The sequence below is a fragment of the Saccostrea cucullata genome, unplaced genomic scaffold (genome assembly GCF_032062105.1).
Source record: "Saccostrea cucullata isolate Sc308-1 unplaced genomic scaffold, CSIRO_AGI_Scuc_v1 ctg1403, whole genome shotgun sequence".
Classification (NCBI taxonomy): domain Eukaryota; kingdom Metazoa; phylum Mollusca; class Bivalvia; order Ostreida; family Ostreidae; genus Saccostrea; species Saccostrea cuccullata.
Window position 1 is genome coordinate 15,134 of NW_026923837.1, and position 72,089 is coordinate 87,222.

Genomic DNA, 72,089 nt, shown 5'->3' on the forward strand with positions numbered 1-72,089 from the left:
TATAGCTATATTTAAGTATCTTAGGTATTTATTGGCTTAGAATAATCAAACTGTCAGTTGATGCATTTTGGGTTTTCCAAGAATGTAGACCAAGAAGTAGTCCTAATTGGCTTAGAATCTTCAAACTTTGTCAGGTGATGCAACTTTGGTCTTAGGATACTTAGGGTTAGAGGCTTCGAATACAAGTGATAGGATGTACAATTTATCAGAAGAGCGATTCAAGGCCCTTGGGCCTCTTGTTTCACTTTCTATGAACTGAAAGCGTATTTCATTCAGAGGGTTTTTAAAAAAATTGATATAGTATGCTAGGAAAGATTTGGGAAGTATACCACTATTGAAAAAGAACAAAAATCGGCTTCACCATATATAATTTTCATGCTTTTAGTATATTTGAATTATTTTTAGGTGCCATGTATGCAAAAAAGAGATGAAGACAATCCCAGCGCTGAAAACACACATTAAAGAACACAGTTATAAGAAAAGCTGACATACAAATCTTAAATCACATTAAGAAAAAGACACCTTCATAAATTGCGTCCATTTGATCGTACATAAATGTAACATTGTAGAGTACTTTTCACATGTGAGAGTGAATGTTGAACAAATGACAGTATGAAATTTGAGCATGTGTTTGTGTTTTTATATCCAAAGTTTGTAATCAAGGGTGTGCTGACTTGAAATCTGTAAAAGTTTATTTTGAATTCTGTATATCTTTTTACCTTGGTTATTGATGATTGTTTTCTTCAGAATTATCACTGCAAGCAAAACCCAGGCCTCTTGTCCATATGTCTAAAACCAAGTAAATACTATTGACTTTGAGATGCAATACCTATTTGCGCAAAATTTGACAACAAAGATACTTAGAATTTGTCAATAAAAATATAGTTGTTTTTCTTTTCATGTGTTTGTGTAAGATGTGTACATTTTTTGTGTTACATTTCTATGTGGTTATATTTTTCTTTCTTTCTTTTTTTCTATTTGTATTTTTGTTCAAAAGAGTCAGAACAACTAATTTTATAACTATATGTATTTTCTTTATGTTTATAAGGAATTACAGATTCTGGAGTAGAAAAGTATATCATGTAATTCATTGTTTGAGTATGTTATTAAGATTTTTTTACAAATAAAAAAAGTTTTCAAATTGAGGATTCTGAATTTACAACAGAATATACTTAAAGACAATAAGGGACGCAAAATGAAGAAAAAACCTTGAAAATAAATAAAATCAGAATTCTTCACTGTCAGTGCATATTTACTATGTTATTCAATTTTTGAAAGTGCAAGATTAAATAGAATATTAAAATATAATGTTTCCAAAAATTTCATTTCGATGACTGATTTTTTTCATACAAATTGCTTAGCCATTTTCAACACAATGAATTGTGCCAATAATGGCAACGCACATGGCGGGTGTGACTGGGGATGGTTCTCCTCAATGGTTCATCATCCCAACTCTGATTTGTTTAGAAATCCATTGTAGCTGTGCTCCTAATTTCATTTTGTCAATGGACTTTTGAGCTTAAATATTGTACATTATCTCCATATCTCATTCTTATCATAAATCTGGGAAAAATAAAAACAAACAAGTGACAATGGAATCAGATCCCAGAGTGTAGAATATTGGCTGAAATGTTATAAAGTCCTTAAAAAATATGTATCTCGTAAATTTTTCACACTCCTGTTCTTTTTTTTTTACTTGAAAGATAGATTAGAAAGACATCGGTTACTTCAAAGTGAATGAAAGAATGTATGAATTGAATATCTTATTCATTCATTTTAATGCTTTTTTTTTCAGTTTGAATCTTCGATTAAACTATATTCAAATTGTTCCGTTACCTTAATTTCATATTACTGCAAAGGATCTTTTTACAAAGGAAAAATAAGCCAAAAAATATAGAGGTTTGATAGAAATGGGAACCTTAATAGCTTATCTTGAAAGTTAAATGTATTATATTAAACGTGATTGAAGGAAATAAAAAACCTATAAATTTGACACATAGAACCGGTTTATTCCTGTTAAAAGGGCCTTAAACAGGTTTAAGGTCTATATCAATTCTACTTAGAAATATATTTGATGCCACCTTTGACACATTAATTAACATTTGACTGTCTTTTTTAATGTATGATGTGTATAAGCGAAAAGCCGCAATATGGATCATGTATAAATAGAAAAAAATAATCATGATAATAATTGCTTAAACGGCAGTTTAGACGAGCTGATTTGACAGTCTAAGCATTTTTAAAATCATATTCCCTATCTCTGCATGTATTTTAAAATAATGTATATATAAAATTTCGGGAAACTGTTCTTGATTTAAATATATAATAATTAAAAATATGAATAAGTTTTTGACATTTTAATGCAATGCGTTTATACGTAATCCGTATCCATTTGGTATTTTTTATCAGTTTAAACAGGCACAGAGTCGTCCTGAAAAAGAATTTTAAGTGTATAGGAAAGTATTTATTTCGATTAAAAATTAGAGATGCTTGACAAAAGTAGTAAAATATATTAAATTTGTAGGTGGTTGTTAATTAAGTGTTATGTCTAAATACTCAGTAACACGTACGTAACCTTTTTTAAACAACAGAATTATAGTCAAAGGACTTGATCTATAAAGATTCAAATATTATTGAAAATTTTATTAATGTAATTCTAAATGTAAACCTTTATGTATCTTACCTTTCAGTGCCAAAGTCTTGAGATTTCTGTGAGATAAATGTTTTGGCATGTATTTTCATTGTAATCAAAAGTATTAAAGAATCAAATAAAAATGCAGAACAATGCTGTTTTGTGACTTTTAGAATTCTTTATGAGATGAGGACAACATGGACAATAAGTATAGAAAAAAGGAACTTCTAGTAATGTTGATTAGAAATGTCAAGTTTGATTTTCAGTAGAAAACTTTATTTGTCATCTCTGTTTTTGTATTAAAAGATTCTAGAAAAAATAAAGATTATCATGTTTAATGAAATGCTATTGCACAAGTCTAAATATTCTAAGTAATTATATAAGAACACCGGTTTACAATTAGCAAACATGAATTGTCATTTCATAGGAATAAAATGTGTTTTTTAGTGCTGTTTTAGATGTTCTTTGTCTTTTTGAGCATTCATTGTTGTAATTTTTTTCCTCATTTTTTTCTCTCTGTATATGCAGTTTTTAAGCAGAATAAATGACTCGTCTTTGTTGATATGCCTCTTTTCACGGAATGAAGTTATTTTTTTATTATAATTATCTGATTTAAATTAAGAAGTACTAACTACCAGTGTCTGGCATTTCAAGATTCTTGGTCCTCAGGGAAATAAGATTTTCGTGCAGTGCAGATCATAATACTTGAAATTTACTTAATTACCAGTCAAAAACCTAATTATAATTCAAAGAATGATAATGGACAAAAACAATCTGAATAGGGAAATCACGCTTTTGTGATGTGTACATTAACGAATAAGGTGCTCGCTAAAATGTAAAAAAGGCATTTTCACAATAATATTGTTTTTTAGTCAATTATACATTTGATATTTTCTTTGCATTGCTACTTGTAGTCTATTTAAAAATGCCAATATTTGGTCTTGTGTAAGGTATATACATGTAGTTTTCAAGGAAAGTTGTATGAAATTCCCAAGAAGAAATAAAAGTTTTCTTATAATTGTTGATGCACCGAATTCTCTATCTAGATGACTCTCAGTGTAGTATGTACTAACTGAGATAAGGGAAAGTTTTAACATTTGTGATAATAATGAAATTAATATTTTAAAAACTCGGAAAAAATATTGCGTTTTTTTTTTCAATCAAACTTTAATGCTAGTTCATGTTTTTCTGATAGTTTGTAAAACAAGACTGATGTTTTATACCTATGAGCTGAAGTATCCTTATCATCTCTCAAAGGGGGATACTTTTTGTTTTGTGCAAATGCAGCAAACATTTAGTATATTTTACCTAATGTGATTAAGATTTTTCATAAGACTTGCATTAGGACCAAAGGTATCGTTAATTACATGTATATTAAGAGGTTGTCATTTCATTGATGGTCTGATGAAAAATCATGGCTATTAGTTAATACAGTACGAACATTTTCAAATTATTCATTTCGATATTACATGACCTTTATTTACATATAAAGCGTAAAGATATCGAGTCGCGCCTTTCATAAAAACTTTATTAATTATTCAAGAATTTGCAGATTAAGCTTAGCAAAAGAGTACAATCACGAAAATATACATGCATGCAATGTAGTGTTTTTAGCATCATTCCTTAGCTAAAACATGTGCACATGTTATTAGATAATCTACAATTTGTACTTAAAAATAACATGAATAATACCTCTAAATACAAAAAGTATGGCAGTCACTCTCTGTTCAATAACATTGAAAGACAATATAATATATACAGACTTCAGAAAATACCTTTCCTTTATGCAACCTTTGCTTGTGAGATAAGAAAGTTGTGAAGCTGACATGTGACGACTGCTACTCGATGAAAAGACTAAAATTAAGACATGACATTGACCCAAAGCTTATTTAAGAATCTGAATTTGCGTCCCGTACGCGTCCCTTCGTGCAGAATTTCACTTCACACAGATAAAACATGCTTTGGTTGAAGATTTATCATGCCATTGACCCAGGTTTGATCCATTAAGTTCAAGGTTATTGATAAGAAATCGTACTATTTTTGTGCAGGACATAATCTTTTATTGATACCTATTGGAATTCGGTATAAATACTATAAATAACTTTTTATTCGCGAGAACTTTATTTTCACGTAATTACGCGAGATGGTATGCTCGCGAAAATTTTATTCTGGCGTTTAAAAGAATTCATTAAGATTATAAGCAATGACCACAATTCGTGAAAATTTTGTCTCTCTAATAAAGAGTCAATCACTGTCTCGCGAAAATAATGTGTCGTGAAAATTTAGGGAAAATTTAGGGATTTACAGTATTTCAAATATAGATTAATGATAATGAGATGAGGGAACGTCACAGTGAGGTTTTAATTTCATGATTATATAGTTTTTTTGAATGCAATTACTTTTAATTAGACGATTTAAAATGAGCTTGTTTTGTAATTGAGACGTCTATGTTTGACTCCCTTGTCAAACCTACGACGTTTAATATTCTAGTTTAGTTAGTTCATTAATGCTTAAGTTAACTATGCAAGCGCCCAGCACATGAAGTAAAGTCACGAGATTTTTTTCGGATGAGACCTTGAACAGCAAGGACACAGTATGCGTGGATACCATAAAGAAAAGTCACCGCTGTGCTAACGCAATGAATAAAAAAATATGGTACTTTTCCTACAACAGAAAACATCTCTACCTGCATGAAAGATTTTTGAATAGAAAATTATAGGGTCTGGTGACATGTTTATTTAATATCTCATTTTATTTCTTGGATATACTGAAATTTTTTAGCATTATCATTATCTTGTGTTTTGGAAGGAAAAGATGCACCAAAATAACGATTTCAGCACATATATAGTTGATTTTCAAAAATGTGAGCTAATTTTGATTAATAATTTCCAACAATGAAAAAAATATACAGAATCCTTAAAAAGGGCATTTTTAGTGTATTGTTTTTATAGCTTGTCATCTGATTGATAGCCACAGTGTTTGAGCTGGGATGTGTCATTGTCACCAATAGCGAATTTTTCAGAAGTGGCGAAAAGAAATTCAAAATTGGCGAAAATGAATCTTTTTTAGATGTACCATACGAAAGTGTGTGAAGTCCTGGCTAGCTCCTTTGTTTATTTAATGTATACACTTAAGTCCCATTGTTTATTTAATGCAGCAGAGGTGTGAAAACTGAAACCAGATCAAGGGATACTTACAATAATATTCAGATGCACTTTTTTTCATTTGATAAACTTTTGAATTCTGAAAAAATCTCAGTCTTTGAGATCTTGAAATCATATAAACACTTTGATAACGTTTAATTTCATATTTTTCATATGAAAAATTCTTCATTTTTTTGTTACGTTTAACTTTTTATTCAAAACAAACATCCTCTTATCCCAAATACCAGTATATATGATATATATAAAATTCTGAAGACCTGGCCCCGGGAACATCAAACATCTTAGGCTTAAGTCAAAATCTTTGATTAAACTTCATGTTGTTTTAGTCAAGCAAATATAATTAATCAATATGTGTTTCAATATTGATTTTTTTTAGATTAATTAGAAAAGATATAAAGCAGGTGATAAAAATTTGGCTGAAGTCAATATTAAATTCATGATCCTGTTTTTTGGTATTTTTGTCCATTTAATCGTGTTTATAAATATTAAATTGACAATTTATATCCTTAGTTATAATGAACAAAAGGAATTTATGTGTAAAATGTTTTTTTTTTATGTCAGTTTATTTCATTTTCCACTGCACCTGGCTAATTCTATTGCACCTGTTCTGTTTTTAGATTGAATGAACCTTCTGGGGAAAACAAAACATTTCTTTTTGAACTTAAAATATAATTTGGAGATTAAAATACCGACGCATGACTTATGTTGATGGCAGAGGCACTCCGAATCAGATAAATGCATTAATTATAATTGCCAGTCGTAGTTGTAAATTTAAGGCGTGTATAGGTTTTATGAGATTAACACGTGACATATGTTAATTTGAGGTTATTCTGTCATATCTTTCCATTCCCTCATAATGGTTTCGTGATAAAATGACAAGCAGACTAGTCTTAATTATAAATTAATTTATTCAACACAAACAGTACATTAATTCATAACAGGAAAATACAGCACGGAGAAAAAATACATAGTGCAAAATATTACATGTACAGCTTAAAAATGCTATTTATAATTTATCTATAAGACATGATGATTTTGAGAGAAAATATTTCTGAAGAAATATTTCTGGTTACTAGTTTAACAAAAATATACCATATTTTGGTGTAACATTTGCATAGCAATAAAAAGTTGTACATAAACTTAATATTTCTCTGAAAGAAAATTTGAATATAACCAAATCTGGTCAATAGATATAATAAATTATTAAATATAAAAGTTATATTTGAGCATGATATTTAATGAAGATGATATTGTTCGGGCATTGAATAATATCAATATGTAGAATAATAAGGGGTTTTTTGAAGAAAACTTGGAGAAAACATCTCATGTACAGTAACTGAACTTTTCAAAATTTTGAAGAAATAAACAATATTTTCAAACAGCTACGAAAGCAAATCATCATTAAGGGGTTAGTTAGAATAAAGGATTATTTCCATCATGTCAGGATTTCCATTTCCTTCCTTGTATCGCTTGCCTTTATTTTAAAATTGGCGCAAATCTTCAACTGTTGCGACCATTGTCTTGAACTGAGAAAAATGCCCATAAATTAAAAATCCGTAACTTATAAGCATTGTATATTTTTTTAGAGTTACACTTGGGTTGGTTGGGTATTTCTTGATCTTGATCTCCTATTATTTCTCATACGGCTACGTTTTTGACCTTTTTGCCTCGCTAATCGTCTCTGTTGTTCCTTGAGTTTCTTTGCCCTTTGTTTGGCCAGTCGTCTTTGTTGTTCCTTGAGCTTTTTGGCCTTTCTGGCCGCTAATTTTTTCTGTTTCCTGGCTTCACGTTCTCGTTTACGTTGCAGTTTCTTAAGTCGCCTCTTTTCAGCTTTTGTTAAAGGCTTAGGTCGAATTGTTGATACTGGTAATGGTTCTGGTCCAGGAGTTGGGACTGGATCAATGATTCCAGCACCACCGACTGCAGGAGAAACAGCACCACCGACTGCAGGAGAAACAGCTCCACCACTAGAAAGACTGCCTACGGCATTTGGTATTCTCATTCCTGGTTCTGCATTTGTACCTGGATATGCAGGCGCCGGACCACGTATTTCTGGGCCAGCAGGATTTACTTCTGAAATTAAAGTTGGGTCTGTTGGCTGTTGTCCTGTTGGATCGAAAGGATTAACTGGTGGCTCTTGTGGAAACGATGATACTTTAAGCTTTACTTGGAACGGTGAAGCTGGTGGTTCTGAATGAACTACTGAACGAACGACTGACGGAGGATTGTTTGGTGGTTCTTGCATTGTAACTGGAACCTCAGGCATGACATTAGCACCTTGAGCATTCTGGATGATATCAACCTGTTGACCTAAAGGATCAGGTTGATATCCAGGAGTAACAATATCTGGTGGGTTGGTAGGATCCACTGGAATTCCACCATTCCCTTGCATAGGAGGCTCTTGTGGATATTGCTGATTCATTTGGCTGTTACCTGCCTGCATAGGAGGCTCTTGTGGATATTGCTGATTCATTTGGCTGTTACCTGCCTGCATATGAGGTTCTTGAGGATATTGCTGATTCATTTGGCTGTTACCTGCCTGCATAGGAGGTTCTTGTGGATATTGTTGATTCATTTGGCTGTTACCTGCCTGCATAGGAGGCTCTTGTGGATATTGCTGATTCATTTGGCTGTTACCTGCCTGCATAGGAGGTTCTTGTGGATATTGCTGATTCATCCCTTGTGGGTATTGTGGTTCCACGGCATTTGGAGCTGGGTAGGGTGGAGTTCCTTGTTGTTCCATTACATTTCCTCCTGGATTAACTTCTGGTGGGTATTGAGGATCGATAACATTGTTTCCACCCCGAAGCTGGCCGGCAACATTTTGTTCGAATTGTCCCATATTCATTTCAGGCTGATATTGTGGATCAACCATATTTCCCATAGCCATCTCTTTCTGGTAAACGGCATTTGAGGCAGCTGGATCAGGCTCATACAAAGAGTTGGGGTGCTGGTTTTGATGCACTTGATTATATGCAGGATCAGCAGGATCCACGTTTTTGCCCGCTACCTTCAACATTGGCTCGAAATGAGCTTGAGTTAGCTGTGAAATAGATGGCCCGGACATGTCAAATGGAACCTCTGTCTTCGGGACCTGATTCATGAAATTTGTTAGAACATTACGTCTTTGTTGTTGAACAGGAGGAGGCGGAGGAGGTGGTGTTGTAGTATATCCAAATATTGTCACTGAAATAATATAAGTATGTTTATAGTATGTTACTAGAAGAATTATGGAATGAACTGTAAATCACTTTTTATTCGCGAGAACTTTATTATCGTGTAATTACGCGAAATCGTGTTCTTGCGAAAATGTAATTCTCGCATATGAAAGTATTCCTTAGGATTATTTCAAGAAATAACCACAATTTGTTTAAATTGTGTATTGCTTATCTAAAACCAATGAGTATCTCGCGAAAATAAGATGTCTCGAAAATTTAGTGACCTACAGTACTTTGCCATTGCCCCAGTCTTCAAATTTTGTTAATTATCATCCACGCAAATTTCATTTCGTGTCTAGTTTACAAATTGTTTAACATGCCGTGCACGGAATGAATGATAAGGTGTTTTATGATAAGAACAAAAATAGGACTTTTGAATGATGATAATGGGCTGCTTCCTTAAATCTATTGCATGTCATGCAGATTCAGTCAAGGTATAAGGAAACAAAATGTAAATGAGGGTTTTTTTTCGATACGATTGGCATAGAATATGTTAAAATACTATATTAAGCATATTTTCTTGCGTGTTTTTTCTTTGAAAAATATTTTTCGATTTCATAGTATTACATTGAAAGATAAAAAAATCCTTATTTTTTATTTTAAAGTCATAAACATGACATCAATGTTAGAACATTCACGTTTAAAACAAACTTAATTGAATTCCTTTTATTAATTATTTTTAGCATTCAATGAGTAGTTCCTAACAAGGAATTACTTCTTCGATCTTTAATACGATGGAATGCACATGTTTAATTATGAAAATTGACCAGAAAAAGAATAAGCCTACTAATTGTAAGTTGTGTATTATTTAGCACATTGTTAACGTGAACATTTTTTTGCGTACTTACGCGAGATCGTCAAATCTTCCCTCTACTAGTAAATTAAATATAGAGCTAAAACCCAAAATTGAGAAAATGTTTTGCACATTGCACATATGGTATACTATTATATAATTGTTAAGTATTCGAAAATAAGTTGTTGGTAATTGCTACATTATACGGAAATCGTCGTATCAATATTTATGCATCAATAATCATTATTTTTATACCACTTGATGAAAATTAATTAAAAGAAATGCATTATACTTACCAACACAATTGGCAAGAATGCCAACTAGCACGGCATTCCTCGTGCTACTCATGACGTCCAACTTTTCTGTAATATAATAATTAATATTCCAATGTTAATTGATTTCTAATACATAACAGCTATCTTCTTGTTTATCAAGACACAATGATATATAAAAACAAATAATAAAGTAATCCAATGGTAAATATGAAGCTGACAGTATTTTTCAATACAGCACCTTCAATAAAGTTACGACTGTGTCTTACCAAAAAGCAAAGTCAAGTTTGCCCGACAGTTGAGATTCTGTCCTTTATATTCTAGAAAATCAACATAGCGTGCAATATGAATTTAAATTCCAAAGATGTCCTGACGTAAGCTTATCACAGTTAATTATTGCAACTGAAATTAATTAATTCAAATGTTTAATGCTTAAAATTATTTACTTGTATTAGTGAGAGAAAGGCAAGGACCTCTGATTTGCATACATGACGATATATCGGTCGTCAACCACAGTTAAAAAGACGACAATTTGTGTGTTTACATTTGCGCCATTAGTAAACATTGTCATCTAGAGCTAAATAAAAAATTAACATGTATTTATGTAACGTCTGTTGGCTGCATAGGAAAAAATATATTATTTTTTGTTCCTACATAAGACATTTATACTACATTACTTTTTAATTCCTGCATTTCAAACAAAAACAAATGACTATTTAATGAAGATAAGGAAAACATTTTCAAGTAACAACTGAGTAAATAAAAAATAAACAAAAAAGCAAACACAAACAAAATCTTTACTTAAGTAATCAAAAGGAAATTCTAATTAGCCCCCTCACGGCATCTGCGGTAATACACTTTTGCAGGGCAAAATGATAACGTTTGGCGAAGTTTTTGTTGACAGATAATTAAATGAAACATCTTTAACATTTACTTTTACGTCATATTTCACCAAACTATATCATTTTGCCTTGCAAAAGAGCAGTGCCGCAGTTACCATGAAACGGTCTATAGAAAAGAAAAGGAAAAGAAACTTTACTTTTATTCAATGTACATGAAATTTGATTTTTCTGGATGAACATTGATGTTTTATTTGCAGGTTTAGCTACTGCATTTTTATGATTTGTATTCTTTTATTTTAGTTTTTTTCCAATGTATGTTGTTGATTTTCATTTCAGTCGTTTTATATCTAATTAAAATACTGATGACTTTCTTTACCCTGTAAATATATACGGTATCAAGAGGATGTCATCTCCTCCTCAGTCAATAAATCTGTTGATTCCACTTAGGTTCCATGTTTTGGACTTGTTGTTTGTATTGTAGATATGATTTGGAAAAAAATCAATTTTATTATTTTTACTATTTCATTTTTTTTAAATTAACTTAATGCATGACGCATATGACTGAATAGTGAATAGCCCATGTTAGCTAGATGTCTGAAAAATCATTAACAATGGACATTTACAACAAAGTCCTTTTAGCAATGATGCTCTCTTCTTTATTTTGCGTTTTTTTTTTTCATTCATAATCTATTTTTATTTTTATTAATAAAAATAAGACTTATGAGCCATGTGTGTAACACCAATGTTTTTGTAAACATAGATGTATGTAATGTCTTCCTCCGTCATTTGGGCAATTTCCTTCAGCTTTTTAAAAATAGCAAATGTTATCAGCAAATTATGTAGCTGTATTTATAAGTTGTAATAATGGCAACTAATTAAAAAGAAGTTAAACACCTTGTAATGTGCATTTAACCAATCACGATTCTATATTATTAGGGTTAAAGAATATTCAATGTAAAAAATTCGTTTGTAGCAGTTATTATATCTCTACCAATTTTTGTCCTATATAAATATTACATTATCTAATGTTGATGATTCCTAGAAATCGTTGTGAATGGACCAATTCGGAAATTAATTCCCGTTTATCTGTTAGCCTCTAAATTTACTTTTGAACAGGTATATGTTAATGTATTTATCCACATGCGTTGGTCAATAGGGATATTCCCAGTTCTCTGTAATCCTTTCTTTACGTTGGTATCAATATGATAAAACAGCAAGAAAGTATGAGGGAGTTAGCGAGATTTTTCCACTCCACTAGGACTATTTCCATCGTCTGCACCTCGAGAAATAGTTCTGACTTTTGGGAAAATAAATCTTGCAAATTGCAAGTCCTCCGCCTATCTGCTCTTAATAGCTTTGTTTCAATAAGAATGATTCTTTGAATGATTAATAAGCAATGGTTTTATATTTGTCTTCCTGATTTATAAGAGGTTTTACAAAGAAAGTATATTAGACACCAATATTACCATAAAATGATTTTAAAACAACTTTACACAAATACAATGATACATGACATAATATTGTATTTTTCAGTACCTGAGATGTGATTCAATAATTAAATTCTGTTGGTAACATGTCATTTGCCTGAATAAAAATACATGTATAATTAAATTTTATACACAGTGAAAACTAAGTTGAAATAAAACATATTAAAATTTATCAGGTTTCTAACGTCATATTTAAATTTTGCATAATATGTAGGTGTTGTGAAGGAAACATGTCTTATTTTGTTTTTTACATTGGATTGATTGATAGAAAATAGAATAATAAAGAATAAATTTCATAGCTGCCATATATTTTTGTATAACTTGGTTTAGAGGAGATAATGAACACCTTTAAGCATGAACTTCCATAAATCAGATTATGCGATATACCTTAAGGACCCTCTATACACCAGTGAGAACCCCATTTGGAACATAAATAGAATTATACTGTATATCGGTATACATTTTGAACTTATATTTATAATTGTCAATAAATGTGCCATTTACACCCAAGAAAAATGTTCAAAGACTTTAAAGTATAAAAAAAAAACCAGAAACCACTCTTATTTACTTCAATGGATAATTAAAATACATATAATTAAGTACTATTTAGTTACTTTATTATCATTGCCTTTCGAACTGTTAAAATTACTTAAATTGATTATTAAAGGAAAAATACTTAGTAGACTTCAATTTATTTGAAATTAAAATAACTTATTTTACTCTTTTAGTTGAGCATTGTAAAGAGGATTCTTAGGTACTATTAATTTTTTTTCCGTAAAGATATGAAATATAAAACCATTGGTACTTGTATCTAAAAGAAAATTGTATGAACAATTTAACCCCAATTTCAATCAAATGTCAGATGGAATAATATCTATTTTAATAAATTTTATTTAAATTTTGATTAAATAAATCGTGTGTTTTTATGGTAAACAGGTTATTATACAAAAAGGCATATAACTACTTTTGTTATGATAAATGTAGTAACTTGTCGAGCGTGATGTTTACAATGACCTAGTAATTACCCATTATACCGAATGAAGAACTAAAATCCCCCTCATTAGATATGATTAATTGTGGAAAATTTTTACAGTAACAGAAGATTAACCACATTTGATTAACAGTTAGGATATTTATATATTAACTATTTTTAATTAAGTTCTCTTCAGGTAGTGGAATGTAAATTGTATGTTTTACACCTGTACACTGTAACATTTTTTGATTATTAATGTAATTATTTTCTTTAAATTGTACTTATTTTTTTCAAATCGTTAATATTACACGGTCATCAAGCCTGTAATTAATGGTATAATTGATAGTAAAAATAATAGATAATATTACACTAAAACAATAATATTCTGGCATTGATTGTATTTTCAATCTCATTTTTTGTTATTTTATAATAACCACTTATTGTAGATAACAAACGTTATAAATTAAATTGAAAAAAAACAAACAAACCGCAGAACACTTTATAATGAAGTATCGATACTTACACTGAAAATAGATCTTTAAAAATTAGAATGTTTTTAGTGCATATATACCTTTTTACTTGAAATAATGATGTATTACCAATTAAGAAATTTATAAAGTGAAATTATAACGTATTAGTCATTAAATATATATAGAACGTTTTAAAAGAAAAAAATATTATAGCCGTAAGTTATTTAATGCCATACCAAAGCAGTTAAAAGTAAAATTTCTGCAAAATCATCAGTTGATAAACTGATTATGTTAAATTGCAAAAAAAGAAAAATGTTTCATTCCTGTTTCATAAATTGAAACCTTCTTTCATTTCCTTTATTGAAAGGATACCATACAGGTTCGCCTGAAACAAAACCTGATTGATTGTGTACAGTTTTACGTCCCTTTCATGAATGTTTTTACTAATATAGAGACTCCCTGTAAACAAAGAAGCGCTATTATGTGACATTGCGGGTAATAAGCCATTCACAAGTTTATTAAAAGAGAAATAGTTTTACGAATGTTTTATTTTAACTATAACTTTAATTACTGTAATACAACCTTTTAATTTGATACTCTATAAGTTTTAAGGCTATGCAAGAAATAAATTAAAAAAATACAGAAATGAACATCGACATTATCTTCAAAGTGTACCATTTAAATGAGTTGAAAATAGCCTAACAGTCATGAATCGTTTTCTTATTTCAGAATATGCTTATTTATTATACAGTGTCTCTCTGGTTTCGCCGTAAACCCAGTAACTGTGTAACTCCCATTTTTCTCGTGTACCTAAACTAAAGCAGAACAAGGTACATATTTTAATACATTTCACAATTGGAGGATGAGGTATGAATCTCTTATGAATATATTTTAAGGAAGTGAATTATTTCATCAAAAGATAAAAGTTTGATTCGTGTTATAATTGACACGGTTTGCTGGCATGAAAATCAAAGGATGATAAAAATAGACAGAATAGAAAGATTGACAGTTGGATGAGTGAAAGGATAGATAGATAGATTGATTGATGGAAGGATTGGTGGAAGGATGGCGAAAGACTGAAAATCGAGCAGAGATAATCATTAATATTTGAATTCACCATACTTACACTCGTCAATGCATTGTTATAACTTAATTGTGCCGCCGCTTTTTCAAACGTTGTTTACCAGAAGTGGGTTGTAATTTTCAACTCTTATACCTAGAGTCTGTTCAAACTAAAAAAAAATTGAAAGCTTTATTCATTTAATTTCATTTATCGCATTAAAGCAATTCAATTTTGTTTTCTTTGTGTTGGGTATTAATTGACATAAGGTTTACATACCTTTAGCATGTTTAGGAAACTCTTTTCAAATGACTATCACCATCAACGCTTGTACAGGTGTTTGGGTTATTTTTTTTTTTACTCATTATGTGTTATAAATGGAACGCAGCTGGCTTAATCAAAATCATATAAATAGCTGCTCTGCAAACCGGTACAATGCAATAATACATAAACATATACATACCATTTACGAAGATATCTCTAAATGGCTCTAACAGAATAGAACTGTACATGTATAGGCTGAACTAGTTTTCTTGGTTTTTGATCATATTCGTTACGTGTACATTTTCGTGTAAAAAAGGTTCGTGCCTTGGTTTTGTTTACAAATAGAAAATGTATGTATAACAACATGAAATTCAGCAATTTACTAGAAACTGTCTAATCGTATTAAGAATAAACTTCGTTTTTAGCTCACCTGAACCGAAGGCTCATGTGAGCTTTTCTGATCACATTTTGTCTGTCGTCCGACCGTCTGTCTGTCCGTCTGTCCGTCTGTAAACTTTTCACATTTTTGACTTCTTCTCAAGAACCACTGGGTCAATTTTGATCAAACTTAATACAAAGTATCCTTGGGTAAAGGGGAATTTAAATTTTTAAAATGAAAAGCCAAGTCCCCTCACAAGGGGAGATAATCAAGAACAGACAAAAATAGGGTGGGGTCATTAAAAAATCTTCTTCTCAAGAACCACTGGGCCAGAAAAGCTGAAACTTATGTGAAAGCATCCCGGGGTAGCGTAGATTCTAAATTCTTCAAACCATGACCCCCAGCGGTAGGGCGGGGCCACAATGGGGAATCAAAGTTTTACATAGAAATATATGGGAAAAATCTTTAAAAATCTTCTTCTCAAGAACCACTGGACCAAAAAAGCTAAAAGTTATGTGGAAGCATCCTGGGGTAGAGTAGATTCTAAATTGTTCAAATCCTGACCCCCGGGGGTTGGGCGGGGCCACAATGGGGAATCAAAGTATCACATAGAAATATATAGGAACATTTTTAAAAATCTTCTTTTCAAGAACCATTGGGCCAGAAAAATTGAAACTCATGTGGAAACATCCTGGGGTAGTGTAGATTCTAAATTGTTCAAATCATGATCCCCGGGGGTTGGGCGGGGCCATAATGGGGAATCAAAGTATTACATAGAAATTAATGTAGGAAAAATCTTTGAAAATCTTCTACTCAAGAACCACTGTGCCAGAAATGCTGAAACTTATGTGGAAGCATCCTGGGGTAGTGTAGATTCTAAATTGTTCTAATCATGACCCCAGGGGGTAGGGCGGGGCCACAATGGGGAATCAAAGTTTTACAATGGGGAATCAAATGTCTAAATTATGAGCAGTGGGGTAGGGTGGCGTCATAATGTGTATTACAAGGGGGGAATCTGGTAAAGAACGGAATGGTCAAAGCTTCTAAGGTGATCAATGTGTCCCATGGGCCTCTTGTTGAAATTATCAGCTTTAAACAAACATTTATTAGGTCACTAACCTATGTAAACAAAAACATGACACATGACCTGTTGGCATAAAAAAGGTTTTGAGCTATAAATCTGTTATGTATCTCGACAAATGGAGTTCAAAATTTTTTTTATGGCCATTAAAGAGACCTCAGTTAAATATTTTTAAAAATGGAAAAGTAAATTACATGTAAAATTTTTTTAGGTGAAATTGTTTCCATGCCCCTTTAAAGAAACGAAGAATAAAACAAACGTATTTTTAATTTCTCATGCCTTTTGTGAAAAGACTAAATCGCTGTCAACGACCTGTGTATTGTGATCCTACCACAAAACCTGTCAAGAGAGAAATCTTTTATCTTAACTGGGTTAATCGGTTGTTTCTTTTACATTATTTCTGCACCTGATCAAAAATTTAAAATTGCTAATATACCCTTTTTTAATATTTTATCATTAAATGTTAGTTTAAATACAATCATTCTTTTAATACTCCACCTGAAAAAATTGCAAAAGGAAAATATTATGTTTACAATTTGCATTCTATATTTAACCATCAGTAATATTGAAATAACTGGAAGTGTATGCTTTGATAGAGAAAATCCTGCTAAGTTTGACTTATTGGGAATAATATTTTACTATTTTATGATTTAAAAAAAAAACCCACATTGTTTACCTGTAGGTATAAATACACAAATACACTAAGGTCAGATCCAGTAGAACTCCATATACTGTAAATCACGTTGAATTCGCTATTTAAGGGTAATTACACGAAAGTATTTGTTCTTCAAATATTTATTCTCGCGGTTTTTTTTTATCAAGTATATGTGTAGATGCATTATCTAGGCTTAAATGTTCAAAAAATTATCAAAGCATTGTTTAGGCTTTGATTTTTTAGAAGTTAATATTTTTAACCTAACGTCACAGATATTGTGAACTTCCAGTAGCTTTACTATGTTTATTACTTGTTTGCGTATCAATTTCTTTATGTCTTTATTCAAAAGAGGTTTTTATTAGTCCCCAACCGCCGAAGGCGGAGGGTCCTATAGGTTTCGTTCGTTTAGCTGTCTGTGTATCCGTCTGTCCCTCTCTCTGTCAGCTTGTTCCACTTGGTATTCCGTATTTCTTTTCTAAACACTTGCAGACATTGAGTTGATTTCAAGTATATGAATGTTATAGATCATGTCTGCATTCAATTCTGATACTATGATTTTTGGCGGAATCATGGCATTTTTAATTTGTTATATAATTGGGTTCACGATCGAATTTGTGATGCTATAAATTAATATTCCAAATGAGATTGTCATGTTAAACATTTTTGATCTGAAACTTGCAGGATAGTTTTATGTTGACAAATCATATGCAGCTATGTTATGGCTTCCCAAAACATTTAATGCGTTCAAAACGTAACACTGCCTTGCAAGGTCGACTTGCAATACTCTTAAAATGCTTGTTTATAATAATTTCTGGTGTTGACCACAACTCAATGATGCATTCAATATTCCTAAAATTATCGTAATTTTTATGCCCTGTAAAAGAAGATTCGGGGATATATAGTTTTTACCTTGTCCGTCTGTCAGTCTGTTTGTATGCAAAAACTTTAACCATGCTCATACCTTTTGAGTTGTAGGGGTTATGGTGTAAAATTTTATAGATGTTTTCCTTGTTGCAAAACTTTTCTTTAGGTACCATCAAGGTCGAACCTCTAGACCTTGAACTTGGCGTTTAACCCATTTTTAAGAAAAGAATAGCACATTTTAACCTTGTCATATAGTCAAATAGTCAGTACTATTAAACATTTGGTGCTGGGGCTGTCATAGTTTACATGTGCATTTCGTGTGACAAGACCTTTCAATACGATCAACTATTTTTGACTTCTTGACCTTCACCTTAGAGTTTGACCCACTTTTTAAAAACTTAAGACTTGTCTGTATTTTTTTTCAAGTCGATCGTTTGCAATGAATACAATTACACTTTACTGTATAGAAATGGGAAAAAGAGATTGGAACTGTTATTTTAAGAAAATGGATATCTGCATGTTTATTTTCCCGAAAAAAAAAATTATAAACTGTTTATTTCAACAATTGAGTGTAGTAAAATATGAAAATTACATATTCATAATTGATAGAACACAGAATATAAACCAAAAGATTTTGGGAAGGAAGTCGAAAGAAATGATTTTGTTTATATGTTTCTTTTTATAAAAATTCTATCTACATGTACTTTGTATGATTTTTACTATTGTTTCTCGGATGTTTTAATCAGAGATTTTCCCATCAGTAGTAGTAATCAAGCGGAACCATGGATCTGACTGAATATAAAATGTATGAACATGGTCTAACAATCTTCATTTCATCTAAATTTAAAATCAAAAGCCTAATAAAACCACACACGAGATTTTCAGTAGGAACATTCACTGCTATAATTTGTACAGTTGATAGAGCCTTGAATATGAAATGTGAATGGTGGTCTTTAGTCTTTATATAAGCTGGAATTCATTAAGGAATTTGAGTTTTTAAATAAACCTTACTTCTATTAAACCAGTACAAAATTAAACATTTCAATGACACCCGGCTTTAAAATCAAACAGACAGGTTTACAATAATTACATAATATTTCTAGGTTAACGATAAACTTTTCAACATATTTTACATAAAAATGTTAGGTAAATATGTTTGAATATAATACCATTTTTCAAAATTTGGGGTTAATTGATAAGAGTCATTAATTTTTTAAGCGTTTTTAATCAAAATGATGAAAATTGAAATAATATTTAACAATGTAAACTAGTGCTAATTGTAACGGGGACCGTTACAGATGTTCCCCAAACGCTCCCCAACTCCCTTTTATAGTCATATTCCCTGTAAGCGTAATTAAATAAGACAAACTTTATGCATTTGAGACTTTAACAACGTTTACCCAGAAGTGTACCATGTTCATTTAAATTTTATCATTGCACACTTGCGCATGTGAATGCGTGTGCGTAATGACCATATCATATTGTCTACACAATCTATATATTTTAATATGCTAAATATTAAAGTATTTAATCCAAAAGTATAAATAAAAACCGCTCATTCAAGTGTATTTTTGATTTTACCCATTTCATGTGCACGCACGGGCATACATGAGCATGGTGACCATACCTTCTTGTAAAAGTCCATTACATCTATCTATGTTCTAAATCCCACCCCGTTTGGTTGAAAACCAAGGGAGTGATAGCTGTTTAAAGTTTCAGCCAATCAGATTGCAGTGCACGTACTTGCACGTGTATGCATGTGCATGGTGACCAAACCTTCTTGTAGAAGTCCATTATATATATCTATGTTCCAAATCCCAACCTGTTTGGTTGAAAACCAAGGGAGTAATAGCTGTTTAAAGTTTCAGCCAATCAGATTGCAGCGCACGTGCATGCACGTGTTTTCATGATAATTGCTATATATCATGTTGTAGGATATCCTACTGCATGGCTATGTTCAAAATTTCAAAGGATTTTGTCAAAAAACAAGAAAGATATTGAGACTTTAGTTTCAGCCAATCAGAGCGAAGCGCACGTGCATGCGCGTGAGATCTTGCTATTTTGACCATGTCATATTGTCTATGCTACTAATATATCCTTACATTATGAGTTTCAAAGCATTTCATCAAAAAGGTAAAAAGTTACGCCTATATCGTTTAAATCGGTCATTTCACGTGTTGCACGTGCACGCTCTTGCAAGCACGTGCGCGCAAAGTGACCTTCGTTCCGCAAATCTACGTAACATGCCTACTGACCCTAAAAAGGTTTTACCTAAGTCGGATGTGTAGTTTACAAGATCACTACTGGACAAAAAAGTACCCAGGAAGAAGAAGAAGAAGAAAAACTAGGGGACTTATTGTTCACCGAACAATAAGAGGTCTTTCCACCTTTTAAAATTTCTTATAGTTTTATATTTTACTCTCTAATTTAATTTTAAGGGAAATGGCTTAAAAAAAGAAAATGAAAATTCAAAAAAAAAAAAGTTGAAATGACCTTGACCTTTGACCTTGATCAGATCTTCAAGGTCAAAGGTCAAGGGTCACATTGCAATTGACCCCATGCCTCTACGACTTTTAGTTCTATAGTTATAAGTTTAAATATTAAGTGCAAAGAAGTTAAAGGGCAAAAACTCATATAAAGGGTCATTAAATCCTTTAGTACTTATACAATGAAGGTGTGCCTAAAGACCCTTAAGACATTAGTGAAGAGTTCATGCCTCCACGGTCTACAGTTTTGAAGTTGTAGCGAAAACAATGTTTTTTGCATAAGGGGCAATAACTTTTAATAGGGTCAATCTTGGGGAACAAAAATGAAATCTTTGAAAGAGTTTTAAGAGTACATATTAATGATGCAGATACTGTTTGCATATGTTAAAAGACAAAAGAGATATAAAAAGAGCTTAATTTCTAATTTTTGGAATGACCTTGACTTTTGATTTTGACAAAATATTCAAGGTCAAAGGTCAAGGGTCACAATGCAATTGACCCCATGCTTCTACCATTTATAGTTTTCAAGATACAAGGTTTAACAGTAAGTATAAAGAAGTTAAAGGGCAATAACTTATATAAGGGGTCATCAGATTCTTTGCACTTATACAGTGAAGTTCGGCCTAAAGACCCTTAAGATATTAGTGAAGGTTTGGTGTAGCTAGGGTCTACAGTTTCGGAGGAGTAGCGATAACAAGGTTTTTTGCACAAGGGGCAATAACTTTGAAAAGGTTTTATCTTAGGGGACAAGAATGAAATCTTTGAAACAGTTTTAAGAGTACATATTAATGATGCATTGACATTAAGTATATGTTGAAAGACAAAAGAGATACAAAAAAAAGCTAATTTTCTCATTTTTGGAATGACCTTGACCTTTGACCTTTACATGAATTTTAAGGTCAAAGGTCAATGAATCTTATGCAGTTGGTCCCATGTCTCTATGACTTCTTTTTTTGAAATTTTTTAATCATTTCTAAAATTCAAAAAGTTTCAGGGGCAATAACTCATTGAAGGGGTCACCGAATACTTTCGCAATGAATAGATTGAAGATTCCCCATAATTAGTCGAAGACATTCGTAAAGGTTCATACCTCTGCAGTTTAAGGTTTCTGAGGAGTAGCGATAACAAGTATTTCTTGTGAAAGGGGCAATAACTTCGAAAGCGGTCAAGGTTCATTTACGCAGGGTCAACTGCAAACATCTTTTACGGAGTACATTCTTATAGACTATAAATCTTTTCGATAAATCTTGAAACAAAAATTCACACGGCGGAAAAATAATAAAAAAGGAAAAGAAGAAACAGAAGGAAATCAATAGGTCTTTCCACAGAAAGGTGGAAAGACATAATAATAATAATAAGAAACAGAGTAAAAACAATATGTTCCCCAACTTCGTTTGGGGAACATAATAAACGCTTTAAATTTCATTCTGCATGAAAACATAGATATTAACCGCAAGAGATAATAGATAGAACCAGTCATACTTGATTTTTCACAGGACAAAACTGTTGGAGAAATGTCTTTTAACCTCATCCCTTTTCGTTTAATTGGCGTGGCACATTTTGGTGTGTCCATGGAATTATTTAGTTGAAATTTTTGAATAAATTGTACAAAGCCTTCCAGTAAACAATCACAGTGAAATGGATTTTGACGCACTTCCCTACAAAATTAAATAAATGTGTATTTTTAAGAAAAAATGTATTCTATAAATCATACGGAAAACTGGTACATATTTATTGTTATAATTCATAATAATTCTAAAAATGAATGTCAACCCACAAATTTTCGTTATTCATTTGTTCAACAGCCAAAATAAATCTCAGCAAGCATTACATGTACGGAAGCCCTTTGAGGCCAGTTCAGAGAAAGAAATATTTTTTATTGCGTTTAATCGCAATAATTATTGCGTTTAAACGCAAAACATTGCGTTTAATCGCAATAATCATTGCGTTTAAACGCAAAGCACTTTGCGTTTAATCGCAAAAAACGCAATAATCTTTGTATTTAAAAGCAATCCAATCTAATTAAATTAGATCCTTTACGCTCCTTGTATTTTGTTATGTCGCCTTACAGCGACATAACAAAATACAAGGAGCGTAAAGGATCTAATATTAATTAGACTGAAAGCAATCATTTCTATTGATCTTTGAAGAGTGCAATGGACCCACGCTGATATATAGTAACCTATGAGGAGAATTGTGTATTGTTAAGCTTTATAGAAGCAGATTCTTCTGAACAAGCATTTTTTGAATGGTTAAATCATTGGTATGGGTTTAAAGAGGTCTGAAGAAAGAATTGTCTTTCTGTTAAAACAAAGAAAACCTAAGAAAGAAACAAAGCTTCAGCATGTATAGATATCTATATTCCTGTTAAAGTTTGGTCAATTGCTTACAAACACAAATGACATTTCCTATATTGTTTTCTCTAATTTTAAACTTTAAAACTATGCAAACAATTTTAAAGGATTTTCGAAATAAAAGACCGGAAAAGAAATAATGATTGAAAAACTATCACTCCACGTTGGTCACAAGGTTTAAACCCTGTACCTGTATAAAGGCCTAAGGAAAAATCTGATAAAATGTTTTGACTTATGTAAATGTACATGTACATATTATGTATAATAATGTATATTCACAACCTTTCCTTTGATCACATACATAAACACGAGAACACGAGAATTTTTCAGATGGAATCAAATGAAATCAAAAATAAATCAAATGAAAACAGATTGGCCGATGTGTTCTACCAAACTGAGATGTCTATTAATACCACTGAAACATTCCTAATTAGTTGTGATTAAACGCAATAAAAAATATTTCTCTCTTTCTGAACTGGCCTTAACGGGCTTCCGTATGCATGTGATGAAAATAGATATATCGCTATAAAACAGTACATGAGTTACGTCGATGTAATTTTGTTTCATTTAAAAAGAATTGAAAAGAAAGTGTATAAAAGTATATATTGAAATCCTTTTGCTAACAGCCTATGATTAAACCATTAAGTAAATAATTAAGTTAATGCTGCGTCCTTAAATCCGTAAAATGCTTTTAACTTTTGAAGACAAACGAGTTGGTGAAACAAGAATATCTAATATTTCATTTAAAGTCGTCATTTTTTAAAATTCTATGGTCGATACAATAACCTAATGAGCAAATACAATATATCATTTAATCAAATGATGAATAACGTTTTTCATACTAATAATTGTTATGACATTATTTCATGTATTTAAACACCGCTGATATTCTTGTTACAGCATCTTGTTTGTCAATCATTTACCTCGCTTTGGAAATTCTTTATACGTAAAGAATGTTCTCGCAAATCGATTCAACTAGGGGAAATAATACCTCGTATGAGGTAATGAATGTATATTTCTGCGTAGGTAAGATGTTGACTATTGAAATGTTCAAAGTCATCACATTTATCATAAATCTTGACTGTTATTTCAGGATTAACTTTAAATATCAAAATATGAGACAAATGTCAGGGTTCTCCATCGTTTGAAGTTTTACTGTTTTGCAGATTTTACGCGAAGCAATAAAATTTCGCGGTATTTTTGCTATCAAATTTGCATTAGAATTACTATGTAATTACAAAAGAATACATGCACACACTTTCTTAAAAATCACTTATTCGTTACATAAAGTGTATGGTCGTACATATTGATAAAAGAAAAAAAAACACATGTTCTGAAAAGCAGAGGAAATTCTGGTCGATACAGTCGCACTACTTATTTTTTAAACAAAGTTTGCCGTCATGGTGATTTTTTGTCATTTTTTTTTATCAAATTACCGAATTACAAAAACAATTTATAACAATTTATTGACATCAATTAAATGATTTCGTTACTATGTTTGATGTATGTTTGACTTACGGTGCCAACAGAATTCTAGAGTCGTGGCTCTATAGAAAAGACTTATTTAAATACTTTTTAAAAAATAAATATAAAATTTTTAATGCAACTACCATTTACCCGTCACATGGAAGTGTGAAAAAATTATTTATCTCTGTTCCTTCATGCGTAAAGTCTGACGAGGGTGAAGGAGATAATTGATTATGCAAATTGAAGCCCTAATTAAGGGCACTACCTTTTGGTAGAGTTGTTTGTTTAAACTTTCAGTTACAGAGAATTGTATGTTTGGTTTTTATAATTATAACAAAAATTATAACGTGTCGGCCAATTCTTTATTATGTCGCATGCGTAAAATTTGAATCATTACTGTGTTGGAGAAAATTTTATTGCGTCGGGAGCAGCACAGTAAATCAGCTCATGGAGAACCCTGATATGTGTCAGACTCTGTGGTATTTTTTTATTTTAAGATCACGGGGATACATCGTATTGACATAAGAACGCAATTCGTTTGTTAATTGAAAAAACGTGATTAAAATACATCCTAATGTAGAGTTGAATGCTGCGCAGCAAGTATTTTTTTCTTATTCACAAATAAGGTTTTGGACACCAAAAACCGCACATATACTGCCAATCAGAAACTCGAGCTTTTTTTAAAAAAAAAAAACTTCTTAAATGCTTTTTAACAACATAATTTTTGAAATGACCAATGCCAAGATAAGTAAATTTACATGCAAGTTCAATTTATTTTTTGAAAAGCAGCTGTCAATTTTATCAAAAAGGCTGGGCTTTAATGTACATGTATCCTTAGAATGATTGTACATAAAGTTGAAATTGTAAGTTTATATGTTGTTAATTTTGCTTGAATTTTGATATTTCAACTTTTCGTAAAGGTCCTTTTGGATTTATAAAAAATATTTAAAACTATCATTTGATTTTGAAGAATTTCCCCCTTAAAAGTGGAGCTATTAGTTTAAGGTGGATAACAACTAGTAGAATAAAATCATAGTTCGTCTAAAATACAATTTAAAGCTGAACACGATTCGTAAAAGGAATGTGTACACCATTATTGTTCCGGAGTCTTGCTACTATGCAGACCCTATATAAAGGCCAGGACTTAGTCAATGTTCAGTGTAATCAGTCAACACCGGTGTGGACGGACGTATGCTATACAGCACTCGGTAGCGAGAATAATAACGTAATATCTCGTCTGATGTAAGTAAGATACCAAATAAATTTACAATTATAGTTTTACAGGTCAGTGCAGTATATAAAAAGCAAAGATAAATGTAACTGCAATAAAATGTCAACAAAGGTTATGCAAAATAACCATCGCGAACACGGATCGCCATTCCACGCCGATACCCGTGACAATAAAGCAGTCGGGCGTAACAAATGCGACGGGTATACCCTATTCACCCCCTACTAATGTGTTCGGAACCTTTTCTTTTTCGTTGTTCTGCAAATTATAAAACCCGATGAGTTCAGAGTAGCTCTGACAGTGGCTCTGGTGAGAGTTAGCGAGACTTCAGCGAGATAGGGTAAATTGTTCACGGAAATGTGGCTAGGAAGTGACTAGCACGTGGAGACATGGTAAACAGAAATTTAGTTATGTTGCGTTTTAGTTTTCACCATCCTATAATATCATTCTGTAGAAATGTACTTAAATAGATCTCTCTTGAATTCATTCAAGTTTAAATCATAAGTATTCTCTATGATACAGATTTTCTGCGGTAATGAATTAAAATTTCTGTTTGGACAAATATTTTGCATGGGAACCCGGACTTTATTTTTTGGCATCAGATTAGCAAATGAGGCACCAATGTGACTTTGACTGACAAAATCAGCTGAATGAGAATTGCATTATGGGTTACTACGAATACTACAGGAATTTTACGCTTGATAAATTCCTTTATTGTACTATGGGTGAATACAAGTTTTAGGTAGAGTCCATGGCCAACACACGTGATCACGAGTATAGTAATGTAAAAAATGTTTTGTCCATTTAAATGCATACGAGAAGTTGCACGTTTTCCTTACCATTGAAGTGGTCGTGTTTGAACTTGACACTAACTACGTATACATTTTATAAAATATATTTTTCTCTAGTTAACAACAAATTAAAATCGCCTATGGCCCCGTGATATCTTTGATAGTTTCTAATGTTTGCATTTTGTTCATAAGAACATTTTTGTTTTATTTTGCACTCCATTGACATGATCATAGATTGACCTGAACCACGTGTTCGAAGTTACATGTAAACATGTATTTGGCGTAAACGTATTCAATCAACAATTAGTCAGTTGCTCGCGGTAGGATCCTCTGTGCGCATTAATAACAATAACCATATAAGGCAAACAAAGGTTTGTCAGTGTAGATGATTTTACACATTTTTTTTACCAGCGTATCAGTCGCTATTGAGCTGTAATTTTTGCAGTAAATTATGATAAGATAAGCCCTTTGGCCACCCATTTCAAGATGATTTATTTATGAAGATTTGTTTATGAAGACTGGACCGTTGAGTGTTTGATTGTTATTATAGCTTTTTAAAATGTAAATATTAAGCAAAAATTGCAAAAAAAAAAAAAGACTTACAGAAACCTCAGGTTTCGTAATCCAGAGAAAGTTTTTTGGTCAATAAAGGCAAGATCGTTGTTCACCAAAGAACTGAAATGTTGGAATGTATAATTATACGTATATAATTGAGCAGTTTTTCTTTTTATTCATCTGCATTAAAAAATTTCTGTATCGGTATTTTCTTAAAAGGACGTCTTTACTTGTGTCAATAAAACATAAGCTCTACCTACATGTACTCTAACATCGTTGATTTAATAAATGCTCGATTGTTATTTGAGGATACTTTATTTCCCGCCAATCCACTACGTGAAGAAAAGGACAAAATCAACAGTTTACATCGAAACTTATGAGAACTTTTAAAACTTATTTAACCATTTTTTTACCTAAATTTTAAACATTTTTTTTACATTTAGTATAAAGGTTTCCAAGCGCTGATTTAAAAAAGTGCATTGATCTCGCCAGTTAACAATATTTTTTTCTTTATTCACAAGGAAATATTCATATAGGTACATGTTAAAATATAATACTGAATGAAGTACAGATTTGTAGTTCGCTTGTTTGAGAATAACTGCACGGATTGAACGTCCAGAGAGCGATATTACTATATTGAGATTGCCACCGACCGAAAAATAGATGTACTGCGCTAAAAATGGATCGAATTAATTTTCCAATTGTTTAAATCAATTGCATAAAGTAGATCTGAATTTTAAAAGTCTTAGAGTTTTTTTAAAAATCTCTTTCGGCTATTCTGAGCTGATATCTGAATAGACAAAGTTTTTTTAATGATCTCAATTTCAGGCCTTGGATTGATTGATTGTATGTTCTTTTACAACCCAGTCAAGAATATGCATGTAATTTACATAGAAACATCATCAGGATTTAAGGAGCTTGGTTCATCAAAAGTATTGAGGAATTTTTGTCTAGTATATTTATAGAATCTACTTACAAAGCTTAAGAAAAACATCAGTACATGAAATGGGTCTTTAAGCACCACGGAGCAATTAATATGACTTTTTTTGTATTGTAATTACGTAATTCAATTTGTTTCCTTTCCCTAAATATTCTTTATCTAAATGAATTATTGGATCAACCAGTCTTTTTTCATCTTAATTAGTCACATTAAAAATTTCAACAACAAAAATAGTTGCAGAATACTTCTTATTGCCAATTATTTGACCTTTCTGCACCCATAATTTTTTTTTGAGGGGTGTTTATTTTTTTTAAAGCAATAGAATTCCTTGAAAGTAATGACATTTTTCTGAATTTTAGCAGAGTAATTAAAATTTACTTATATATTCAGACAAGAGACCCATAGGCCTTATAGGTCACCTGAGTATCCCGTAGCAACTTTCCAACAATTGAATTTGATTCGTGTTTTAAACCAGAGGTCATGAAAATTTTGAAAGAGGCATCACTGCTTATCATAATTATATAATTAACATGCTTACTTTGGTTACTTAATACCCAGAGGTAGATCAAGGATACAAACAGAAAATGTATTTCTATTTTGTAAACACTTGTGCACCCAACCCACAGGAACCACTGACCCTGGGGCACATATTTCAAAATTTTGGAAAATTTATCATTAAATTCATTTCATCATTAATTGTTGATTAATATCAAAGTATAGATTTCAAAGCATTAATTGATATACAGATTATGTACCCCCCCCCCCTTCCAAATACCTCTGACCTAGCTTGGGGCCTGGAAATTAACCATTTTGGAAGAGGCTGCTTTCTTCATTATAAATATGTACTTAGTTCTGGCATAATACTCAGGAGCAAAGAAAATTCTCAAATTATTCATGCATTTTCATTATATAAACATTAGAGGCCAGCCCTATCACAAGAAGCCCTGACCCTGGGGCCATGAAATTCACAAATCTCAAAGCAGCATCCTTCCTCCTCATAACTATGTACATAGTTCATTGGTTTAATACCCAGGCACAGAAAAGAATTCATATTTTCAAAGAAATAATTCATTTTCACTATATAATCTATATAGCTCCGCCCTAGCACCAGATCCCCTGACCCTGGGGCCATGAAATTCGCAATTTTGAAAGATGCAGCCTTTTTCTACATAACTATACACTTGGTTAGTTTATTTAATGCCCATGTCTCATCCGAAGGGCCCGCAAAATTCACTACAAGGTACGGAGCGCATGGCGAAGGAACAGTTGCTACCCAATTTGTCGACTTTGGTCAGTAGCAGCCAAGGTGCGAACTCACAACCTTCCGAGCGAGCGCTCTACCGACTGAGCAACTGTGACAGTCCAGGCCTGGAAAGGATATTTACAACGGTTATGAGAAATGTTTTGTTTTGGAAAAAGCAAAAATTATGCTATACTTTGTGTTGGTAGTTCGGAAACATGGGAAATAAATCTAGAAACAACGAACTTTTTTCATGCAAATTAAATGCATCGTACTAGACTTTTATTTCAATGACTGACACTGCCGCTCTTGGGTAGTCTATAATCAGCAGCTGCTACAAGTATTAGATTGAAGTGTTTAAAAGAATTTAAAGACGACATTTTGCAAAAGTTGCTGCAACATAATTTATTGTCAAATAATGGAGCATTCAACCTCTAGAAATCAATCAAGTTTTATTTGATCAACCTGCTGTCCCTTGACAAAATGTCAAATCTGCACGAGGGTTGTCCAAAAAGTTCGTGGACAATTTGAAAATAAATGGTTCTATATAAATATGTTGTATATTAAAATATTTCTTACGAAAAAACAAATGATTTAATTTTTATTGATGGAACGTATTATTTTTGTGAAAATCGGGTTCTTTAAAGGTCGCGGATAGTGCGCACGGACCAAGGTTAAAACGGCATAAACTCTGATTTAAAGTGTTAAAATGATTATTTTCTATATAAGACAAGTCAAAAATTTATACAAATTTTATGTAACACAAATAAAAAGGTTATAACCATATTATGATTTCTTAAGTATCGCTTACTATATAGACAGTACAAATACTAAAAAAAACCTAACAAATATGTGTCAAATCTCGACAAAAAAAGCGACGTAGGCCGTTCGCACGGGTCAGCGTCCGGTAAAAAAAAAAAGTTTTTATACGGTTGAAACGACGTAAAAGACAAAATATTTGTTAAAACAACTCAAAATTATTGAATTATACTTAGTGTATCAATTGCAGATTGGTATATACGATTTTTCAACGATGTGTACAAATTCGAAGACACTACAAGAATTTAAAAAACACATGTAATTTACTGAAAATGGAGATTTCTATTCATGACGTTCCTATAAATCTAGCGCAGCGTCCGACTGGGCTGTGCAGTTTGTGCACATGTATACAAACTATTTATTTAGATGTCGATCGTAAATTTTTGTGCATTGTTTTGAATTTTAAAAATTAAATAAATTATAATATATACTTAAAGATTATTGCCAGCAGTTCGACGTGCGTTGCGCCTTAAAAATGAATTGTAGTGTGTGTCCATAAACATGTGTTAAGTCTAAATCCAAATGGTTGACGTTTTTAAAATGAAATTAGCTTAACGTCAGACTGGTCCGTGCGCACAATCTGCGATCTTTAAAGACCCCGATTTTTACAAAAATATTAAGTTTCATAAATAAAAATTAAACCATTCTGACTTGATTTTCATAATAAATATTTTGATATACAATAGATGTATATAGAACCATTTATTTTGACAAAAACGTCATCGTCCACAAACTTTTTGGACAACCCTCGTACATAAGTTATTCCATGTTTCTATGCAGTTATGAACTTAACTACCATTTTAACGCACATTTAATAAGTTATTCTTATTTTTTCCAACCTTATGTATATAGAGTAGAATGAAAACCCTTCATGTATTCATTCGATGGATTTATGATGTTAAGAAATTTGATTATTTATCTGCTCAAAATGGAAACTTTACACGTAGAAGAATTAGCTTTTGCACTACCAATCATTATCTTAATGAGAGAACTACACATCATTACTCGAAGTTATGTGCATACACTACTACGCCTCCTTGAGGGAAATCTATATCTATGATAAAATGGAAAATAACGTCATAATCCTAATCTAGGTTTTTGTTAATACTGGACAAGTCGGAAAAGTAAGAAATTTCATACAACTCGGACACAGGTGACTGGAAATAAGGATAACTTTTGCTTTTTGGAAGGCATTTAAATATCACTTGTTAGCTTTCGCAAAAATTTAATCTGTAAGGGTCGTCCATTGCACAGTAAATATAGAATTGTTCAACAATAGGCAACTGCAATGAAAATTGAGAGTTGAGAGGAGTATTTGACAGCTGACAATCGCAAAGAGAGAAGAGGAGAGTGTTAGCTGCACAGAAGTATTCAATAGTAGTCAACTGCAAAGAAAATAGGAACTCGAGTGTATTCAGCAGTGTCCACTGCAGAGAAAAGTCACCTCAGGAGTATTCAACAGTAGTCAACTGCAAAGAGCTCACTGAATGATACCCCCGCCTCCCATACGAATGTAATGGCAGTGTCCATATTTTGCTATGGAAAACTCAAAACATGAGTCGGGTTAAAAAGTAAAATAGTAGATGCACAATGGCAAAATGTAATAAAGATTCTGTGAAAGTTTCATCAAATTTCACTCAGTGGTATGAGAGGGTGTGCGGATAAGAGATGGGTACCCCAAAGAGTAACAGACGGACGGACGGACGGACATACCGATTACCTTATACCCTCCCGCTTTTCAAGCGGGTGATATAAAGAGCGGTATTCAGTAGTGGTCAACAGAAAGCAGCTAAAAGAGTATTCAGTAGTAGTCAACTGCAAAGAAAATAGAGAAGTATTCAATAGTGGTCAACTGCAAAAAAAAAAAGGGGAGCATTCTACAGTGGTTAACTTAGGCCTTTCAACTAATTTTTCAAGTTGCACATATCATTATGGTAAAAAAAAACATTTCATAGATAGGTTTATATGTACATGAAATTATCAGATAAGATAATACCTTATGCATACTTTTAATTAAATCATTAAAAAGTTTAATTATTTGTAGTTGACTACTTCGATGTTGTGTTTCAAGGACAGGTAACTCAGGTGTGAAAAATGACCAACTGTGCCGATTTATGATTTATCATTTATAGAAATGACATATAGGCTACTAAAGCATTAGTATTCTTATGTACACAGAAGGGTTCCTTTCATTGTTTTGTACACAAAAGTGTAGACCAAAAGAAGGAGAATGTCTTCACTCTATCTGAAATAACAGGATCAGATAAATGGGGAACAGATTATGTGTAATATTTTTAACTCTCTTTGACGATTGTTATGAGGAAGAAAATATAATGTCATCTTTTTGTGTATGCAGTTCCTATATATATATATATATATATATATATATATATATATATATATATATATATATATATATATATATATATATATATATATATATATATATATATATATATATATATATATATAAAGCACATTTTACAACAACTCTTAAACTAACATAAGTGCCCTAAGTGAAGAAATATTAATATAGAAAGCACAAATTCACTTTTACATGGATACCCACTTCCGCCCCAGCCCGGGGTTGAACTCTCGACCTTCGGAATCTGTCTCCTAGCAGTGCAGGAACAGCGCGCTAGACCGCTCGGCTATCCATAGGGCAGTTATGTTAGTTTAAGAGTTGTTGTAAAATGTGCTTTATAGATGATAATTAATTTCATTACAACATGTATTGGTAACAATCCTCTGTTAAAACTAATGTCAAAATAACTGTATATAACTTCTATTCTCAATGACTGTGTAGTGTAGGGCAGCGCCGCGAGAATTCCATCGGCATCGAAAGCAAGTTTTTTGACTTGCCTAGATAGCCGAGCGGTCTAGCGCGCTGTTCCTGCACTGCTAGGAGACAGATTCCGAAGGTCGAGAGTTCAACCCCGGGCTGGGGCGGAAGTGGGTATCCATGTAAAAGTGAATTTCTTTGTGCTTTCAATATATATATATATATATATATATTTATTTACATACTCAGTTACATTTTGAATTGGAAATTTTTAAGAACACTATCAAAGAAAGAAATCCGGACCGCTATGAAATACGTCCGGTCTATCGGGTATACTCGGGAGAAGTGCGATTTACATAATTGAACGAATTAATTATGCTAATTAATTACGACAATCAGTAAATCGTACATTGTTTCATTCTCTCAAAATGGCGTAACTATACTTGATAAAAATACTCAAAGAAAAATGATTTAGCAGGGATATTTATACATATGAATTCTTATCTATTATAAATTTTGAAATGTTTTAGGACTAATCTCCTGTTTGGAGCAAACTTTGCAACTGATGAGATAAATGCAGTTGTCAGTATGACAGGACAAATTCCCTAGTATTTTGTAGCTGCGGCCTGTAACAGGGCTGTTAAAACTGTCTGTGTCAGTGTTGTGCTTACAAAGAAGACATCTTCTGTCAGAGCAAGTTTTAAAGCCCCCGTTAGGTAATGGGTTGTCCAGTCTGGTTCTTACTACCATGTCCTTTAGGTTCCTTGGGCGTCTGTATGCAGCCAATGGGGGTTCCTTAAAGACTTCTGCCATTCGTTTGTTTGAATGGAGAATTGGTACGTTCTTTTGAAGGATACCGCTAAGCTTCTTAAGGACGGGATGGTATGTGGTTACCAGAGGGACCCGGCCGCTATTGTCTTTCTCCTTGTAGCGTAATAGGTTTTGCCTGTCATGTCCCGCCATCTCATCAATAGCTGTTTTTTTTCGGTGCGGGCATTAGTAGTATATACATATTTTTTTTTTACAAGAAAATGCAACAACCTACTAGTATAATCTTATTTGTGTTAACGTTACTAAGCATGAAGAAGAACGACCGAGTACAAAAATTTAATCAGGTTAGAAATAAGCAGGAGGGTAGCTTTCACTTTCAATTTTAATTAAAAATTCTACTTGTATGTAATTAAACGGTGTCCGCAACTACTTTGTATAGTAAATAATTTTAACATTAGTGCTAAATTATAAAACCACTGGATTCTACTGACAGCAAATAGACACATGCTAAACACTGCCTTGCGTATCAACGGTTATATACCTCGGACCTGCTCTAAACAAGTTTCAGCGATGAGTTATCGTTCATAACAGGGAACCCTAGCGGAAGTTGAAAGCTCTAGTCAACTGTAACAAATAAGTCTTTTTATCGTACTGGAGTACTAAGGAAAAATAATTTAAGTGTGCAGCATTTATGTTGTATAAAGCAGTTTAGGAGACACTTAAAGATCGTGAAAGCCATTAACAGTTCATAAGTCGTTGAATATCAGTTTTTCTTTTTATTTTGCGACAGGGTTAGATCTTTATTAGGGATGGGGAGATTAGCAAATGAAGTGAAATATATCTAGTTTGCAATATACATAAATCATGATACACATTGTATAGCAATTCTTTTTTTCAAAAATGTAAGCATGTTTTATTAAATTAATTTTTTACTGATGATTTTTATATCTTTATTTGTTTATACTTACAGTCTCTGGAGATAAGTCAGATTTGAAAAGCTTTCTTTCTCTATCCTGGATATGCCAGTCCCGCTTAAACTTCTAAGTGATTTGATGGGAAGAAAAAGTAAACATATTACATTAATAAATATAAATCAACATTTGACAGTATCTTTCCTTTTATGAGAATGCTAATTAATTTGAAATTCAATTTTCAATGACATGCAGTCGGTCACTGATTAGAATTTCTTGCGTATGAAAAGCAAACCGCGCGAGACATTTGGAAAATCTTGACTGTGACGTCATATGACGTCGTATACGTTAGGTTGCATTTTAATAACAAAGTGTAAATTGTGCATTTTGTCTTTGTAATGTGAATAAAAACAAAAATTTAAATATAAAAAATAAAATATCATTTTCTAGAGTTTCATTTGGATATGACATGAAGTCTGTATGTGACCAAGTCTACTATAACGCCCTTCGGTCGTTATAGAATTGGATCACATGACCGACTTCATGTCATATCCCAATGAAATTCTAAAAATGATATATATTTTTTCTTAAATAGATGCATCAACGATTGGAATTACAATACGTGTACATCAATAATTTCAAATCCTTATCAAATAAAACAAAAAACAAAAAATAATTTTGCACCATAGTACAATACGTATAAAACAGTACAACAAGCATATAAAATTAAAACCAAAGTACTTAAGGTATTCAATCCCTAATAGGAACAAATTCAATGAAATTGAATACATAACAGATATGTATGCATTGTATACTCAGTTTATTTAGACATACTTCCCATTTATTGCTATTGATATGTATAGTGGGATGTGTCCTGATTTATGACCTTGAATTTTGGTAAGAGTTATCTCCCCTTTCTTTAATTAATGAAAAACAAATCAATTAAAAAAAAATTAGCCGGTAAAAAAATTGTTTCCAGTTGTCATTCTATTTTTAATGTTTCGATGCATCTTTCCACCGCAGGATTTATTGATATTCAAAGTATTTGAATTTTTATTTTGAAAAAAAGCTTTTCCCCCATAGACTTCAATGCAATCTTTGTTAATTAACTACTGCTTAATTAATGAAATTTTTGAAACTTTCTCGCGGTCAATCCTTTTCCACTATAAAATACTTTAATATAATATCAGAGTATTATGTACTTGACGGACATTTAAGGGTAGGGAATTTGGTCCCATTAGGGATGGAAATCCTTAAGACGTAAAGAGAAAAGGTAAATTATGGAAATACCGTAATATCACATATTGTCATGGGCTCAAATTTTCGAGGTTTGAAGAAAAAATATTGGTTTGTAGGGATTTAATGTCGTTGTTGGAGAATGTTTAGTAGTAATGCATAAAAACTTTTACATTTCGTGATGGACATAAATTCGTGGGTTTCTCCATAACTCGAAAACAATGAAAATTAAACTTCCATGAAAATTAGTTATTTCACGGTACATAGTTTTCAGTTTTTAAACAAAAACAATGAAAGGGGACGTATATAGTTTTTTTATGTAACTTATTTTATAACTTATTTTCCTAACTAAGCCTAAATTATTGGAATTGTTCTGTCAGAAGTGGCATAAAAATCCTATCACTTGTTCTTACATTTTATCTAGTTCAATATGGTGAGTTTATTTAATTATTTCTGGATACATCTAATAAATAATTATACATCCAATACTCACAATTCACATGTATTCGCTGGATATTTGTTTGGAATTGTAGTAATTCCCCTTTAAAAACAGGACACCTCTATTCCCTGACATAAATCCGATGACGAACATCTACACGAATCAGGGCAGTTTTCAATTTCAAGGCTGAATATATTTGCTAGAAAACCCATCATCAAACATTAATCTTTCTCATATTCTTTCGAGTACGTAAAATCTCTGCAGGGCTACAACATAATATAAACTTCTTCAACTACTGAGCTGACTCGAAATAATAAACTCTCTTAGCCACACTTCCTGCTTTTAAAGCCAATAAGGAAATTCATCAAAGACTTAGAGTACTCAGACACAATACTGTTTTTATACTTTATTTAAGATTATAAATGGTCTATAATTGGAGAATTAATGCGACATTTAATTGCATAATAAATCAAACACTTAAAGGCAGAAAATTTATTCGTTTTTAAAACAGAAAAAATTAAAAAAAATTACTTTCACCATCTTTAACCACTTGAACAAACACGCACTAGGAATATTTTAAGTTCTTCAGGGATAATCTCTTTTCAGCTCTTTCAGCTAACCTGAAGCTTGTTGTTTTTTTTTACATTGTATATTAAGATTCCGGTTAAAGGTCAGCTATTATACCCCTTATCTTTGAAGTGTCCATCAAGTCTGTACTGGGGCAAGGTAAAAGGGCCCTGGGGCAACATTTCCCTTTATCAGAATATGGCTGTAGTGGTACAACCACTCGGAAGTGGATCCAAGTGCAAGGGTCATATATCCAGCATTAACTTTTCCTCCATTTTTGGCCACTTGAACAAACTATCACTGGGAGGGGGGATGTTAAGGACCCTGGGGTGTATCCCTTTGCAACATTTTGAAGGGTCCCGAGGACTTAAGAGGGCCAGTTAGCTAACCTGAACTGTGTTGTTTCTTTACTTTGTATACTGTGAAATCACTAATTTTCTTGATGGTTTTTTCGCGGTTTTCAAGGTATGCAGAGACCAACGAATTTATGTCCAACAATAAATGCAATTTTTTTTCATATATTACTACTGAACAGTTATTCATCCACGAAATTTAATCCACATGAACCAAAATACATTCCTCAAGCAACCAAAATTTGACCCCTCGAAAATATGTGATTTTACAGTACTAAGAATCAGGTTAAAGGTCAACTATTATATTCCTTATCTTTGAAGTGTCCACCAAACAATAACAAGGTCGAGGTCGAGGGTTTTAGGGCTATCAATTCCCGCCTTCAGTGTGGGACTGTAGTGTCACCACTAAGTTATGCCTAGAGTGGTTGGTGGTTTTTTCGTGCATCATTAGTGGACCATCTTAATAAGCTACTAGAAGAAACTTTCACTGGTGTTAGGTTGAGGATTCTTTAGGAGCATGCACATTTCTAAGGTTTTCCCAGGCTTGGTTGGCTATGTGAAATTTTGTCGTTTATATTTACATCGAATTTTGATACACTGTGAAACATATGTTATTATTAGCCTTTTATGAAAGTGTATATGCTTCATACACTTAGTTTTGCAATGTAGATGGCGAATCAGGCTTTCATTTCCCAATCTAAAATTATGACTGTAGGGGTACCATCGACTCGTGCTTTGGTTGAGATGCTTTTTGAAGTATTTATTTTTTTTTTGGTAAACTTTCAGCACCAGAGCTAACCAACTCAAGGAAAGATAAGGGATCAAAAGAAGTATACCTTTTCAGTTTTCAAAGGATCTTTAGGACTGGACAGAACCAATATTCTGAGAGAAACTTATTTTTTAAGGTTCATTTTCAAGAAAATTACATTTGAAGTGTTTATGAAAGCACTACCGGGCTGAGAGAGAGGGGGTATAGAGTTATCATTTCCCACATTTTAACTTGGAATAGTAGGGGTTACACCAAGAGGGTTTTTCTCTGCAGTCCTACTAGTAATATAGCAAACCAACACCGGACAATGGTAAGGGATCACAGAAAGTATGCCTTTTCATGTTTTAAGAGTCTTTGAGGCTGGACGTGGACAATTATCTCACCCGAATAATGTCACATTTTTACATTGCATAGAAAAGGAAGGGGCTGTTCATATATTCAGGCTACATGTACTATTTGCTGTCTGCAAAATGCTTTAATGCTATCATTTTTTTTTTTCAAGTTTTGACATCAAGTTTATCATGTAATGTCGATAGCCATTGTCGGAACAGTTCTTGTCATTGTGTATATAGTACGTCTTTGTTTTAATACTTAAAAAAAAAGGTACAATTTAGGCTTTATTGTGCCCTTAACATTTAATGTTTTGCCAAAAAATATGAAATTGGCTTCATTTCGAGTTGAATATATGAATCTGATAAACAATGAAACCATTCTGGAAATATAACGTCATAAACTTTAAAGTTTGACATTATTAAGTTTTAAACAGAAGAAGCCTCAAAATGACTCAATTCAGGGAGTATTTCCCTAATGGAAACAGTGTCTGCAACCGCCGCTCACTTAAATTTTAAGATATGTTGTGTAAAATCCTTTCGTCTTCTGCAAGGAAATACGGGAAAATGCTCTAGTAAATGACGTCACAATTAGTATTCAGGTGGTCTTTTAAGGAAAAAAAACAATCTGTATATACTTACTGCGTGGAATTCCTTTGAAACAGAAAGGATGGATTTTAATTTCTAAGATCATCATATTTTTTGAAAAATACAGGGTCAAATTTGTATTGAAGCTGTACCGTGTTCTTTACGAAGATTGTACTTGCATGAATATCGAATTTTTGTTCGACAACGCTCTTCTGGCTGTATTTTTTTTGTACAGTATTCATTAGTATGACCTTTCCTGATTATTACGTTTTTCCTTTTGTCGATACCGTATTGATATCGAATCATGATTGCTAAATAATCATGATTGCCGAGTCCATAATATTCAACGGTAACCTAGTTTGACATTGTATCCAGTGTTTGTAATTTCAAAGTACTGATCAGGATCGATACCTACGATATCGACATTATATTATTGATATCGGCGAAATCGACATTTAAGTTGTGGGTAAACCTACTGCATGTTTGTTAAAGTGGGTAAAGATGTAATTTATTTCTTTTTTTCTGTTTAAAAACAAATAATTTTCCTTATACAGGTGAGTGTAACTGCCTCCGAGTGTCATATATATTTTGTAATTAACTCACATTAATTATCCAATTTTTAACCACTAATTATATAAAATAAAGTATTAAAACAGCATTACAACTGATTACTCTCAGTCCTTAGAAGAATTTCCTTATTGGCTGCTATCTTATACGGGGGTAATGGCTGCTGTTACATGTATTAGCTGCTAGCTTCAGTGTAGTCTGCCATATTGCTTTGTAAAAGATAACATTTTTATAAATTAATATAAAATTAAACATGAAACGAATCTTTAAAGTTTTTAATATAGATGTGAAGAATCATAAATCATTTTAACCTAGTTATATCTTCACCGTTATGGTAGCTCAGTCGGTAGACTTCGAATCTCGGTTACGACTGACCTAGGTCGAGAAAAATTGGTACGCTCTTCACTTTGAAGTAAAAAATGCGGGTCCTTCATAGGAGACTTTACCGATCGAAGCCCCGTGTCGCAGTATTTTCTGGCACGATTAAGTTCCCTCACTGAGTGCTGAGTAAAGGTCAAAATCTGAAGTCCTTCATCGGTGTATGGTGAGGTTTTTATATGGGTGAAAAACCACTGAATGGGACGTAGAACGACATACAATGGATCAATCAGTCCTAACATTTTGTGTAGTAACCAGGCAGAATTTGACTTTACCAGTAGCATAAGAATTAATGAATAACTATACGTTTGAATACATTTTTAAAATGACTGTGATTTAAGGTTATTTTTCAATTATCTAGTTTTTTCATGGAAAACTGAATATAGAATAAAACGAAGTACATTTCGACCATTTTTCTATTGTATCAATTAAAAATATTCTTTTAATTTTGGTTTCCTTGCTCATGTTGTTAATCTTACATTTCTAAAATTAAAACAAATGTCAATGACTACACTTATCCCGATTAAATTATACTTATGTTTCAAAGTTTGTTCGAGACTTGTTATCATAACCATCACCTGCGACGGAAGATAATTCCAGCCCGGGTCGACACGTCGGTTCTTTAAACTTGAATTTGGATGCTGTGCATAGATAAATTTAAACGTTTAATGAAACCGTGCAATCATTTAAATATCTTGACAAGACACTGAAAATCACACCAAGTTATTCGTGGGAACTTTTCGCGCAATTATGCAGAGCTATTTTGTTGCAAAACTTTTTATTCAAAATAATTGTACAAGCATACACAAAGTCCCACTGGGATAGTTTTCGTGGGTTCGAATAAACGCGATACTTTGGCGTTATATCGCCAAACTTTTGTAAAAAAAACACTTATGTTAAATCGCTAATAAACGAATAAAATTTAATGTGTCATTTCTTAAAACTTTTGCGTTTTATGTTTATATGTACATGTATATAGTCATGTAACCTGGGAACCTTTGATCTTCACTGACAGATAAGGAACATGAACGCAGACGAGGACTTTTATGAATTTATTTTCCATTTCCAGGAGTGAGATGAATGATCGATTGCAAACTGTTTAAAGTCCTTCTCGAGAAATTCACGCATATGAAGATGCCACCAAGTGCCGGTGGAGAGCTGCAAATTTTGTCGTTAACTCGGCATACAAGGCCATTGAACAGGGAGGGATCTTTTTCGTCCAGCACCTACTGCGACACGGGGCTTCGGTTTATACGGTCTCATCCGATGGACCGGTCTCCCTGTCCTTCATTGGGATTCGAACCCCCGCGACGTAAGGATCAACTCTTTACTTCGCGACTCTAGCTAGAGCAGATGCTCTAACCATTGTTTTACACTGGCGACTTTTCCCAGAAGACGTAAAGAAGAAATGATGTGAGAAAAGGTTAGATTAGTCTTCAGAAATTTGCTTTTTATTTCAAAACCCTACCAATTGATAAGATGAATATTCCTTAAAAGATTTCTTTTGTTCACTTTTTGAATTAAAGAAATACTCTGGACTGATGATTTTTTAAGGAAAATCTCCATTTGTCACTTTTTTCACGTTTTTTCTTTCATGAAAGTCTGTTACAACTGTACCACGAGTTAAATAAGCAAACCATATTGTTTTGCTAAAAATTATGCACTTTACAAAGAAACTTGGCTTAAATGTGAGGGAACAATGTATCATTTCATAAGCTTAATGTGCCATATGATGTTTTTAAAGAATAATTTTAATTTGATATTGTTAATTACAAATATATAGAGGAATAAGATTCTACCTTTCTTGGTTTAAAACTATTTGGGTACATAGCAAAGAGTTTGTACAATTTTAATAATTGTCATTTATCGTAAGCAATAGTATCACGTGGCGCAACCTCAAAATACGATGTTACATTTCTACAGTCCAAATCAGAAAAATGAAATTTGTCATTGGTTCGCTGCACGCATAACTGACGTCATGGTTCCGGAAGTATCGGATTCACCTCTTGGGATCCGCCTGTGAATTCACACTGTTACGAACACACCTTTTCAATAACGTAATAATATATAACGGAAATAATATATAATAAAAACCTGAAATAAAGTCACATATAACAGAAATGATTAAAGCATTGAAAACTGAAACATTTGATTACTTACATTGGCTTCAGTAAAATGGATTTCCTCTAGTTTCTGAGTCTCTAAGTAAATCGATGTTCTTGACACCCGGGTTTCGAATCCTTTTACGTTTTTGTTTGAAATGTTGATTGGCAAGATAATGATCCTATAGCCATTGACACCAAGTACCGTTCTAAATTTGCAGCCTAAATTAAATTGGCAAGTATTGGCCTCCAGAAATGAATAAAATTTCTCAAAGAAGCTAATAGAAAAACAACCATTCAGAATTATATCTGAATTGTATCTGACTTGAAAATATCATAATGTACCACTTACAGTACTAGTTCGCATGAATTCTGTCGATACTTTTGAGGAACTGTAGTTTTTGTTTTTTTTTTTATAAATATATAGATTCTGTGGCAACCATCTGATGAGAAGCACTAGTGGTTTGGGCAGTCTTCGGACTCAAACCTGTAAATCGCAACTATAAGACCTAATATAAAAGAAGAGAAAAAGCTCATATCCGCTTCACGGAAAAGAATTTAAAGAAGAACATGTGCATGTATATTTATGATGTATGATTTTCCTGTCTTTTGAAACCAAAATAACTAGAAGAGAAATTTAATTTAATATTTAAGTAAAATTAAAGCAATTAAGTAAGGGCTTTAATAAGGGCTTTTGGTCCACTAACAGAAACGTAAAATATTATATGCAGTGTATATTTTCATCAAAAAAGTTAAGGGTATCATAAGGACATAATAAAGTTTAATTAAAAAAAAATAATTCTGAAATTTATTATAAAATGATGTGAATGTTCAACCAAAACTACAAATGTTGTCTACTTCACCTGATAGTATTCGTGTTCGAATCCAAACGTTAACGTTTTAACCCGATCAGCATTGTAGAGTAAAACGGGCAAGCGTGATGCTACGAACTACTGCCAATACTTCATGCTGACAATAAATAATGACAATTAAATATCATTTAAACACAAATGAATTACAAATGATGCCTCATAGAATATGTCATAATGTACAGAAAGCCGGAAGGGTCATAGGGATGCTACAAACTTGAATGTCATAGAAGTCGGTATATTGATAAATAAGTCACAAAGCGTCATTTGTCGGATGTGGCAGAGATTTCAGGATACAGGATCAGTCCAAAAATGCCTCGGAGTGGAAGACCACTATGTACGACGACAGGATAACCAGAATGTACTGCAAGCAACGCAAAATCACTTTAACTAGCGATCGACTATTGCTTTAAAGAAGGACACATGGGCTTCCCTAATCAAACTTACAGGGAAAGGCTTGACGAAGCAAACCTGAAAGCAAGATGACCTGCCACTCACCCAATTTTGACTGCAGACCGCAAAGTAAAGATGCAGAGTTTGCAAGAGATCATGCAAGTTAGCAGGTCCGTTACTTGAGATCCGTACTTTTTACAGGCGAATTCAAATTTTGGGTGGATTTTGATATTGGAAGGTGATGCGTGTTGAGACAGAAGAATAAGCGCTTTAGTGACGCTGTGTGTTTAAGATCGCTTTGGTGGAGGTTCTTTTATGGTGTGGGGAGGCATTTCTTCTAAGAGGACCATGGAGTTGTACATTATCAGAAATGGAGCACTGGTGATGACTGGTATTAAATATAGAGATGTGATTCTTCAGTCAATGGTGAGAACATTTACCGTGGTAATAAGAACAGAATTCGTTTTGATGGATGATAACGCCAGGTCACACAAAGGAAACATCGTGAACCAGTACCTTGAGGCTGAGACTATCCACAGAATAGATGAACTTCGAAGTAACCAGACCTCAATCCTATTGAACAAGTTCTGGGTGTTCTTTCAAGGCAAATTCAACAACGGGATCTTACTCCATGCAATACCATGAGCTTGAAGTTGTTCTGTTAGAGGCATGAGATCGGATTCTCCGAAGGACTTTCAGTTCACTCATTTCCCAAGGCGATACAGGGCTGTTATTCAGGCAAGAGGGGGTCACACAAAGTATTGAGGGTTGTTGGTTATATTTATTGATTGATTATATGTTGTTTAAAAATCTCGAGATTTTTTCACTCATATGGAGACGCCACCACTTTCCGGTGGAGAGCTAGAAATGTTGTCCTATGCTCGGCTCTCAGGGCCATTGACCAATAATTGTTTTTTTCGTGCCAGCACCTACTGGGACACGGGATCTCGGTATGAGTATCAGTTACATTATCCAGCGATGGGGTATCCGATGCAAAACAGATGTGCTTTTTATAAAATGGCGTGGTTGTCGGCCGGACACCTATTGTAATCGGACGGTGAATGAGGCCATTTGGCGAATCGGTGGGGTCATCGGTAGGAAATAAGTTGTAGTTAAAAATCAGCGATGTCTCCACCGATGCTTCACACCGCTCTTCATCGGCAATCCATCATTGACATCTTTCAAGGATCGACCGATGTATGGCCGAGCATCGTCCAGTGTCCGTTGAATCTCAGGTCATCGGGGGTGAGTGGCGAGCAACAGTCATTGACTGATCTCGGTCGATGTTCGACCAAACATTGGCTCATAATCGACTGATGTACGACTAATGTACAAACAATGTACGAACGATGTTCACCAATGTATGAGCGATGTCATAAACTTCGGGCGATTACATCGTTTTTGATTAGCAACCACACCACTTTTATCAAAAAACGCATTGGTTGCCCATTGTTTACCCCATCGATGGATAATGTGACTGATACTTTAAGAACTACTTGGCAGCTAATGTGGAACGAGGAACGGATTACCACCGATTACCACCGGTATATGGCCACTGGCCGGGAAATGTCACTGAGGCATTATGCGGTCTCATCCAAATGACCGGTCTGCACGTGCCACAGTGGGATTCGAACCAATGACATAAGGATCAACTCCTTACTTCGCGACTCTAGAGCAGACGCTCTCACCACTGAGCCACCCTGGCGAATTGTTGGTTATATGATAGTTATTTTTGAAATAAACAAATTATGCAATTACTGAATATGGAAATTCTCTGATTAGGAGTGAATATATACTAACAAAAGGTCTATGGGCCGCATTGCTCACCTGAGAAACGTTGTTCTTTACCATATTTCCCTCAGTACCTATTGAGGCACAACCTTACACCCGGAGGTCATAATTTGAACAATTAAGCATCTACTTTACCCCAGAATGCTTCCACATAAGTCTGTTTTTCTGGCCCAGTGGTTCATGAGAAGAAGATTTCAAATAGAATTTTCATACGTATCTTAAGGTTAAACTTGGATTTTATATTGTGGCTCCGCCCTGCTCCCAGGGGTCATGCTTTGAATAATTTAGAATCGACACTATCCAAGGATGCTTCCACATAAGTTTCAGCTTTTGGGTCCAGAGGTTCGTGAGAAGATTTTTAAAGAATTTTCCTTCATATTTCAATGTTAAACTTGGATTCTCTATTGTAGCCCCGCCCTACCCTCGGGGGTAATGATTTGAAAAATTTAGAATTTACACTTTCTAAGGACAAGTGGTTCTTGAGAAGAAGTTGAAAATGTGAAATATTTACAGACTGACGGACATATATAAGTACAGACGGGCGGACGGGCAACGGGTGATCAGAAAAAACTCCTTTGAGCCTTCAGCTCAGGTGTGCTAAAAACAAAGGTTTTCGTTTTCTTGAAGTGGAGACTCTCAATGGTTTTTCAAACTCTTCAGAGAGTGCAAGATGTTTACAGAAATTGAAACTGGCAATCAACTTAAATTAATAATTAAACATATTTAATATGGGAAGATAGTTTACTTTTGACATATACCAAATGGCACTATGTTACATGTATACACGCAGGGCGATAAATTATACTTCAATTGCTTATCTGAAATGAACACTTATAATGATTTAAGTAGATAACAATCCACTTTAAAGATCAGAATTGGTACAAGTTCTGTTTAAAAGTTCATTTTTTTTATACATTAAAACCAATTGGTACCGACAAAACCAATATAACTTGATTAATTCAGACAAATAACTATGAACATTTGTTATTTAATGAGGAATAAAAGTGCCCTCTCTTACAATGAGTGTTTTATGGACATTCAAAATACAACCTGAAATTAAAAAGATATCTGATTTTGAAAGTAATTTTTGGATGCTAAAACATTTTTCAAACTGTTTAAAATGCCCAACAGTTAAAAAAATAAATTCTACTTTGAAAAAAGATAACAATATTACTTCAACAATGTGGTGTGTTTTCTCGCTGACTCTGTCCCCTCAAACTTTTCAATGAAAAGCAAATTTTCATCCTAAATACTTGAATTTTATATATAATTACCATGAAAATGTTCTGGTCATTCAAATTACTTTTCCTCCATACATATCCTCATTTCTCTTGTGAAGAGATACAATCACTGTCCAAGTTCTGTGCATTATGATCCTACCAAAAAAATCTGTCAAGAGAAAAATTCTTTATGATCATTGGTTCATTTGTTTCTTTGTTTTTTTTTTCATTTTTTCTGCATTTTTCTACATTTATCCTTCTTATGCAAAAAATTGCAATTGAAATAACGAAGCAATTAGTTTTAAGATTTGAATTCTATATTTAGTCCTTTGTAATATTGTGATATTTGCCTTGCAACAGATAATCCTGCTTAATTTGACTTATAATGGAACATGCATTAATGAATTATTCTAACACATTGTTAGAATAAGAGTAATTACCTGTAGGCATAAATACACTGTGGTGAAGATATAAAACTCCCAGTAGAACTCCATATGCTGTAAATCACTTTGAATTCGCTTTTTTTGCGTAATTACACGAAATTATTTGTTATTCAAATATTCATTCTCGCATGTATTTGTATTATAAGATATACAAGACATTATCAAACTATCTGGCACACACAGTATGATAAGTTCTCAATTGTGTGGATGCATTTTCTAGGCTTTTATGTTAAAAAAATTATCAAAACATTTTTCAGGCATTGATAGTAGTTAAACTATCAACTGGACACCACAAATATTGTGAACTTACTGTAGTCAGTTGGTTTAGTGGTTGCCCGAATACATGTATGTATCATGATTATTTTTTTTGTATGCCAAATTCAAGCATGCTTAGTCTCAATAGAGCCAACGTACCTTAACTCTCCTGTCAATAGAAGGTCCATTCCTGATGAAAGTCACAAAAATCCAGAAAAATACATATAAACCTCATTTACAATCTAATTTATACTATTTATATTTAAAAAAAAAACTTAATTTTTAACTTTCAGACAACTTTTGTATCTTAATGATATCCGATCCTCAGCCAGGAAGGATAACTCCAAAAATTAATATTTAATTTGAAATACATCAAAATGAAGCTTGAAAATGAAATTTTTACATGCAACAATTTTCATTTTATTCATCTTTGTAAGATTAATGTTTTTGGAAGTCTTAGAAAAGGTCTTATAAAAGTTGACATTTGAACCCTATAAAAGGAAAAAAAATATATAATACAGTTTTAGAGAAATAAGATTTTCTTGAATCAAGCCTTAGGTACCAATGCTTATTAGCACGATATGTAATAAAAAGTGATATGTGGTGTTCTGCATTGATAGCAAAAGCTTTTTACACTATGTTTCATAGAACACATGACGGAAATAGAAGCATTGATATTCCAATTAGCTTTTTTCTGCAAAACTGTTGGAGATTTTAGAATTTTCCCTTTATAATATGATTAACTTAATCTTTGACTTTTAAGAAATATTGTGGATAAATGTGCATAGCTTTGTGGATTCAGAGATACTTCAGAGATACTTTTATGAGTATTTTTGATTACTTAATTGCTAGTTTTATAAACATGAGGATCGAGCTACCTTTAGGCGGAAGGAATTCCAGTAGATTTGCTTTGTTGATTATTTATCTGCACAATTTATTTTTAATGTACTATACGCCTGTATCCAAAACAGGTCTTTATTAATAATAATCTCCGGTGTTGACAATACATCAGTGAATCTTTCTTTATTCCTGAAATAATTGTACTTTTTTCCGAGTCGTTTTAGAGTAAAGTGAACACAATTAAAAATTTACTTTATGAAATGGGAAAACGTGACCGCGACTATTATTTTAAGAATTATATGAATATTTGCATCTTGTCACGAAAAAGCCTTTTAAGACTGTTCTTTTCAAAAATTGCTTGTACTTAAAAAAAATGAAATATTCATAATAGAACACAGAACATAAAGAAAAGATTTTCAGTAGGAAGTCAAAGAAATAATCTAGTTTGTATGTTTCATTTTATGAAAATTATTTATACATGTACATGTACTAGTACTTTATATTGTTATTTTTCTATATTCTCGCTGAAATGTTTATATATAAATAAACTACATGTATGTGTTACAGCGGTAAACAAAAGCAGGTTTTTTTTTTCACGGATAAAATCAACTGCACAGCAAGAAAGAAAATCAGTGATGATTATGCTGTACATTATGTTGAGGGGTAGACAGTCAACAAGTCGTCGTTTACTATGCTGGGAACGGTAAAGATGTGACATATGCTGAAAGTCTTGAAAGCTAGGTAGACCGGATGTGAACGATTCTAGACCATGTGAAGGAGGCACCAAATAAAAGTAATATAATAACTATTTGTCAATATTTCTTCTATATCTCTTGATCATTATACATGTAAAAAATAATCAGATGTTAAGGGAATTAACTCAAAATTAAAGAAAAGTGCTGGTATCTGTGTCTTGTTTCTATGTTTGTATTTTCAGCCCAAATATCTAGATGTCATCGGAAATGAGGATACAAGAGTGTGTTCAAATAATATAAATTATGAAATAAACGGTTTTTTGAGAACTCTTACGGTTAAAAAGAATGTAGGTTTTTATGAAGAGATGCTTTAACGTAACCTTATTATGCTGTATGATTGATTGTATGTTGTTTTAGGTCCCATTCGAGAATGTTTCACTCATGTGGAGACGTCACCATATACCGGTGAAGGGCTTAAAATTTTCACCTTTATTCGAAACTCAGGGCCATTGAGCAGTGAGGGTTCTTTATCGTGCCAACGCCTGCCGCGACACAGGACCTCGGTTTTTAGGGACTCATAGATTTAAAAAGTTTAGAAAAATCAATCATACTCGATTTTTCGCAGGACAAATCTGTTAGAGAAATATCTTTCAACGTCAGTTCTCGTTGTTTAATAGGCGTTGCACATTTTGGAGTGTCTATGGAATTAATTAGCTGAAATTTTCTAATAAATTTTACAAATCCTTCCAGTAAGCAGTCACAGTGGAATGGGTTTAGATGCACATCCCTGCAATTAAATAAATGCGATTATCAAAAAAAAAAAAAATACATATATAGAACATAATGAAAATAGTGCTTATATATTCTAATACATATTTGTTATCATAAATCATAAAAATTCTGATAATTGAAGTCAAAACAAAAATCTTAGTTTTCATTCGTTCAACGGCCAAAATAAATCGCAGCAATCATTACATGTAATGAAATAAAATATATCTATTTAAAACAGTAGATGAATTATTCCGATGTAGGTTTGTTGCATTTTTAAACAGCTGAAAAAGAAATCGTGTAAAAATATTTATTAAAATCCATTTGCTCACAGCCAAAAATCATTCTTTTAAGGTAAGAATTAATGTTATTTCCTATAATCGACAGTAACTATGCTTTGCCTTTGAAGACTGAAAGTCTACGTATTTTTGTTTAGAGAAATATTAGTATGATGGCATATTTCTATCTACGTCGAAGATAAATTATTTCAATGTCACAGTTGATGTTTAAATAATTATTTTGTCTAATCTATATTTTAGTGCATATTGCAAATCAAACACACATGTGTAGCACTGATTATATGAATGACAGCGATGTGTGAATGTTTTGTTTTGTCACGTGATGTTTCTATTTTTAGTTTACAAACTGACAAGGTATACCTATAACAAGTGTACCAATGACAGACTACTATTTGAAAAATTATCATGGATATAAACTAAATTTGTTCACTAAATCAGCGTTTATCCCGCATGCTCTACATGAGAACAATTTCTACAAGCAAGTGAATGAAACAAGAATATCAGAAGTCTCGTCTAAGTCATCATTCCGTAAGGTTTGTGGTCGATACAATGACTTTGCCAACAAATACAATCTTGCAATAAATCAAATACTGACTGAAGTCTTTCACTCTAATTAAAATTGTTATGTCATTATTTACACACTGAATTGTGGGCACATTACTTCTTTTCCGATCATGGCAAAGATCAAGGGGGTGTGACCGGTCGGCAGGGGATGAACACTTCTCTAAAAACACCTTGTCCGACCTCTGATGTTTTAAATGTCTGTGTATGCTCTGCTTCAAAATTGTATTGATTAATGAACTTTTGAGCTCAAATGCCGTTCGTTATCTCCTTATTTCTGTCTTGAAATATTCATCCTCTATCTCTTTTGAAGGAGTGATTACTTAACAAATTTAGATTCTTCATTTAAAATGAAGCAATTAAAAATAATGCGAAAATTTATTACATAATTATTTAGTACTGCACTTGTCTTTGTATTGACACGTTTTTTTTTCTTATTAGAGAGGTTAAGCATTTGAACGTGTACGTCTACATGTACGTGTAAACCTAGAAGTGATTTTACACGTACGCGTAACTAATGTGGCGTTCTGTTTAACAAATTGAGCGTGTACCAGTACGTGTAAAACGTCATTTCAGCAAGGCACTTTACAATCCAATCGTATCAAATAAATCTATGACTTTAAATAAAAAAGATACATTGGATGTTCGTAATAAATTCTCAACTTCATACCAAATACCGACTGAAAAATATTTATTCCGTAGTTTGAGTTTAAGAAGTACAAGTTTTCACCTACGTGTACTTGCAAATCTACACGTTGTGTACAACTCGTAGAATTACGAAGTTTGCAAAACTGATGACGTAAATCGCATTAAATTAGGGGATTTCCCTAGCTACACGTATACGTAGACGTTCACGGTCATCTGCTTAACCTCTATTGTTTAAAAAAATGTAAATATTGCAAACAGAGACTTACAGAATACGCAGGTTTTGTAACCCAGAGAAAGTTTGCTTGTCAATAAATGCAAGATTGTTGTCCACCAAAGATCTGAAAATTTGGAATACATACATATATAATTGAGCAATAAAAGAACTTTTTTTATTTTATGGTTTTATAAAATTGCTGTATTATCTTACGAAGACGTCTTTAATTGTGTCAATCAAGCTTAAGCTTTACTTACATGTACTCTAACTTGTTTAATCCAATAAATGCTCGATGGTCAATTGAAGATATTTTATTTCCCGTCAATTTACTGTGTATAAAAGGACAACAGATTAAATCAAGAAATAAACATTTTAAAACATCCCCGATGTAGTTCCCCAATTTTTATCAATCTTTGTTTTTACATTTCGCGTTAAGAGCTGGTTTTATTTAAAGTGCACCGAATATGCCAGTTATGGTAAACCCATCCTTACAATTTTATGGTTTCAAAGTAGAAAAACTTTAAAGTATAAAAAACAAAGTATAAAAAGTAGCATTTATTTTCACATATTTACATTTCTTATGTCTTTGTTTTGGATAAAAGTACAAATCATAAAAACACTTCTACATAAATTTAATTGTTCATCAATATTTGTGGGTAAATAAAATCAGGTGCGGGGTGGGACAAATAGAGACAGAAAAGGGGCTTGTAGCAACAAATTTGCGGAATCAAGAGCTATAACTGGAAATAGAGGAATAACTGTCAGATTCTTTTTAATTTGATGACGATGATCAATTGATCGGCTTGTGTGATATTTTTTTTTTTTGCATAAACGCCTAGCCAATCGATTGATCACATCATGAAACCAAAACATTAGACAGTTTATTCCTTAGTTAACATAGTTTTTTTTTTTTTTTTTTTTTTTTTTTATTTCCCAGACCTATGCTATAACATAAGAATTCCCTACTCAAATATTTATGGCAGTTGCCAGGGATGGGGCCCTGACTAAACTCCATCTAAATACATTTACAAAAATTAATTCTATATCACCTCGCAGGATGATTAGTGATATTGTAAGACAAATAGCATACATAAGTAATAATAGTTACATTGTTTTTTATAAACAAATAATGTTTATTTTAGAATGTTTTTTATATATCTAAAATATAAATAATTGAAAACATTATTATATTAATCTTACAATCAATATATAAGAGGAGTATATGAATACACATTCCCATTGCTGTCTAAAGGGGAGATCACATACACTCGCTCAGTCCTTGGGTTCCCCTTCAGCAGCACTACTAGGGGGACTGAAACCGCTAGTAGCGGGAGTTATTAAACTTATAAAACTAAATTCTAAATGTATTATTGATATACATAAATGTATTTGCATACAAATACAATTTACAGTAATTTTGTAAACTTATCAATAATATCAACATTAAGTGAATAATTACAACATTTAATTACTTTGCACCAAAATACTGTGGATTTTTTTATATGATGTAAAATATTATATTCAGTTTCATCAAGATTTTCTATTCTACAGAACATTTTGTATTTATATATCTTTAATGCAATAAAGGAAATAAAATTATTCAAAAAATATGTTTTCTTATTACATTCTAAGTAAAAACCAATAATAATGTCTTTCCATTGAATTTTAATTTTCAACACAGTGGAAGCTATATCCCAGATATATTTAACATTTCTACATTCAAAAATAAGATGTTGCATGTCTTCTACAACAGAACAGATAGAACACTTATCTGAGGTTTCTTTTTTCCATTTTACCATATATTTTTTACAACAAAGTAAATTGTGTAGTAATTTGTAATTGAAGTCTGCAATATTTTTATCTACAGCTACTTTAATCTTTTGCTGATAAATAGATTTCCACATTTCTTGATTAACATTGAATGTTTCTCCAAGTAAACGCTGATGTTTTGGCGGAGAAAATTTCTTACTCAAAAGGACATTATAAAAAAAATGACACTTCTTATTTTCAATCTTACAATAGTTTCCATGAAAATTAAAATACCTTTTGTTCTTTATATTAATAAATTTATGTTGTTGATATCCATTTTTTTCTCTAATATATTTAAAAACAGAGTAAATTATTTTATATTCACACAATATATTTGACTTTTTTTGAATTTCTTCTCCTATATTTCCGATAGTTTTAAAACCAGCATCTGAAAACAGGTCTTTTACATATTTTATATTTTTAACCCAGTGTTTAAAGAATATCGTTTTCCCCTTAAATAAAAAGAGTCTATTATTCCATATTGGTTCTTGTAGAATTTCGTTTATATTCATCCCTTTTAAGTCAGGAAGTTTTTTACATTGATTAAAATAAATAAAAATTTCTTTATAAAACAATGGTAATCTTTTAAATGGGTCAAAGTCGTTTATACCACTGCTGTTGGTTTTTAATATATATTCCAAATTTACATTATATGTCTCTAATAAATTCTCAAGGTGAGAGTGTAAAGAGTTGTGATCAGCATTATTTATAAGGCGTGGTATCCAAGCAGCTTTTAATGCTTGAAACTTAGTAAGTACGTCAACTACTCCAATCCCCCCTTCTTCTATTTTGCCAATTAATGTATTCCGTTTAATCCTGTCTCTGGAGTCCCAAAGGAAGTTGAAAATTAATTTATTTATTTTTTTTAATTCGTTTTCTTGTGGAATAGGTAAGATAGACGCAACATAGATGAATTTACTTATACCTAAGCTGTTTATTATTTCAGTCTTACCAAAAATTGTGAGTTTTCTTTTTTTCCATGATTCAAAGAGTTTTTGCATATTTTCGCATTTATCAACCCAATTTTTTCTATAGCATTCATCTTTATTTACACCTATGTATATGCCCAAACATTTAAGAGATGAAGTATTTACTTTTATACCTTCTATTTTTTCTCCGACACGACTCAATGCTCCTGTCAAGATGCATTCAGTTTTATCTATATTCAACTTGGATCCGGCGTAGTTAGAGAACTCGTGTATTGTTTTAAGACATTCTTTCATTGATTCCACATTTTTTAAAAATAATGTAAGATCGTCTGCATGATGTACATGTTTATATTCTTTACCCCTATCTGAGAGTTTTATTCCAGAAATCTGGTCGTTATTCTTGATTTTTAGAGCTAGAATATCAGCGACAAATAAAAATAATATCGCTGAGATCGGACACCCCTGTCGAATTCCCCTTGACATCTTGCATGTTTTAGATACCCATCCATTGTTTTTTAATCGAAATACTGGATTTTTATAAAGAATTTTCATCCATTTCAAAAAGTTTGTTTTAAGGTTAAACTTTTCTAAAGTTTTGAATAGAAAATTCCATTCTATCGAATCAAAAGCCTTTTCGAAGTCTAAAAATAATAATATCCCATCATTGTTGGTTTCTTCACAATATTCTAATATATCTAAAATAATTCTAGCATTTTCACCAATATATCTCCCTTTGATATATGCAGATTGATTTTCATTGATTATATTTCCAATAACATTTTGCAGTCTTTTTGCAAATATAAAAGCAATTATTTTATAGTCAGTATTAGTTAAACTGATTGGGCGATAGTTTTTTAAATTTTTTTCATCGCCTTTCTTATATAAAAGAGAGATAACTGCAACTCTCTGTGAAAAACTCATTTGTTCATTTTCAAAAATATTTTTCAATGCTTCGTAAAATAGGGGTTGTATATCTTTCCAAAAACATTGATAAAATTCGTTTGTGAGACCATCTAACCCGGGTGATTTGTTAGGTTTTAGATTAAATACTGCTTCAGAACATTCTTCTAGAGAAGGAAATTGTTCACAGAAATTAGCATCGCTTTCGCTTAGTGTATTTTCCAGTTCAATTGAAGATAGATAATTGTCTATGCCATCGTCAGATATATTATTTGAAGCGTATAGATTTTCATAAAATTCACACATAGCGCCTAAAATGTCATCCGTAGTCTCTATATTATTGTTATTTATCTTTAATTCTTTTATGACATTTTGTTTTTGTCTACTTTTTTCTAGATTAAGAAAAAATTTTGAACATTTTTCACCTTCTAATATCCATTTCGATCGTGATCTTACAAAGGCACCTTTACACTTTTTGTCATAAAGCTCATCTAATTCTCTTTCTATTTTGCGTTTTTTGTTCATGTCAATATTTTGAAAATTTGATTCTTCTATTTTATCTAATTCCTTTTCTAATAAGTTAATTTTTTGCTTAATATTTTGACTTGATTTTTTTGCGAATCTAATAGAAAAATCTCTTGCTTTAATTTTGAAAGATTCCCACCTATCTATTGGGTTAACCTGTTGTTCTTGTAGCTCACTTATTATATTTTTAATTCCTTTTTTATATTCTAAATCAGTTAAATGGGAATTGTTTAATTTCCAGTACCCACTACCTCGTTTTTTCTCATCTAATTTAAATGATATTTTTAATACCCTATGATCGGACATTCTTTTTCCGAAATTTGTTCCAGGAATTTTACGTATAATTATGTTCTTTAAGTCCAAGGCAAAATTTTTGCTTAAGAATATATAATCTATTCTACTACTAGGAATATTTTCTGAATTGCACCATGTATATCCATCTGAGGTTGGATATTTCGTTTTCCATGTATCTATTAAATCAAACGATTTTAGTATTTTTTTTAGCTTTTGAATACTTTGATCGTAATCATTATCAATTTTACAATTAAAATCACCACATAAAATAATATTATCATCATCTGGTGTACATTTTTTATGCATGAAACTATGCAATGTTTGAAAAAATAGACCTCTTTCTTTTACAGAGTTTGGTGCATAAATATTTATAAATGAATAGAATATTTCATTTATTTTTACTTTTAAAAATAATCTTCTACCGTCATGAGATATATGTTTCTCAACTATTTCTGTATTCAATTCTTTCTTAAATAAAATACTGACACCTCGGCTGAATGATGAGTCACTATAACAATGAAATGACTTTCCGAACCATCTTGAGTCATATTTGATCTTATTTTTCTCGACATAATGGGTCTCTTGTAAAAAAATAACATCTATTTTCGTATCATGTAACCATGTATATAGTTTAACCCTTTTTTCGTCCGAGTTTAGTCCACGGACATTTACTGACAATATTTCAAGATTATTCATTTAAAATCTGTGAAAAACAAACATGTTTTGTGACAAAAGAAATATTCCAAAAATCTAACAGTGTCTGTAAATTCACATTTACCATTCATGCTTTGTTACTTGATTTGCTGTTATTTCTGCGGTTTCTTACCAACTGGCTTTTCTGAGCCGTGTTTGGATTTGGCCGTTTTGATCTCATGATATCCGTCAGAATTTGGCCCATAGTGTTTTTCCCTGGCCACGCGCTAATCTCAGTGTACTGCGTTCCTTTTTTGTCGAGTCCAGACCCCCAATAGTCATCATAGGCGGCTTCGACGAGAAGAGTAGATGATTCGACAGAGGAAAGTTTTTCCTTGAACTCAATCACTTGATCGAATTTCGCTTCGATGACCTGACGCATAACGTCGTCTCTCTCCTGAAGCCAATGATCTGGAACGGTCACCTGTGACCCGATACGCTTGGCGTCTAACGCAGTATCGGCATTTCTGACAGCGGATGCCTTTATGATGTCGCCTGCTCGCATCGCTTTGCTATACTGAAAAGCATGCTCTGCGGAAGCATGAGCAACACCAAACACTGTAATATCGCACGGGTAGAAATTAGACAAGGCATCATCTTTTCCACTGAAAGTAATAATTTCTTTGGAAGATGAATCGTGCTTAGGACAGGCTGTGTCTCCCGGGGAATGGCCAGGGTTCCGGCAGACTTTACAACAGGCCTCGTATTCGCAATTGTACCTTAAATGGTCTTCTCCCCAGCAGTAATAATAGCAAAAAATGTATAGGTTGCCATATTTTTTAGAAGTAAGACAATATTAAACGGAAGTGTTTGTAAGCATTAAAAATTGTTCATTTTTAGTAAAAAGTTTATAAACAGTCAAAATAGAACTTATCAACAATGGTTTACTGCAATGAAAATTGAAAGTTGAGATGAGTATTCAACAGCTGACTACTGCAAACAAAGAAGAGGAGAGTGTTGACTGCATAGAAAGTAGAGAAGTGTTCAATAGAGTAGTCAACTGCAAAGAAAATAGGACCTCGAGAGTATTCAACAGTAGTCCACTGCAAAGAAAATAAAGAAGTATTCGACAGTAGTCAATTGTGAAGAAAATAGAAAAGTATTCAATAGTGGTCAACTGCAAAGAAAATAGAGGTATATTTAACAGTGGTAAACTGTAATCAATTGAATGTTAAGTCTTTTTTCGTACAGGAGTACTTATAAAAAAATATGGAAGTTTGCAGCATTCATTGTATAAAGCAGTTTAAGAGACAGTTAAAGATCTTGAAAGCCATTAACACTATATAAAGCGTTTAATATTTTTTTCTTTTTACTAGTATTTTGCAACTGGATCAGATCTTTATTAGCAATGGGGGAGAGAAGCCAATGAAGCGATATGTCTAACTTTGCAGTATACATACATTTAAAACACATTGTGAAGCAATACACCGTCTTTTTTTCACATATGTATGCATGTTTTTATTCAATAAATTTTTTTTTTGCTTATTTTGATAATTTTATTTGTTAATACTTACAGTCGTTGGAGATAAGTCAGATTTGAAAAGCTTTCTTTCTCAATCCTGGGTATGTTATTCCCGGTTAAACTTCTAAGTGATTTCATAGTGAAAAAATGTGAATATTTTACATCAATAAAAACAATACATGTATAAACATGCATCAATGATTGGAATTACAAAACATGTACATCATTAATGTGTAATCTGTATCAAAAATCCTAGCTAGCGAAGATGGTACATGTAATAAACTTGATAAAGAGAAAATGTCAAATAACAAATATGGTTTTGTTCAAATGCATGTCTATAAAGTTAAAGTAAGCCATTTTACGTTTTCTCATTTTACTAATAAATCTGTAAAATATTTATGATTTTCCGTGCTTTTTTATATGCATGCAGTCTGTTGTATCAAAATTTAAAAATTAAGGTAACTAAGATATTTTATGATATATACATGTACAAAAGATCAAAATATGCAAGAACCAAAAAAAAAAAAAGACAAATTTTGTTAAACTTGTACACAATGGCTTCTGTTTTCAGCTCGATGGAACTGAAGGCAAATCACATAAGGTATATATAACATAATACAAAATTTGTAAAAAAGAAAAAGAAAACATCAATTTTTCACCATAGTACAATACGTATAACACAGTACAACATACATATAACAAAAAATAAAGTGTTTCACATGTAAAGATAAAACGTAATTTAATGAAATAGATAGTTTTCAAGCTTTAAACAAAAACAAAGAAAGTGATCGTATATTTAACTAAGTATCCTGCACTAAGCCATTTTAAAATGGCCGTGGAAATAATGAATTTAATTGGAATTGTCCCATCAGCAGGGGTATAAAATTTTATCCCTCGCGCGTACATTTTATATTATTCAATATGGTGAGTTTATTTATTAATTCCTGGATACATTCAAGAAATAAGGTATCATTTTAAACATTTATCAGGCTATAAATACGGGTTGGTCACGAGATCAAATTCAATAGAGCCCGAATGACTTAATGGTAAATTTGATCTCGTACCAATCCGTATTTATAGCCCGATAGATTTGTTAAAATGATACCTTATTACTTATATTTATATTGTTTGACTTATTCATATTATATATTTGTCTGAATATGACTTTTGACAGGTTTTTTTTTTCAAATTCAACGACACGTATGTAATTCATTGATTCCGCGTCGACCCTTTATGGCGAACATCGGACGTTTATGACGTGAGGAACCTGACTGTATTTATACAGTTATAGATATGCATTGCTTTCAATAGTGTTAACAAAAACCAGGTCTTCAACACTCTATTGGAATTCCCATGGGTACAAATTATGCTCCGTTATTTGCAGACCTAATAACATACTCATATGAAGCAGATTTTTAACAAAATCTTATACGTGAAAAGAAGAAAACATTTGCCGTGGCCTTCAACTCGACATTTGGATATATAGACGAGGTATTGTCAATTAACAATAGTAATTTCCATTCCTACGTCGATATATATATATATAGATATAACAGAGTCTGACACATCTGTTTCATTCTTGGATATTTTATGTAAAAAAGGCATTAGTGGTAATCTTACAACCAAGCTTTATAATAACGTGATGACTTTAACTTTTCTATCGTCAACACATCACCTGCATACGGAGTATATATATCTCAGTTGATTCGTTACGCAAGAGCATGATCTACGTATGAACAATTTCTAAAAAGAGGTAAATTATTGACAAGCAAGTTGATGAAACAAGAATATCAGCAGTCTCGTTTAAAGTCATCATTTCGTAAGTTCTATGGTCGATACAATGACCTTGTCAGCAAATACAATTTATCATTGATTCAAATGCTGACTGACGTTTTTCATACCAATTGTTAGTCCATTATTTATACACTTAATTGACGACGGATTTTTTCCGTTATTTCCAGATCATGACAAGGAGCGCACGGCGGGTGTGACCGGTCGGCAGGGGATGCTCACTCCTCCATGGCACCTGATCGCACCTCTGATGTTTCGGAGGTCCGTGTTTGCTTCTGCTCCTATTTTGTATCGTGTTATGGACTTTGAGATTGAATATTGTTCGTTATCTCCACATTCTTTCATGAAGAAAAACATTAGCAAGTGTAAATTTCTGGTAATAATATATCTAATACTTACAATTCACATGTATTTGCTGGATATTTGTTTGGAAATGTAGTTAGTCCCCTATAATAACACGATACCCATATTCCCTGACATAAATCCGATGATGAACATCTACACGGATCAGGGCAGTTTTCAATTTCAAGGCTGTAAATAGTTGCTAGAAAAGCCATCATCAAACAACAAATCTTTCTCATGGTTCCTTCGAGCAAAAAACGAGTACTAAGTAATATATGTGCAAGTTTACAATTAACATCAATGTCGTGTACCTCTGAGATCACTCGAAATAATCTGATTTGAAATAAACTCTCTTGGCCAAAGTTCCTGCTTTTAAGTTGAATAGCTTAGCATCCAAACTCTCAACTTACATTTTAAATAAAACATAGCTGTCATATTGCTTTAAAAAATATAACATTTTATTAAATGAACCGAATATTTAAATTTTGAATGTAGAACGAGAAAAATCAAACCATTTTAACCTAACATCTTCACCGTCAGGGTATCTCAGCTGCGACTGACCTAAGTCGATAAAAATGAGTAGCAACTGTTCCTTCGCCTTCGTATGAGACTTAAAGAGCAAAGCCCTGTGACGAAGTATTTTCTGGCACGATTAAGAATCCTCACTGGCCATGCATGATCAATGGCCCTGAGTAACGGTCAAAGTTTGAAGACCTTCATCGGTATATGGTGAGGTTTTTTTTGGGGGTGAAAAATTCTTGAATGGGACATAATATCAAATACACAATCATGTACAATCAATCAATCAATCAATCAGTCCTAACATTTCGTGTAAAGGAGACAAAATTTGACTTTACCAGTTCTAGCATAAGAATTAATGTATCACTATAGATGTACGCTTGAACACATTTTTAAAATGGACTTAAAGTTTAGTTTTTTCCCCATTTATCTAGTTTTTTGATGGACAACTGAATATAGAATAAATTCGATCATTCTTCTATGGTTACCATTAAAAATGTTCTTCTAAATTTGGTTTCCTTATTCATGTTGTTGATCATTCAGTTGTAGAAAAAAAAACCAAATGAAATCTGTCAATGACTGCAATGATCCTCGTTAAAATCTACTTACATGTATGTTCCAAGTTTGTTCGATATTTAACTCATGTTTGTGATATGACCCTAGACTTAATGGACTAATATTTCTCGGAAATATGCAAATGTTTTGCCATAAAAGTGTACTTTTAAGGTATAGTTGGTCTTCGCTCCATGTTTTGTAAACCAAAAAATGTATATTTTATTGCAAACTTTTAGGATTATCTTTCGAAAAAATGGAGCGAAGACCCACTCATATCAAAAAATTGTTTAAGTATGAGAAAATGGTCGTTTTTGTTCTTTTGTGTGTATGCTTTTTCATAGGCAAATATTTTCAGTTTTGGTGGGATTTTTGTAAATTGTAGAGATTTTACATTCAGTATACTTTAGTATTAGATGAAATATCAAATAAAATTTGGATATAATTGAGATTTAATTTTTAACTTCTTATTTGTCGCACTATAGGCACCTTGCCCGCCTTACCCACCCATCTTCTTTGTTCTATACTTGATATTTACGGCCATTGAGCAGGGAGGCTCTTTTTAGTGCCAGCACCTACTGCGACACGGGACCTCAGTTTATACGGTCTCATCCAAAGGACCGGTGTCGCATAATATACGTTCCGGGTAACTTGGCGTTCCGGCCGGAACGCTAAATACCTGTAATATTGGTTCCGGGCCATAATAAACGTTCCGGCCCGCGTAAGATTGGTTCCGGCCGTAAAAAACGTTCCGGGCAACCAAGCACCCTATTAAACTCTCTATATTTATATTTAATATTGGCTGTTAATTTCAATTTTCTTCTTTCTATTATACTTTCCTATATGATACAGCAGGATTTAATCGTAAGACATACATATGTTTACATTTCAAGTCAGAATATGCGGTCTTTTTACCAGAGACATTATATATTCATTGATGTCTCTGATTTAAATATTATATTAATCCATAAAATTCCAGTTGATTATTTTGATTCTTTGTAAACAAAAGAAGGTGTGAAACTTGTTTACATTGTTATACCCCCATCGTGCTGTTTTACGACACACTTGGCTTCTATCGATACGAATAATTGCTCAGTCTTGCGAATCGCCGTAAGCACACATGACCACCCTGATCAGATTATAATGGTGATAGATTAATTATATTTACGATAAAATACTTTAATTATTAGGTAATATTTTAATTTCCCTACAATTTTTTAAACACCCATACATGTAGTTGCGTTTTTTTAACCAAATATATTAATAAATTAAAATACAAGAACATAATAGGAAACGAGTGGATGCTGAATCTAAAAAGGGAATTTATAATTTAAGCATTTAATACGAAGGAAAAGTGTTTCCTGTTTGTTGATTATTTTTCTTCGTCAGGTGAAGTTTTTTGTTTTGTTTTTTTTAATTTAATGTTATATGTCAACAAAACATGATCAACTTGGAAATGTTTCAATGACACGGCTAAAAACTTTTGAATAAAATTCAACTCATTTTTATTTATGCACGTAAGTACAAGTACATTTGTATTCATTTGTAAAAATAACACTGAAGAAGAAATGTATTACAGACACAGATCTGTATTTTACTATTCATATGAATCGCATTGTGAAGTCTGCTCACCCCCCCCCCCCTTCCCCTGCAGTGAACAGTAGACAAAAAACTTGATTTGCTTGGTAAGAAATTTTCTATATTTTAATTAACAATTTGTTGAATGTGTTGAACAAACAAAGGAGTCTTAGTGGGGAAGGCAACCGCGAACTTTTGTTCTATCGCCTACCTGATTTTCCAAAAGACATCTTTGAATGACTTTTTCTATAGATATAATAGATTTTTTTAACGAACTTTCAAAAACTATAATTTTTTGGAAAAGAAGAAAAGGTTTCTCTTTAATTCTGATAATACGTGTGTTTCCGCTCTAGAACTCGATGGGAATGTAAAATCTTAATTTAAAATGAAAACCTTCAGACATGCTTATGAAGCTATCTTAGGACTAACACATCTCTTAAGACGAACTTACGACATATCTTAGTCTTAAGTGAGGCCATCGAAGCTATCCTATCTTAGGAGACCTCCTAATCTCTGTTGAGATTCTGCTGGGCTAGATATTTGGACTGACGCCCGCATAATCTCTGGACAGCCATTAATATTTCATGTCTGGAAATCAAGTCCCAACTTTGGCCGACTGTAGCAAGAATAATTCACCTAAGCCACACAGCTGCTCGCTTCAGTTAAGTCATTTGGTTGTTTATTTGACTCTCTATCACTTTTATTTCTACATTGCTTACCTTTTAGGCATGTAAATCCCAACATAAAAATATTCACTGAAATTTCAGTTTTAAATATGGCTCCTGTAACGAAATTGTTTACCTCCTCAAATAAAAGAGTTCGTATAGTCTGTTTTTACCCTAATTGATGTTCAATAGCCACAGAAGACATTGGTTCAGATTCACCAAGGGTAAAAACAGACTATACAAACTCTTTTATTTGAGGAGGTAAAAAATTTCGTTACAGGAGCCATATTTAAAACTGAAATTTCAGTGAATATTTTTATGTTGGGATTTACATGCCTGAAAGGTAAGCAATGTAGAAATAAAAGTGATAGAGAGTCAAATAAACAACCAAATGACTTAACTGAAGCGAGCAGCTGTGTGGCTTAGGTGAATTATTCTTGTTACAGTCGGCCAAAGTTGGGACTTGATTTCCAGACATGAAATATTAATGGCTGTCCAGAGATTATGCGGGCGTCAGTCCAAATATCTAGCCCAGCAGAATCTCAACAGAGATTAGAGACCTCCTAATCTTAGTCCTAACTTTAAGATGACTGCGGACATGTCTTAAGTCATATCTTAGGTGATTTTAAGAAACGTTGGTGTCAGGAAAACAATTAAGAATGTTTTTTGTGTAAATAAATCAACTATTTACTGTAAATTAACGATTTCTTTAATGAACTAAATCAATTTATGAACATTATACCGTGTGAATATATGTATATACCTGTACAAATAGAAATGGAGAGAACAGTTAATAAGAATGCGCTCAATGACATGTATGCATTTAAAGATTAAAACATTGAAGAAGATTTATTCAAGCCCTTTCCAAGTAGATAAAAATATACAATTGATTGTTTTTTATTGGGACAAAAACGGAGGGATGGGGGGGGGGATACATTCAAAAGATCTAAACCAATATGCTGCATTTATTGGTTTAAGCCGATGTAAATAAAAAAAACAGCAGAGAAACAACACATATTCAAAAAATTAAAGAAAGTTTATAGAGGTGACTTCCTCTTCGTGGAAGAGAGAGAGAGAGTTTGTTGATCGACTTGGACAAAGAATAAGAAAAGATGTTACATGTATGCCTTATATCTTTTCTAAAATACTTATCCAATAATACAAACAACTATGAAAAGAAAAGCTACTTGTATATTGTCATGTAGCTCCGCTTTTCTGTTTCTGCTAAATGTAAACTAGATTGTACACAAATAACTCTATTATATTAGTCTCTTTTTTGACACAAAACTTGGATAAAAATGGACTAATCTGCTAAAGATATATGTATGCAATAGAAATCGATTAAAATGAATGTAAAAAAAATACTTAAACATATCAGTCTTAAATTCAAACATGCTTCTAAAAAAAGGAATAGGGATACACCCAATAAAGAAGTACTAACTCAGAAATGTTCTTAATAAATAAGGAAAATAAAAACTTTAATCGTCTTCAAACCTGATTTTTTTTTTTTTGGAAGGGGGGGGGGGGGGGTCTCACATATATGATCATTATACAAAACATGTATTCGCATATGGTTTTAGATGCTAGATTTGCTCGCATACTCGCTAGTAGCTACATTAAGGGTAGCGAGTATGCGAGTGGATCAAAATTTAATTCGATTGTTTTAACTAAATTCTTTAAATAACTAAGGGGGAGCTAACACCCCCGCCCCTTCTACATTACACATGATGGTAACTTGAAATAGGAAGTTCAGTAATTGCAACCCGGAACGTTTATTATGACCATAATATTGGGTTCCGGGCTAACTTAGCTTTGTAAAAAATGGAAAAGAAACAACTAAGTAGCTAAAATATATGAAATATCTTTCAGTAATTGCAACCCGGAACGTTTATTATGACCATAATTTTTGGTTCCGGACTAACTTGGTTTCGTAACAAAATAGAAAGAAACACTAAGTAGCTAAAATATATGAAATATCTTTCAGTAATTGCAACCCGGAACGTTTATTATGAGCATAATTTTTGGTTCCGGGCTAACTTTGCTTCGTAACAAAATGGAAAAGAAACAACTAAGTAGCAAAAATATATGAAATATCTTTCAGTAATTGCAACCCGGAACGTATATTATGACCATAATTTTTGGTTCCGGGCTAACTTGGCTTCGTAACAAAATAGAAAGAAACAACTTAGTAGCTAAAATATATGAAATATCTTTCAGTAATTGCAACCCGGAACGTTTATTTTGACCATAATTTTTGGTTTCGGTCTAACTTGGCTTCGTAACAAAATAGAAAACAAACAACTAAGTAGCTAAAATATATGAAATATCTTTCAGTAATTGCAACCCGGAACGTTTATTATGACCATAATTTTTGGTTCCGGGCTAACTTGGCTTCGTCAAAAATTGGAAAACAAACAACTTAGTAGCTAAAATATATGAAATATCTTTTAATATTTGCAATCCGGAACGTTTATTATGACCATAATTTTTAGGTTCCAGGCTAACTTAGCTTCGTAACAAAATTGAAAGAAACAACTAAGTAGCTAAAATATATTAAATATCTTTCAGTAATTGCAACCCGGAACGTTTATTATGACCATAATTTTTGGTTCCGGGCTAACTTAGCTTCGTCAAAAACTGGAAAAGGAACAACTAAGTAGCTAAAATATATGAAATATCTTTCAGTAATTGCAACCCGAAACGTTTACTATGACCATAATTTTTGGTTCCGGGCTTACTTGGCTTCGTCAAAAACTGGAAAAGAAACAACTATGTAGCTAAAATATATGAAATATCTTTCAGTAATTGCAACCGAAACGTTAATTATGACCATGATTTTTAGGTTCCGGGCTAATTTAGGTTCGTTAACAAGTGGAAAGAAACAACTAAGTAGTAAAAAAATATATGAAATATATTTCAACATTGGCAACCCGGAACGTTAATTATGACTATAATTTTTGGTTCCGGGCTAATTTAGGTTCTATTAAAATATCTTACCACATTCATATTAAAAGGTTTAAAATAATTTTCAACACAATGTTAATTGTGTTAATTGAGTTATGTGAAGAATTAACGTTGGTCTTAAGTCGCAAGTCCTTTTGAAAAGCGGGCCCCGGAACGTTAAATATGAACATGGAATTTGTTCCGGGTTACTTTATCTTTCTTCTAAAATGAGAAAATAAACAGATGAATTTTTTGTTACCGAGACCATTAATTATGACCACAATGTATGTATAATTTTAGTCCTGGGCTGAGGTACCATCCCTGTAGAAGGGAAAAGATGTGATGAAAACAGCTATGCTTGAGATTATTTTCAATAATTGACTCTCGGAAAGTAAAATAGGTCTTAACTATAACTTCTGTTCCGAGTACCAAAAGTGAATAGGAACTGATTTAAAATTTCAAAACATGGATTTTTTACTTCAGTAACTCTGAATCGTAACGTTTATGAAGATCCTAATATTGGATCAAGACAACTTTATATTTCTTTCGAGGGCACTGAGCATGGCAGTAATTCTGGTTTTTATTTAATATTGAGTTTGAAATTTAAATATTGCATCTGGAACATCAGTATCAAGACAGATAAAAGGGGATCCCTATTTGGAATTTTTAAGAGTTAATAAATTACTATCTAAAATTTAAAAAAAAAGTGACCTTGTGCCCTCTCCCAAACCAATTAAATAAAAGTAATCAAGAGTCCTCTGTGAGATGGAATGTAAAGACAGGTTTTTATGGAGAAGAAAGTTCAACTTCTCACTCCTCTCAAAATGGGACTTTCAGGTTTGGGCATGTATTAAATTAACTGTTATCTAATCCTTCAATAGTTAAAGGAAAACAACAAAACAACTTCAAGTTTCTTTTTTATTGAGTCTCATTACACTCTTTAAGTTTTAAGGTGACATACTAACATCATCAGATTGAATATTGAACTTTCATTTATTAAAGGACGAATAAGACCTAAATTATGTTTCACATAAGATTGTAGTTGAAAGGTAGCAAAATCCATAAACATTGACATGAATTCTACTTAATAAATAAATACTTAATTTTTAACACAGAACATAATTGAGACAGAATTTGCATCAATAATGCCACTCTCAGTTCATTTGAAACAAAATGAAAATAAATCTCATAATTCGATTCTTGTATGATTTCATTTTATCCAAAAGCACAGAAAAAACACAAAAATAAACCTTTAACATTGTCAATAATTGAAAGACATATAAATACCTAATTTTGATTCACAAAAGAATACTGTTGAAAATGACAAAATCCATACTAATTGCAGTGAATTTAAAACATTCTTTCTACCTGAGAAAACTTAAAATAAATATTAAATAAATAAATAAATAGTCTTATACTATAAAACACTGTCCCATATGTCATCACTGCATGTCACTGTTTATCACTGCGTCAGTGGCATCCATCTTCTGCCTCCTCCCTCCACATACACAACGAACACAACTGATCCTTTTTCTGGCGCTTCATCCCGGAACACTTGGAATGGGACCAAAGCAAACAGTCTCTACACTGCACCCAAACATCGTTCGTTGGCTTGAAGCAGAAGGACATGGCACATGTGTCTTCTTTTACATCGGAAGCATTCGACAGCAGCCGTTCCTTCAAATAGCCTCGGAACTTCCTTGCATGTGCCTGCATCATCAGGGCGGGTGGAATACCATTGAGAAGGGCCTCTGCAAACTAAAATTTGTTTGGATTAAAATACTTGATTGACTTATATAAAAAAATATGTTGACTTTCTTATTAATCCCCAAAGTATTTTTTTATAGTAGATGATAATCTATTACAACCAAAAATATTGACAGCATCTTTTATTACATGTATTATTTCTTTTTTAGGTTTACAATTGAAAGAAGGCAAAAATGCATTAGATAAGATACAGTACTGAAAGTTTACTTTATATTGAAAAAAGAAGTATCTTTCTTAATCTTATCATAATAATAAAGACACCACAACTATGACCATCTCTCTGCTGTTGAATCCTCTCCTGAACTGGCTTCCATGACAGCAGATCCTCTGGAGCATATCTTTCCCGTGTGAACATGTACTTCCTGTCATAAAAGTAAAGTGAATAGTAAATAACAGGGAATTTAGGCTGTTCTTTTTTTATGCATTCTTAGAAATATAATTAAGCATTATCAAGTAATTTAATTATCAATATTTTGTATATCTATCTCAAAATTAATATAATTCTTTTAAAATAGATTTTAAAATCAAGTCTACAAATTATTTAATTTGCTAAAATTTCAAATGCAAGTGAGTAATTTTGTTGTCTAAAATATCAAAATAATTATGAGACAAATTATTTTCCTCCATAAATTTTCAACATCTGTGTTCTGATGTCCAAGAGAATCCAGGATGGAAACGGTTCTTCTCTTGACATCCGCCACAAGGAGTGTCCAGTGGTGGTTCTCACATATAGGCATAAGGATATACCTATAGGAGGAGAACTTCACCTTGGTATACAGGTAGTTGTTGTAGTCTCTTCTCCTCCACTTCTCCATCAAGAAGCATGGCAGGATGTATACTTCATTCACTTGTTCCAATGCCCTCTCCTTCTTCAAAAGGCCCAGATAAGCATGGATTACCTGCAAAAGCAATTATAAAATTGTAATTAGTTTAATTTCATCCCTAATAAAACAATATCTCTTGGAAGAATGTTGTACAATAAGTGTAATGATAAATATTGCTAAGTTAAAGAATTTAAAAAATGCATATTTTCTATTGTTAAGTTAAAGAATTTAAAAAATGCATATTTTCTATATTTAATCAATTATTCAATCTTTAAGAAATGTTGACAAGGGCAATAACTCCTTCTAAGGTCTCTCCATTCGGGCATTTGCTTTATTGTAAAATAGTTTCCCTGATATTTACAATTCAAAAGTATCTTTTAAGTAGGAAGTATTTAGGAACACTCAGCATCAGAATTATGCATTTTAACCAGTTTTTACATATTTTTCATAATACTGTTTACAAAAAACGTGCGATTTTTTTTATGTTGACAAACACTTCTGTTTATTTATGTTTCGCATCTTAAATAATATGGTGACCTATACATTTTTTGCAATAATTGGAAAGTTTAAAGTACATTAAATGAAAATAAATGCAGTTTTTGTACTTTGAACCTATAAAATTGTGAGAGTGGAAACACCTTAAGTATGAAAAATTTAAGTTCTGTGTAGAGCAGTATAATGCGTTATGAACAGACGTAAAAACTTGATTGGAGTACATCAATATTGTCTTGGACATAATTTTGGTGCTGTCACTGACATTTAATTTAGTGAACATTGTATGCTCACCTAGACTTAGTGCTACATGTATGTTTAACATTTGTATATATTTATATTTTATTTAATATTTTGCAATAAATGCTTTTAAAATTCCATTCTCACCTTACTTGGAAAACATTAAATTGCAGCACATGTAAATTCTGGATATGAAGAAAAAAATATGTCAGAAATGAAATAAAAAATTGTCTGAAATAAAATAAAAAAATGTAATAAATGCTATGCAGATTTCCAGAAATGAAATGCAGCCAGTATATCACTTCCTCTTTTACAAAAACCCACCTGAGTGACAGATTTTTTGCCAGAAGTCAAACATAGGAAATAATTATGAAAAATAAGCAATGAAAATACAAGTTTAATATTAATATACAAAGGACTTAAGTGGACTCAATTTGTTTCTAGAACAGTTGCCATATTACCAGCAATACTATGCAATATTGTAAAGCCAAAGGTGATTCAATTAAAAACCCTTAACAAATATTTGTTGGTAGATACATGTAATATTGAAAAAAGCAGATATAATTCTTATGAAAAGTATATTTAATTCACTTATTTTGTTTCAATGTAAACAATCAGATAATGTGGAATATTTACAGCAAAGTGTCTGTCAGTGCTGACAAAATTTTATGTCAATTGTTATGAAAACAACTGCTTGTGTGTATTATAGGTATCCCTGATACCTGAATACCATAGCATTCAAAAATGAAGCCACAGGAAATTGTTATCAAAACACTAAGAGTTTAACCTTTGACACTGTGAACTATAGGTATCTCTCACCTGTATACCATAGCATACTAATTAGAAACCAGGGCTGAGAGGAAATGGTTATCAAAACACTGGAAGGTACGCGACACCATTACAACTGTGTATTCTAGGTATCCCAAATACCTGCACTCTAAAGCTAACAAATACTCTTTTTAATTCAAAATTTAGGTAAATCTTATCATTTCCTTTTTGTGATCAGTAAATTTACCTTTAAAAAAAAATCATGTTTTGAAATGAAAATTCAATGATTATCAAAAAAAAGAGAGAAATTCAGAAAAACTTTTAAATCATTTAAATTTAAAAAGGCATATATATTTACACTCTAATTTTCCTTTAGTTGCAAGAAAGTTTTTTTTTTTTACTTAAAACAACTTTCAGGATCTAAAGTCAAGTTGACATTTTAGCTTACACAGGCATTGAAATAAAATTTTGTTATCTGAAAAGCATTTTTATCATTATGTTTATTAAAATCACTTTGTATGTTATTTTAAAAGGATAAAGCTTAATCATATATATATATATATATATATATATATATATATATATATATATATATATATATATATATATATATATATATATATGTTTGTATTTCTAAAATAGGATGAAACAGACCCTAAATATTTAAGAGGTTGACTCTTGTCTAAGAGGGCACCTATAATCTAGAAATCTGGATCTACCAAACATTTTTTTTAGAACTTTGTTTTGTTTTGAACATATTTTATTGACAAGCAAAAGGATAAGAAACAAGTTCTAACAACTTACTAGTTCTTCTTCTTAAAAAAAACACATCATAATTGTCATGCAAAATAGTAGCAAAAACATGTACAAATAAGAGTCATTAATATATCTAGCTAAATCTACAAGATTCATTTATAAATTTATGAACTTTCAGTGGGGGTGACTTTGCAAAATGCATGCAAGTCAACTTTGATGAAGGGGGAGGGGGAACGCTTTAATTATCGCATCTTTAGAAGAAGTCTCTCAGATTTTAATAGAGGGCGGAGCCCTCTCACGGACCCGAAGGGCCCGTGAGAGCGAAGCTCTCCCTATAGGTAACACGTATGTATATGACAAATAAAAGAAATCTATTGAAAACTATATGTCATTTACAATACCTATGGAACTGAGATTCTTGGCGACAACATGGCGTCGTCACAAATGGCGTTGATTTAATCCACGCGCAAATTCTCGTTGTTGATGAGACTTTCATCAAAGTGAAAAACATTTTAATCCAAGGATAATGTGTAGTAATTGTTTTTTACTTAAAATCAAATCCATTAGTAATAAGGCCCTTCCTGCTTTCGTTTTAGACATTTAGATTTATTTATAGTTCGCGCTAACAAGTTAAACGGCATTTGATTAGTCAGAATTTCCCTACAGGCGGCGTTGTTGTCTGCACTATTGAGGAGTGGATCTATCTGTGGCCTCTTTCACCAGAATATCCTTATTTATTTGTTAAATACAATTTACCATGTCTTCAGGATTATAATTGTCAATACATATCAAGCTAATATGTTAGACGGTGTGACCGTTAGTGAGGGCGGAGCCATGAAGAGAAAATTGCTACCTTTTATTGTTTAATGACAAATCAGTTAAATTCTGCAATTGTATGTCAGTGTCAGAGAATCATAACAAAGAATTCAGTTCTTTAAAAAAAACTTTTCATTCAAATACATGTAATAAATCTAAGAACTAACTGAGATATTTCATCATGAGACAAAGGGTTGTCTAGCCAGAGTACTAAACGTCGAAGAATGTAGTGGGGAAAGGGAGCGGCATGCACTGGACCAGTAAGGGATTCAACGTACCGAGGTCCAAGAAATGTGATACACCTCGGCCCAACGACACCTCAAATTTTAATGCATGTAACATCAAACTTGTTCCCAAATATATCCTACAATAATCAACTCATAAACTTTTCTGAGCATCATTTCTTTGTCTTTCACTACTTTTAATTCATATGCTTATTTGACGGGTACAAGTCAAAAAGGCACCTGTTGAAAACGGCACTTAGGAAATATGCAAAACGGCACTTGAGAGTAGTCAAAACGGCACTTTAGAAAAGTCAAAATGGCACTTATTTTATTTCGAGAATTTGATATTGTAATAAATGTGTATATCATTATTGATAA

General features: G+C 32.2%; 3 protein-coding genes across 3 annotated transcripts in view; 1 reads left to right on the plus strand and 2 right to left on the minus strand.

Moving 5' to 3' along the window:
- The window catches only part of LOC134265041 (aprataxin-like), a 10,743-nt gene extending 9,870 nt beyond the window's left edge, over nucleotides 1-873 (plus strand). The window contains exon 6 of the mRNA XM_062747289.1: nucleotides 406-873. Coding sequence (XP_062603273.1) covers nucleotides 406-487 — 82 coding nt within the window. The 3' untranslated portion in view covers nucleotides 488-873. The remainder of the gene's footprint in view (nucleotides 1-405) is intronic.
- Nucleotides 874-6,782: 5,909 nt separating this feature from the next.
- On the minus strand, nucleotides 6,783-10,580 carry LOC134265042 (bromodomain-containing protein 4-like). Its single transcript, XM_062747290.1, has 4 exons — nucleotides 10,526-10,580; nucleotides 10,349-10,399; nucleotides 10,104-10,169; nucleotides 6,783-8,982 (listed from the first exon to the last, which is right to left on the minus strand). The coding sequence occupies exons 1-4, from the start codon at nucleotides 10,563-10,565 to the stop codon at nucleotides 7,385-7,387; spliced, it is 1,755 nt and encodes a 584-aa protein (XP_062603274.1). The 5' UTR covers nucleotides 10,566-10,580; the 3' UTR covers nucleotides 6,783-7,384.
- An 8,344-nt stretch (nucleotides 10,581-18,924) lies between these two features.
- On the minus strand, nucleotides 18,925-39,966 carry LOC134265037 (leucine-rich repeat-containing protein 17-like). The gene is made up of 5 exons (XM_062747284.1): nucleotides 39,722-39,966; nucleotides 34,556-34,627; nucleotides 27,084-27,155; nucleotides 22,092-22,298; nucleotides 18,925-18,946 (listed from the first exon to the last, which is right to left on the minus strand). Exons 1-5 carry the CDS (start codon nucleotides 39,964-39,966, stop codon nucleotides 18,925-18,927), a joined length of 618 nt encoding a protein of 205 aa, XP_062603268.1.
- Nucleotides 39,967-72,089: the final 32,123 nt, after the last annotated feature.

Coding starts and splice junctions, on each gene's coding strand:
- LOC134265042 (XM_062747290.1), bottom strand. CDS start 10,565: ATGCAAATCAGAGGTCCTTGCCTTTCTCTCACTAATACAA. Junction 10,170..10,348: donor AAACTTGACTTTGCTTTTTG/GTAAGACACAGT, acceptor ATTATATTACAG/AAAAGTTGGACGTCATGAGT. Junction 8,983..10,103: donor CATTCTTGCCAATTGTGTTG/GTAAGTATAATG, acceptor ATATTATTTCAG/TGACAATATTTGGATATACT.
- LOC134265037 (XM_062747284.1), bottom strand. CDS start 39,966: ATGTTAGGACTGATTGATCCATTGTATGTCGTTCTACGTCCCATTCAG. Junction 27,156..34,555: donor CTGACTTATCTCCAGAGACT/GTAAGTATAAAC, acceptor CCAACATTTCAG/TTCTTTGGTGAACAACGATC. Junction 22,299..27,083: donor TTACGAAACCTGAGGTTTCT/GTAAGTCTTTTT, acceptor TTAATTTTGTAG/GGAAGTGCGTCAAAATCCAT.